At 39.4% G+C, this 72,089-nt stretch overlaps 2 pseudogenes and 1 gene segment (V, D, J or C); all 3 read left to right on the top strand.

The window, feature by feature from the left end:
• Positions 1–27,038: 27,038 nt before the first annotated feature.
• On the top strand, positions 27,039–27,745 carry LOC114685228 (annotated as a pseudogene).
• A 19,760-nt stretch (positions 27,746–47,505) lies between these two features.
• LOC114685227 lies at positions 47,506–47,998 on the top strand. The segment is given in 2 exon segments: positions 47,506–47,602; positions 47,682–47,998. Coding segments are annotated over 2 exon segments (363 nt in total).
• An 11,395-nt stretch (positions 47,999–59,393) lies between these two features.
• Positions 59,394–59,911, top strand: LOC114685226 (annotated as a pseudogene).
• The last annotated feature ends 12,178 nt before the right edge of the window (positions 59,912–72,089 follow it).

Below are 72,089 nucleotides of genomic sequence, written 5' to 3'. Positions count from 1 at the left end.
GCACATTAAGGTGCTGCTGTGTGGTGGATTTAGTCTTTGCTAGTATAAGTAAATACATACATACATACATACATACATACATACATACATACATAAATACATAAACACATAAATACATAAATAATACATAAATACATAAATAACTTAAACATGTTTTCTTGGCTACACACTGCTTATGAGAGCTGTGGAATCCCAGAGCTGGTGGTAAACGTACCACCACCATGTTGGAAAGCTGAGGTGGGTGGAGTTAGCAGCCACTTGGGCCGTTTTCTTCTTAGAATGCTGCAGTTTAAAGCAATAGGTTCACAATAAGACAGTTTCAGATGGAATATTATACAATGTGTGTGAAATATACACAGGCTTCAAAGAGACAGAAAAAGGAATATATACAGTTACACAAAGAAATACATAGTTTTTAAAAAAAGTATTTAAAGAGACACTAAAGTTATTATATAAAAAACACATAAAAATGGATATTACACAGAGAATCTGGATTGTGTTGTCTTTGGGATTTTTAACTGCAGAAAAACATTTGATTATAAAAGCTGTTGAGTTAAACCAATATGTATATTTTAAAGGTAACTTGACTTCAAAATTTAGGTCTAGGGATATGTTGCTTTGGAAAGGAGGCTCTGCTTTTGTTTCCTCAGAAAGCCAGAGGCTATGGATTTGTTCCAGATTAAGATACATCAGGTTTGACCAGCCCAGACCTCCTGAAAGGTTTCCAGTGACACCATGGCCCATATGATCCAACATCCAGAATGGTTTCAAGGCAAATGGTTCAGACAATACAGCCTCATGGGCTATTCCATAATCCTAATATTTTCTTTGTGTCCCCATAAGAAGCAGCACCCGCTTCCAGCAGGAAGTAGTAAGAGAAGCTACACCCAAATTCCCAAATATACCAAGTTGGCTTTGGAGATGGAATTGGTTCACTCCTTCTCTAAACCCAAACATATTCCTAAAACAAAAGGTTAAGAGATTTGTGGCGGTATTGTGTTCCCCCAAATTTTGTACACCCTAATAAACTTATCTGGAGTCAGAGACAGAACAGCCACTAGATACAAAGACTAGAAAATGGTGGCACTCACACCTTTAATCCTAGCACTCCAGAGGTAGAAATCCAACTGAATCTCTGTGAGTTCAAGGCCACATTGGAAATGGCCAGACATGGTCACACAAGCCTTTAATCCCAGGGAGTGGTGGTAGAAAACAGAAAGGTATATAAGGCATGAGAACAAGAAACTAGAGGCATTTGGCTGGTTAAGTTTTTCAGTTCTTAGCAGCATTTCAGCTGAGATTCATTCTGGATGAGGACTCAGAGGCCGCCAGGCTGAGGAAACAAGACCAGCTGAGAAGTTGACCAGATGAGGTTAGCTGTGACTTCTTCTGGTTCTCTGATCTTCCAGTTCACCCCAATACCTGGCTCAAGTTTGTTCTTTAATAATAAGAACTTTAAAGATTCCTGCTACAGAGATTCTTGTGTCCCATATCGGAAGAGCCCTCTGGTGTGGGACAGAGAAAAACCAATATTTTTATTTAAACCAGGTTGATTATAAATATAATCTCTTTCTAAAGAAGAAAGGGGGATAGTATGGGTAATGATAGGATAAAAGGGTAGATTAATTAACTTACTTTTAGAGAACAACAACTTGTTTAGAAATGCTTTACATTGCTACAGATTTTAATTTATTGATATAAATTTAGAGTTGGTTTTGTTATACCATACATATATTTCTACTCTTGTTTGAGGTATTATGTTTATGTAACTCATTTAGATTTAATGGATAATTAAAAAATATAGATTAATAATTAGTCTTCTATGATAGTCAAACTTATAGTCTTGTTGTTTTCTAGGTGTACATAGATATAATCCAAATTAGGTAGGTAATCTTCAAACACTTCAAAGACCTACAGAATATGGCATTTAAAATGTTTTAAAAAATTAGATTTTCTGGACAATGAGACATGTCTGCTCCTGGCAGCACTGGATTTACTTCAGAGGGGAGGATGGGCATCGAAGATACTCCATATGAAGTATATCTTCACCTTGGCAAAAGTAGCCATTTGGGCAAGAAACTGTTCTTGCCTAGACTGTTTGATCAACTGGACATGCATAACTCATGGGAAGATGACCATTGAGCTTTGCTTGGCAAAAATTGTCCTTCAGGTTCCTGTTTCACAGAGAAAACTGCCAGACATTCTACAGGACACAGAGAAAAGTGACTGAGAGACTTTAGGCCTGTGGGCTGAAGACAGATGCCCCAACTTTACAGAGGAACATTAGGTGACTCTTCAGGCTGCCCGCTGTCTCTGTCTACTCTTGCAAGACTCCTGAAATTTGCTTGTGTCCTTCTTCCATTTCTCAAGTAATATTATATCCTTTTGAAGTCTTTGATGAAGTTGAAGACTAGATAGTTATAATTTTCCTTAGTTATGATAAAAGATAAGTTAGATATGAAACCCTAGACTTACAAATAGAGGATAGATAGGATATCTCCTTTAATTTTGCCAAATACAAATAGACTAGATATTATAAATAGACTAGATATTGGAACTGTAATTCTTGCTTGATAATTATTTTATTATATGTAATTTTACTATGTGAGAGTTAAAACCTTCCTTTTTGAAAAAAAGAAAAGGGGAAGTACTGTGGGATATTCTATATGTTAAATGTGTTGCTTTGATTGGGTAATAAATAAAACACTGATTGGCCAATAGCCAGGCAGGAAGTATAGGCGGTACAAGGAGAGAGGAGAAATCTGGGAAGTGAAAGGCTGAGTCCGAGAGATGCTGCCAGCCACTGCCATGGAAAGCGGGATGTAAGGTACCAGTAAGCTAGGAGCTATGTGGCAACTTATAGATTAATAGAAATGGATTAATTTAAGATATAAGAACTAGATAGCAAGAAGCCTGCCATGGCCATACAGTTTATAAGTAATATAAGTCTCTGTGTGTTTACTTGGTTCAGCCTAAGTAGCTGCGGGACTGGCAGGTGAGAGAGCTTTGTCCTGACCATGGCCAGGCAGGACTGGAGAAAACTCCAGCTACAATCCACATCTCTAAATTCTTTCTAAGGGTAGTGGCTGAATCATTATTCTGCTCCAGCAGTAATGCTTGGAAAAAGTCAATCAAAATTGTTGTAAGTACCAGTGACAGTGCCTCAGGAGGAGTTAGGAACCCCCTTAGAGTCTTTATTCCACTCACAGATTGTGAGAGCCTTAGTGTCCACTAGGGCAATAAGCAGAACTATGATTAATAAGTGCAAGAGGTCCTCAGAGATCCCAGGTTTTGGAACTCTATCTCTCCAAGAAAAACTGAATCTGATTATGCTAACTGCTGAGCCATTTTCCATGAGTTCCAAAGCTCCTTCCTATTCCTCTCACATGGCTCCTGACAGATTTTTTTCCCAAGCATTAAGCTGTGTGGTGGATTTAGCCTTTGCTAGTACATAACAAAAAAAAGAGGTTTCTGGGCTACACACTGCTTGGATAAAAGCATAGACCCTGGATAGATCCCAGAGCTGGTGGTAAACGTACCAGTGCCATGTTGGGAAGCTGAGGTGGGCAGAGTCAGCAGCCATAGCGCCGTTTCAGTATTACAGATGCTGCAATTTAAAGCAATTGATTCACAATAAAACAGATTCAGATGTAATAGTTTGCAATGTGTGTAAAATATATGTAGGCTTGAAAGAGACAAAAAAGTGATATATACAGTTATATAAGCAAATACATAGTTTTAAAAAATAAAATCTTTAAAGAGACAGTAAAATTAATATAAAAAATAAGCCATGTAAAGAATCTGGATTGTGTAATTGTAGCCTCATAGAAGGAGTTTGGTAATGTTCCTTCTGTTTCTATTATGAACAGCCTGGTAATGAGTGGGAACAATGAAGGGCGACGGTCGAGGGAAAGAGAGTGGGAGATCCTAGCTGGATCAAGAAAAGAGAGGGAGAACAAGGAATAGGAGACCATGTTAAATGAAGACCACATGAGAAGGGGAGGAAGCAGAGAGCTAGGGAGGCCCACGGAGATCCACAAAGATACCCCCACAAAAGACTGCTGGCAATGGTCGAGAGATGGCAGGAACTGACCTACTCTGGTGATGGGATGCCCAGACACCCTGTTAGTTGTGCCATAAACCCCATCCAAGGAAGGTCTGAGGAATCTGGATGCAGACATCCACAGCTGGGCCCCTGGTGGAGCACTGGGATTCTAATTAGTGAGAAAGAAGAAGGTTTATATGAGCGAGAATTGTTGAAGCCAAGGTTGGATAAAGCACAGGGACAAATAACCAAATGAATGGAAGCACAGGATCTATGAACCAAAGGCTGAGGGGCCCCCAACTGGATCAGGCCCCCTGAATGGGTGAGACAGTCATTTGGCTTGATCTGTTTGGGAGGCAGCTGTGTGTTGGTGCCGGGTCCTGGGCTCGTTGCATGAGTTGGCTGTTTGAATCCTGGGACCTATGCAGGGACGCTTGGCTCAGTCTGGGAGGGGGGGACTGGACCTGGCTGGACTGAGTCTACCAGGTCGATCCCGGTCCTTGGGGGAGACCTTGATCTGGAGGAGGTGGGAATGAGGGGTGGGGTGGGGGGAGGGGGAGGGGGGCGAGAGGGCGAGAACAGGGGAATCTGTGGCTATTATGTTGGACTAAATGATGTTGTAAAATAAATTTACTAAAAAAAAAGAAAAAAAAGAAGACATAAAAAAAAAGAATCTGGATTGTGTTGTCTTTGGGATTTTTAACTGCAGAAAAACATTTGACCATAAAAGATGTTGAGTTAAACCAATATGTATATTTTAAAGATTCCTTGACTTTAAAATTTGGATATAAGTATGTATTGCTTTGGAAAGGGGGCTCTGCTTTTGTTCCCACAGAAAGCCAGAGGCTATGGATTTGTTCCAGATTAAGATACATCAGGTTTGACCAGCCAAGACCCCCTAAAAGGTCTCCAATGACACCATGGCCCATGTGATCCAACATCCAGAATGGTTTGAAGGCAACTGGCTTAGACAATAAGCTTCATGGACTATTCCATAATTCTAAAATTTTCTTTGTGTCCCCATAAGATACAGCGGCCCCCTCCAGCAGGAAGTAGTAAGAGAAGCTATGCCCAAATTCCCAAATTATATGTAATTTTACTTTCTTAAGTTTAAAACCATCCTTTTTGAAAAAAAAATGGGGGAAGTACTGTGGGATGTTCTCTATGGCAAATATGTTGCTCTGATTGGTCAATAAATAAAATACTGGTTGGCCAGTGGCTAGGCAGGAAGTATAGGTGGGATTAACAGAGAGGATAAAAGGAAGAACAGGAAGGCAGAAGGAGTCACTGCCAGCCACCACCAGGACAAGCAGCATGTGAAGATGCCGATAAACCACGAGCCACATGGCAACGTATAGATTTATGGAAATGGATTAATTTAAGCTATAAGAACAGTTAGCAAGAAGCCTGCCATGGCCATACAGTTTGTAAGCAATGTAAGTCTCTGTGTTTATTTGGTTGGGTCTGAGCGGCTGTGGGACTGGTGGGTGACAAAGATTTGTCCTAACTGTGGGCCAGGCAGGAAAATTCTACCTATAGGTCTGTATTAAGCGGTCATACGTGAGATCATATAATATTCAGGTGCCATGCAGAGAAGCCTGGCCCTTGGGATGTCAGGCCCATGTATCAGATTATTCCTGTATAGGACCATGAAAAAATTAATCTTACTTAGACCAGTCAAATCAGGGCCGTTAGCCCAGTAAGTGCCCACAGTTTGAGCAGATCCCTGCCAGCAGGCAAGTCATGGGGCAATTTGTCTAGTGGTTTGCATTACCAGAATCCAGGTGGAGTTATTGTTTCCCATCTGAATTCCTTGGGGACTTAAAGAGTTCCTGTTAGTGAGGCAGTTCTGTGTATTATGGGAAATGTTTTTTTAAACATTTTAAATGCCATACTCAGATGATCTCTGAAGAGTTTGAAGGCCATCTATCTCTTAACTGTTTAGTTGTTTCAGGCTTACCTTTGAAAATGGTTACAGCAAACTGAAAAAAGGCTGACTACTAAATGAATAATTTATAACTTAGTAGTTTATGGAAGGTTATGGATTTATATCTTATTCCCTGGTAAGATTGAGCCTCAAGAGTTTATGTTTAAAGATTTCATTGAAGATCCTTTAGCATCAAAATAAACCGTAATTGCAGTAAACTCTTAACATTTTTATATGACTTAGGTTATCCAAATAACTAAAGTTCAACAAAGTTACCAATTACAATGAAGCTAGACAGATATTACTGATAAACCAGTAGATGTTAGTAATTTATAAATTTTATTATTATGTATACCTTGTTTATTATCTTAATATTTGCTACTTATCTAACTTTTGTGATGCCTGGTGTTGCACAGTTAAAAAAGACATAAGTAGTTGGGCATAAATCTGTAACTTAGCTGCTGTTAGAGTATGTCTTTGTTACCTTAAAATTTTACTGTCAGAATCCAGCTACAGCAGGGTTCCGGTCTCACAGAGCAGGTGTGGAGTTGGTGAATATAGGAGACAGGAGTCTGAGGAAACAACAACAGAGGCATTTTGAGGGGCTGGACCAATGTTTTCACTTGTTTTCATTGCTGTCTGATCACCTTGCTCTGAAAAAAACCTAAACTTTTTAAGGTAGCATGTATGTCTGCGTTAATACAAGTATAGACTCTGTGATGTCCTCAAGTTAGCAAAGACGATTTTTATTTTATGTTTGAGAAGGTAAACTACATGTTACACATTTTGTAATTTTTCTACATTTATTTCTTTATGTCTGTAGCCAAGATTTTCTAGGAATCTTCCTCTATCAAATCTAATGCATATCAATCTGGAATAAATCCATAGTTTCTCATTTCCTGTACAAATAATAGCATAATCACTTCCCCAACATTGTAGCTCAAATCCTAATTGGTCTTAGTAATAAAAATCCAGAGCCAGATATCAGGGTAAATGCAGAAAAATCAGAGAGACAAAGGATCCAGTCACTAGAGTGACTTCTTACCTCTACAGATTCCTCAGACTTAAGGGGAGAGCTCCTGTCTCCTCCTGCCTTATATTCCTCTCTCTGCCTAGCCATATCACTTCCTGTCTCCACCTTCCTAGTGCTGGGATCAAAGACATGAGATCCCAAGTGCTGGATTAAAAGTATGAGTCTCCACCACCTGGCTCTCTTTCTCTTTTAGACTGGATCAATCCAATGTAGCCCAGGGTGGCCTTCAACTCTTGATCTTCCTGCTTTCTCCTTCCAAATGCTGGGATTAAAGTGTGTGTCACAACAACTTTGTCCTTTACACACAATTAGTGACTGACTCTGCCCTCTGATCTTCAGGCAAACTTTATTTGTTAGAGCATAAAGAAAGAACACCATACAACGCAATTAATTTTTGACTTACATTTTGAAGTTAAGAAATTTTAAACATCTATAGGTTGATTTAATTCAGCAGCCTCCACAATCCAGTGTCTTAGCAGCTGTTGCTTGCGTATCAGCAGTCAAAAATCCAAAAACAATGAAATAACATACAGGATTCAGACTCCATGTGTATTTTTCCACCTCTCCATGGCTTATGATTTTTATTTTACTTTATTTCATTTTAAAGAATTTACTTTATTATTTTTATCTATTTTTAATCTATGACTGCTATACACTTTCTATATTCTCTCCCAAGCTCATGTATATTTTAAACACACCATAGCCTGTTTAGAGTGCTTTTCCTTCTTGATCTGTCTTTACTGTGTATCTGCAATCTTCCTCTGTCAGTATGAGCACAACTTAAACTGTTGTGCAGCTTAGTTCATGGCATGATGGTAGCTGGCTCCTCCCTCATTGGTTCTCTAAGAGCCTAGTCTCATGGGGGAGATACCAGGGAGCCGGGTTTACTACCTCAACTCTGGGAAGTTGTTGTTTCCATCCTGCCATTGAGTAACATGCTGCCTAATGTTCAAAAACCTCATTCAGTAGCAGGGCCTCTTAAAAGAGCTATGCCTCTATTTGCTGCTAGCACTGAGCCTACACAAGAAAAGTTGGTATGCAGTAATCCACTTTTGACTCTGTTTTTGTGTTTTTAGAACCTTTATTTAAGCTTTAATCAGGTTTTATGTGGATCTACATTGTTTGACATTAAGTACCATGTGTAGGCAGTGTCTTTTATTGGGACCACAGGTCAGCTCTTTCCCATCAGATACTCTCAAATAACCACACAGCAACTGATTATTAATTATAAATGCTCAGCCAATAGCTTAGGCTGGTTATTAACTAGTTTTTACAACTTAAATTAAATCATACTTTTATCTATGTTCTACCATGTGGCTTTGTACCTTATCTTAATATGGTATGATCATTTCCTGCTTCCTCTGTTTCTTGCTTGTTTTTCCTAAAACTCTGCCCTTCTTCCCAGTGTTCTCTCTGCCCCCCAAATCCTTCCTAGCCATTAACCAGTCAGTTCTTTTTTTCCCCTGTGCTGCAGGGGAAAAGATATCTTCAGAGGAACAGCAATGAGGTGTGCATCATGGCTAAGATTGATCTGTGAAGGGCCAACAGCAATGGGCAAAAATCAGGACCCAAAAAAGGATAGACTCTAACCAACACATTATCAATGTCCATGACCACACAGGCACCATCCCCAAGCTGGGTGCTATATGTTGCAAGTCACTCTATCTGGAAACCCTTTGGGGGAGAGGGTAAGAAGGTATGGTATCAACAACATAGACACTGGGAGTCAGGTGAGAAGCAAGAAGTAGACTTGTTTATTGCAGTTATGGGGTGAACTTATTTAGTGCCTTCTGAATTCCCATTGGAAGGCAGAGATTCTCTCAGCTGTGTTGTATCTTTCTCATTGGCCCCCAGCATTCTGATGGTCATATGTCACCAATAACCAGGTGTAGAGACAGACTCCAAGTTGGCTCAGTGGGAAGTAGCTATTACACATGCCTATGCACACTACCTGGAACCGGGCAGCTGCAGTTTTATCTGGCCAGCTGGCTGTGTTCCTCCTGTAGTTTTTTATTAATGAGAGTAATACATATTTACAGTGTACAAAAAGCTTGTTCCACAGCACATTACGCTGAGCCTCTTCATGCAATTCGTGGCTGGAAAGGAGAGGAGTGAAGGGAACCAGGTGCAGCTACCAAGATTCTCAAAGGAAAGACAAAAAGGACCAGATAACTAAAATAGTGGAATATAATGGGAAAGGCAGCTGGATGGAGGGAAGCCAAGTCCCTGAGCTGGAAAAGTTTAGGGTAAGGAACAGGGTTTGCCAGCCAGGAGGGCCCTGTAACACATAGAGACTGTGGTATTCAGGGAAAACCTGGCGGCCAGTGTATTTTTTGATACATTAAAGAGGCACCTCAGTCATTTTCCCAAGGTTTGAAACCTAACATTTGCAAAATGGTCATTCCCAGTTTTCCTGACTGCTTAATATGACTTTGTCATAGACACCTGGAAAACAAATATGCATAGCATTAATATGGGTATCAGATTCATAAATTAAATTGTTCTGTGGATGAAGGACTCACTGAGTTCTGTTACACCACCTCATAACACTCTGACAAGATTGCAGATGTGTGTTCTGATGAGTAGTAAGCTCTATGCCTCAGTGCCCAGGTCTCGGTGAACCATGATTTCTTTCCTGATGATCACCTTCCTGCAAGTGAATCTTGCTTCAGGAAACTCCTGTCCTCAGTGGATCTCCATCAAGAGCCCTCCTTATATATCCTATCCTCATAGCAAAAGAGAAAATAGTTTCCTGTTTTTCCTTTCATCATATCATTATCAGTCAAAAATAGGAATTTTTATTGAACAAGGGTGTATGTGAGAATTGCTTTATCTCACAAAACATTTGATCAAATGTACATAGTTTCAAGGATGACTCTTGTGCACAGTAAGGAAGACCATTCATTAATTGTGCACATCTACTATGGAGTAACTCCTTGTTCAACATGAAAAGACATAAGTCAACCCATTTATAGTAGTAAAATGCTGGATATTACCAAAAAGACATATTACAAAGATACATGTAATTTCTGAGGTGTAATAACATGTGATATCTTCTCACAATTTGACATATAGAGAGGCCATGTCCAGGAGTTCAGATGTGTGCATCAGAGGAATGTTTACCAGAATATAGACAGAACACAGAGGGGAAATCTCTTAATTTATTTTTGACACTTTTATGTGTGAATAGAAATAACTGACCACATTCAATGCCCATTGCCCTCTGTTCTCCATCTACAACTCCTGACCCGGTTTCTCATTCCCAGCCTTTATGCCTTCTATACTCCTGCCTTTCTCATGTTCAGGGAGATGAAGACTTTGAGCGTTCATGGTTGTGATGGCCTTGTCATCACAAGAACAGCACAAAAGAACAATATTTCATGGGATAACTCTTCATAGTTTTGTTCTGTAATTCACCTACCTCTTCTTCCATAGTGTCCCTCAATCCTTAGAGCAGGTAATTCATTTGCTACTTAGCACTTCATGGTCACCCATTCTCAACACCATGGCCTTTTGTGAGTCTCTGGAGTCATTATCATCCTCTGGAATGAAAACAAACTAACAAAAAAAAAAACAAATAACAAAACCCAAGAAGCTCTTCAGACCTAGTTTTATAGCAAGACTGTGAATATAAACATAAATGTTTTTGAGAGAGTTTAGACATACCTCCATTAGCAGAATCTCTACAGTACATTCTTACCTAGGGCCTGTTACCTGCAGCCACAGGCTTTTGACCAGGTTAACAGTGCCAGGCCTGCAAGACTATTGATTAATTAATGAAGGAAAGAAATGAAATGGGAAAGGACATGACTGCTCTCAGGTATGGTGGAAGAGAAAATTTGTTTTAGATATGTTGAAGAGCATTGTCAGGGGCAAGGACATCTGAGAGTCCAGAGTGGGCATGACCAGACTGATTTGGACCGTGTGTAAAGGAGCAGGAAAGGGACATCTGAGAGAGGGGAACCAGGTGCAGCAACCAGGAGGCCAAAGGTACCAAAGGGACAAAGGGGCAGGGAACCAAAATGCCTGCATTGTATAGGGAAGAACCTCTGGGGGAAGGGAAACCCACCTGGTAGGCTGAAGATTGAAAGCTAAAGGACAGGCTATGCTATGAGCTATACCCTGTAACAGATAGGGACTGAGGGATGCTGGGAAAACCTTGAGGACAGGTCCAGCTTTGGTATGTTAAATGAGCACTTCAATCATTTGTCCTGGGTTTGAAACTTAAAATCCATGCCTTTTTTTTGATAATAACTAGATTATAAGGGGCAAAATGTTTATCTATGTCTTTTTGCTGCTGACATTTGGTCATCATTGGGGAACCAAAAAGTTGAATGTTGTCCATGTCCAGGAACAGTGGGCTATTTCACTCAATGTCCAGGTTCCGCAGAACCATCTGGGATTAGGGATGTTCAGGTAACAGTTATAGATGCTTTTGGCATTTGGTTGATTGAGCATCTGTGGGAACAGATATATAGGAAGAAAATAAAGTTCAAGAGCTTGGGGGAAAGTTTTTTCTTAGGTGTACACTTGATACTTTTAGGCCCATGGTCCTGATAGCTGGGGGAGGGGAGTTCTAAGACCAGATAAAAGGGAAGAGATCCTATCTTCAAGATTAGGCAGGTGGAGAAATAGGCTGGTGATTGACAATACTTCTCTGGAGTACATTTAACTTGTGAGACATGGAACCAAGTCTAATCCCTGAAGCTTACAAGAATTTTTTTAATTTTTAAAAAGAGGTAAAAGTTTTAGATATATTAGTATTACCACTGTTTGCAAACTGTACTGAAATATACATTTGTAGAAAAAGCACTAGACTTATGTCTTAAATGATAAGCTTTGTTTTGTTTTGAGACCGTGTTTCTCTGTGTAACAACCCTAAATGTCCTGAAACTCTATCTGTAGACAGGGCTGGTGTCAAACTCACAGAAATCTGCCTGCCTCTGCCTCCTGAGTGCTGGGATTAAAGACATGTACCACTACCTCCCAGAAAGTCATAGTTTTTAAAACTTTGGGAGGGGGCAAAAATGTTTCTGCATTAAAAGCATGATTCTCTTTTCTATATCTAGAAGACTGAATGTAAGTATCAGATATTTCTTAGCACAATAAGAATCACTTTTAAGTGAATACTTAGAAGAAAACTAAAAGGAATTTAAAATCTCGAGGTTGTGAGTATGATAATAGTAGTAGTCAGTACTTTATCAGAATTAGATTAATAGCTTATCAGAACTCCATTGATTAATGTTAAGACTCTGAATTTTTGAAGTCTTAGTTCAACAGTAGCATAGAGAAAAAAGAAATGAAACCTTTTTTTTAAATTTTACTCTACCTTAAATCACTTCCTTATCATAACTTTAGCTTTCATGTCTTCAGGCCTTACATAAACTTGGGATTACACTTTACCACACCTTCTTAGACCCTAAAACATTTTCTTAGATTCTTCCAGCTTAAGCTTCATACTTTATACCTTTTTTCTATCTAATCGTTCACCAGGAAACACAACTGGATGACTACTGAGAACAGTCATTGTGAGGCAGTATTCCTTTAAATAAAGGAATAGTAAACCTTACCTGGAAATTTGTTTTGTGAGTTTACCTCTTTGTTTAGTCTTGCAACAAGTTAAGTTGTTTCTATAACTAGTAGAAGTTATAGGAGGGTAAGGCCTATGGCCTGATTTTTACATAAGAAGAGAACTGAGAAGAAAATTGAAACCTTGGGAAAAGAGTTGGGTACTTGCTGCTGTTAAAGCTACAGTCAGTCAATATCTTCAGAAATCTGATAAGGATAAATTATTATGGGAAATATAATCTAAATGGTCTATGTATCAATTAAAATGACAAAGACCCATTACATAGATGGGTTACCTTAGATCCATGTGATAGCATAGTTTCACTGGGGTCTTGAGCCATCATAATGAGCAACATAGGCCTTTGGATGCCAGATTCAGGTCTGAAAATTTTCTATAGAGGAGTAATGTTGGGGGCTGACCTTACTTTGACTGGGCAATGTTGGACAATTAAGCCCAAAGTTGCCAAAGTTTGAGTAGGTTCCTGACATCACATAAGGCATGGGTTAGTTTTGCCCAGTGATTAGTGTTACCACAAGCCAGGATGAGTTGCTGTATCTCATCTGTCTATATAAGTTGGTAAATGTTCCTGTCTGAGAGCCTAGATCCCTTTTTGTGCATTAGCCAGAACTAGGTATGTACTATTATTAAAATGAGTTTCCCTTCATTACTCTCTAAGTTTGAGGAGTGATTTTTGTTGTTGAAAATCAGGAGCAAAACACTGAGATATTGCAAAACTAAAGCTTATTAATGGCCAGGCCATATTTTCAGTCTTGCATAATGTGAGAACAAAAACAACCCTAGCCAGGTAGTGGTGGCTCACACCTTTAATCCCAGCACTTAGGAGGCAGAAACAGGAGGATCTCTCTGAGTACGAGGCCAGCCTGGTCTACAGAATGAGATCCAGGACAGGCACCAAAACTACACAGAGAACCCCTGTCTCGAAAAAACAAAAAAACAAAAACAAAAACAAAACAAAACAAAACAAAAAAACAAAGTCAAGACAGAGTAGTCTCTTTGTACTATGCAAACAAGTGATCAAAAGTGGAAATTTCTGGTTATTTTTATGATTATGGGAAAGGCACATTGTTGTGTGAGTTCAAACCATTCAGCCAATGACTTTGGTGTGTCTGGCCTGATGGGTGTGGTTTTCTCTGAGTACATAACTGGTTAAAACTGAGGAGGGGTATGCACTCTCTCACTCTGGTGGTGAGGACCAGGTCAGGTGGCATGGAGCAGCTTGTGGCTGGTTCCCATCTCCCCTGGGCAGAATGGCTGGATTCAGAAAGGGATCATGAAGGCATCTACCTTGTCCTGTATTTGTGAGTCTGTATCCCCATTGAATCTGCTTAATAAATTAATATTAGACCTCAGTGATTGTCACATTAGGACCTGTTATGAGTTTATGGCCAGACAACATACTTCAAAAGATTTTATGGTCAGTCTACTCTCAGAACAAGGAAAACAATTTACAATGTGTAATTCACAAGATTATTGAGGAAGAATAAGGCAAAAAGTTGACTTCTAGCTAAGAACTTGATTAAAAGCTAACATTGTTTAACTGAAAAAAAATGGAGTCAGTTGTCCTTTAACATTTCCCACTCCTGTTAGGGGGATCTCTAGATCATTAGAGATAACCATTTCCAATAGGAATTGGTCCCATGTGCTTTTAGTGGCTCCTCAGGACCATTAGTTTAACATTATTGAATCACTGATTTATCCATTTTAAATTTGCATTCAGAAGACATGGTCCACAAATGAAGGTCAGTAAAATAAGTAATATGAGGCCCATCAATGTGTTAAGTAGGGCAGTTAACCAATAAGGACACATACCAATTATTTTGACTGTTTGAACATAACTGTTTTCTGTCCTTGATTCTTTAACTAGACTTAAACTTTTTCTGACTATTTCCAAATGATTAGCATAAAGACAATATTGTTTCCCAAGACCTATGTAGAATCTCCTGTTGCAATACAAGGAAGTCATGTTCCCTTCTGTTCTGCAGTTAAAGCTCTGCCAGGGAGTCCATGGAGGAAGTCAGATGACCAACAGGTGTTTATAGCTCTGATCGATTCTGATCAACCTATTGACTCAGTTTGATTACTAGTAACAAGTGTAGCAGTTTAAAGCTCTACCAAGCCTGCTATCTCAGGCCTTTTTACTCAGGGCACCAACACGTGGCCAGCTTTGGCTGAGTAAGTTTAGAGATGTCAAAGTAGACATACAACTTGCTCTTATTTATTCATGAGCATCACACATGCAAATTCATAGCAATGCTACCAGAAGCCAAGCACCTCCTTAAATTCAGAGCCTTCACTACCATGGAGAATATTTTCTGTGAGGCATGGAATTCATCCTCCAAAGTCTGGAACATGTGTGGGTGTCTACTTTCCTGCTGATGGTTCTCAGCTGTGAGTTCTACAGGGCTGCAGTGAAAACCTTTGTCTGTTGGTTCTGAGCTCCTGACTCACTGTTTTTTGTTGTTGTTGTTCACAGGTGTCCTGTCCCAGGTGCAGTTGTGGGAGTCAGGGCATGGTCCCTCTCAATCACTGTCCCTCACCTGTACTGTCACTGGTTACTCCATCAACAGTGGCAATTGGTGGAGTTGGATTCAGCAGCACCAGGGAAAGGATTGGAATAGATCGGTGAAATTTATAATAATTGAGACATCATCTACAATCTGTCTATCAAGAGGCAAATAACTATGAGAGGAGTAAAATAGAAGTATCAGTTTTCCCTGAAGCTGAGCTCTGTGACCACAGAGGACACAGCTTTGCATTACTGTGTGAAAAACAGAGTGATGAGACTTTGGTGTGAGTTTAAACATAAAATTTTCTACAAGTACAGGAGTGTCTCTGTTGCAGCAGGCACTGAGTACTCTTTGAGTACTGGGCCAAAGCCCAGAAACCTGCAGTGAATAAGGACCACACACTTCCTGTGGGCTGAGGAGGGTTTTGTCTACCAACATCTCAGCTGTCCCCTAAGAACATTACTTCTTTGGCTTTGTGATTCTGTTTTCACATATTTTTTTCTTTCTTTCTTTTTCTTTTTCTTTTTGGTGTGTGTTGTTGTTTGTTTGCTTGCTTTTGTTTTGGTTTTTGGTTTTTGGTTTTTGGTTTTTCAAGACAGGCTGTAAAGAGTTAGTTAGAAATCTGAATAGACTAAAACATATGACAAATTTTTCCCAAATGCCAGCTCAGTTCAGGAACACACTGTCCCAATCTGGGCCTCTTCTACCAGACAGGTGAATATCTATCTTAGGAGACATGACCACTGCCTCTGCTCCTCAGTATCTTTATGATTCTTAAGGTGTTGAACCTCTTGCTCCCCATCACAGTGTCCTCCTTGCTGGGCAAAGTTCCTATTTCATTGCTTTTCCTTGGTTTCCTGAAGGAGATGCACTTCAGAGGAGATCAGAGCACAGGTCTGAGATTCGTTATGAGTATTGCAGGAAGAAAAGCTCAGGAGGGAACCACATGTCTCTCTGAGCTTTTAACACTGGTTGGGTGGTGTTATGAAAAACACTCTGGAAAATGAGAACTGAGGTGGTTTTCTTAGCTTCCATTTGAGGGCTTCCTGTGAATGTCCTATACATTCTGTCTACTCTTCCAGTACCCAGTATCTTGAAAAACTTCACCTCCTCATCACCTGCTCCTTCTTCCTTCTGGAATCTTTCTATCTGCCCTGAGCACATTGGATAACATCTGCTCACTTTTTCTTGTTGTTCCCTTCACTTCAGGCTCATTATGAAGATCAATGAAAAGTTTGCCATCAGTGAGCCAAGCCCAATTCATTCTCAAGGATTCATCTCCTATGTGCACACTTATTAAACACTTCAGTGCAGGTGACCCCAAGTCCAATTGACCCTCCATACAATGAACACACAGGACTGTAGGCAAATATGCCTATACTGTCTGCCTCAGCTTCATGTGGGAAACAGTTGCCTGCTAAATCCAGGGTGGCCTTTTGCAGCTCCTATGCGTCAGATCAAAGTAGACCTAGACGATTCAGATTCAGATTTCCAAGTGGTCAAACCCACTTGATGTTGCTGTTCCAGTGGTCATTGAGAGGCTTGTCACTGGTCATTTACAATGTCGCCAATGTTCAAAGAACTAGAGCCCATGCTGCAGTCAAAGGACTATGACTTCTGTAGCTGGAGAACGAATCTAAAACCACGATGAGAGAAGAATCTATATTTATGAAGTAAGGTTAGAAAATATTAAGGAAGAGTGAAGTGTGGATCATGACAGGAAACGTGAGAGTGTAATTAATTTGAGTTGATTGTATATGGACAGATGCAAAAATCACCAAGGGCTTCTACTTGTTTTAATTCTGAAATAACCATTCTGGGTGGTTATAAACTTACAGAACTTCAACAACAGAAAGATAAGAAAAATATCACTAATGGTTTCCAAACACTTGTGATTAATAGAGAAAATAAAATTCTGTAACTTTAAATCATTTAACTGATTTTTATAGACATATCTAACAACAAAATAAAGTGAGTTGTGACAATATCTCAGCTTAACTGAGACTAGAACTGTGGAAATGTAAAAGTGGTTGGCAAGCCCTTTAGAGTCATTGATTGTGATCCCTGCATCAACCTGACCAAACACCTTCTGAGACTGTGTGCATGACTCTGCTCACCCTGGGTATCTGCTGTCTTTCTGAACCTTCCTCATGGACATTGATTTTCTTCATTCACATTGACTTCTCTTTGACTGTGTGTTTCAACTGGCTTGTTTAAAGTGTCCCTATCAGGTTCAGCCTCACTTTTGGTTGTGATTGACCTGCTTCTGCCTTCAGCATGCCCACACACTCTGGGTCAACAGCATGCCTGACTCATTCATATAAATCATTTTGCTCCACACTTCCTCCGTGATCAAGGTCCTCAAGGAATTTTACTTTTATTGCCACAGCCTTGTGCTGTAAAACAGCATTTTGAAAAATGACATCCAATGACTGCACAGATCCCACAGTGATGATCCTGCCATTAATGAATGATGATTGTCCTTTTGAATTAGATTGAGTGTATTAATCCTCTTATTTCCAATTTATCAGATTTTTTTGTGATTATTTTGAATATTTATTAAAAAGATTAATATGATATGAGAATGAAAAAAGGGAAATAGTATTGCTGAACATTCCAATTTTAAACAACAAATGTATTTATTTAAAGGGAGAAATTGTTTCTTGTTTTTTTTTTTTCTTTTTTTCGAGACAGGGTTTCTCTGTGTAGCTTTGCGCCTTTCCTGGAACTCACTTGGTAGCCCAGGCTGGCCTCGAACTCACAGAGATCCGCCTGCCTCTGCCTCCCGAGTGCTGGGATTAAAGGCGTGCGCCACCACGCCCGGCGAAATTGTTTCTTAATGAAAGATTTTTTTGTTATGTCATTATCTTGTATTTCAGTAAAAAATTGAATGAGTTGAACATTCTAGGCACTACTGAATGCAGTGCCCTAGGAAACAGGCTCCAAAAATACACTGACCTTGTCACAACCTCAAACGTTCACGTCTAAACAGTTCAGCTTAACAGAAATGCACTTTCTACATCAAGAGTTACCAATAGTAATTTTAGGTAACTGTCGCTTTAAAGGTAGCCATCAATGCTGCCTAAATACACATTATATTTATATAAAAACCTGGTATCATCTTTCAACATATATTTCAAAGGGAGCTGATACAGTGAATAAGCCTTAAAAGCTACTACATTTTCTTGTTATGCTACCGGGAAAGAAAATTGTAGTCATTAGTTAAAAATGTGAATAAAATTGGTTATATGCTACATAGTGACCTTGATATTGATTTTTAAAGAAATATTCTTATAACCTGCGTGATACCAAAACAACTACTGTTTCACAACCTCACCTCCATAAAGAAACTACTTTCCATTTGAGAACATTATATATTTGACAGTTAAAGAAAGAGCATATTGGCCACAAACATTTTAGTAGATGGGAGTATAATGGAGGTAGAGAAATGATATTATGGTAATGTAACTATTACAACTTGAGGTACATGGATTCTTTTACACTTATCTTAAGCTTTATGGAATATTGAATGAGCAGCGCTGCATATGAAATAGCACAGGATAGTCTTTTTAACCTTGTTTTTCATCCTGACTGAAAATAGTAAGAAGAAAGGTTTCCTATATGTATTCTGTGTCCTAGAAACCTGTGTTGCCCCCTTTTGTCCCATACTCCCTCGATAAGGAAAGGTAAGCCTGGAAACCTTTCCAAGTCTGTGTGTGAGGCAGAATGGAAATTGGTTAGTGTTTTAGAGGGGTGTACAAGTGAGGCAGCATGCATAGGTAACGGAAGTGTGTGGATCATGGATTAGCATGTATAGATAAAGGAGATGTATGGATCATCATTAGCATGTATAGGTAAAGGAGGTATGTGGACCAGTAGATCAGCATGCATAGTTAAAGGAAGTGTTTGTACCAGAGGCTCAGTGATTATACATAAAAGAGGCGTGTGGACAAATAGATCTGTAGCCAGAAGTGTTCTCTGGTCTCAACCAGCCCCCGTGGTCCCATAGAGGCTTATAAAATAACCACTCAGAAGCTCATATTAATTATAACTTCTTGGCCATTAGCTCAGGCTTATTACTGACTAGATCTTACACTTACATTAACTCATAATTCTTAATCTATGTTTTGCCAAATGTTCCATGGTGTACCAGTCTGCTGGCATATTGTTGTTCCTTTGGCAGCAGCTGGTGTCTCATCCACCTCTGCCTTTCTTTTTCCTCTCTCTCCATTTAGAATTGACTGCCTAACCTTATTCTGCCTCACCATTGGCCAAACAGCTTTATTTATCAACTAATCAGAGCAACACATATTCACAGCCTACAGAATGACATCCCACAGCATGGATCAGCATGGATAAGTAAGTTTAGGAAAGGAGGATGGGAAGAGCTTATCTGTGAAACTGTAAGATTCTGTGTTGTTTTGTTGAAAATGAGAGGCACACTATCAGAAGCTAATTTCTGTTCAGTTATTTTGGAAGCATGAGTTATTCAAAAACTTCTTTTTAGTGAGGATCCAGCCTAGCTCTTTCCCTTGCACCCTCTCAATCTTCCCTTCTAGCCCATCTTCATTCCTTTGAATTAATAACCAATACCAATACCCAGAAACTGTTTCTACCACAGACCCATAGTGGCCAGCTGTGCCTGGGACTCAGGTAGATGATTTTTACTATCCCTCCCATCCTCCCTTATGATCTCCCCAGTCTCACCCTGAGTCTCATACCGTCCTGTTTGCAGGAGTATCTTCTCTCATCCTACATCCATTCCCTGGAGACTCTACTTCTTGCTTCTGTCTCAGCTCATCTCCATATTCGCTGGGTTCTTTAAAGGAGAGGCTTCTCATATTGAGGTTAGTATCAGCTATGATAACCATAGATATTTAGGAGGCTGTTTGACAATATTTTAAACCCATCCAAGGATTAAATATGTGAATGAATGTGGTTTAAAGTTTGATTGTCCAGGTTTTGTGTGACCATTCTTTACTGTCAGTATGATCCATACCTAAAATAGGGATCACTAAAGCTTGTCATTAAACTATGTGCAAGTTTGCATCAATTTTTTGCAACAATCTTGGAGAAAGGAAAGACACTTTTGTTGGCCACATCTCCATGTGTGGAGGAGCCTAGAGAACAAGTAAAGACACACAGGAAAAACACAAACTCCACGCCTCAAACCTAGAGGAGCCCCAGACAACAGCCAGACTCCAGAGTGGCACAAGAGTCCCAGGCATATTAACCCTGTTGCAATGGAAGTTGTGGCCATCAGGTGGTGCTCACACCTCACCTTGCAGAAGGACCATGAGGAGCAGGTGCACAGGGGACAGAGAGGCCTAACTCTATCCAGCAAACATTTATCCAAAAGAAAACCTCCAACTAGAAGGCACAATCCTTTAGTGAATTGCATTTTTTTCCCTGAAGAACTCAAAACAAAACTTAGAGTTCACCATTCTTAGTTCCTAAAATCTAAGTTGCTTTTCTGGTGTCATAAGCCACATGGCCTTGCTCACAATGAAGAATCTTCCCCATTAGGTAAATTATAGTGACTCTCAGAGACTAAAGAGACAATCAGGGAATTTTTATGGGTCTGATTTAATCCTTCTGCATATATGCTATGGTTGAGTAGCTAGGGATTTTTGAGAGACACCTAATAGTTGGAGTTGGGGGTTTCTCTTATTCTTTTACCTGTTGTTGGGACTCTTTCCCCCCTACTAGGTTGCCTCATTCAGCCTTGACATGAGGGTTTGTGCCCAGCCCTACTGCATCATTTTATACTGTGTCCACTTGGTATGCCGGGGTGGCTTCTGAAGGGAAAACAAAGAAGAGTGGATCTGGGCACAGGATAAGTGTGGGAGGTTCTGGGAAGCCTGGAAGGAGGAGAAACTGCTGTTGGGATGTAATGTTTGAGAGAAGAAAAAATAATTAGGACCAGACACTCTGTTTCTCATGAAGGAGGGTAAAGTGTGCATGCCCAGGAAATCAGCTTCTCCCAATTAATGGTGAAGTCCCACATCCTTGTGGGACTGGAGTGATGGAATGACCATGGACATCATGCACCTGAAGTTCTGACACCAGCTCACTCTCTATCCTTAGCTCTTATACATGGAGGATCAGTGTTTAGTTTGACGTCATTAATATAATAATCTGATACCTACAGATGCAACTCACGTACACTACACATACACACAAAGACATCCAACATATATGACAACTCAGTTTTCATTTCTTTAATTTATTCTTTAAAATAGTCATAAAGGAATAAGTTATTTATTTATTTTATTTTAAGTTTATTATGGTTTATGCATGTAGATCTTCTTCCACTCCATTTAGAATTTCAAATTTAATTGAATAGAGATTTGTAAAGTATGACCTTATGATTTTTAAAAATTCCATTGATGTTTGTTTTAATGTCTCCTATTTTATTTTAGTAATTTATAACTTCTGTTTCTTTTTGGTTACTTTCCTTAACCTTAGTCAATGTTGCTTGTCTTTGCAAAGAATCAGTTATAGTTTTCACTGATTCTTTGAATTGTCATTTCATTTTTTCCCATTTCCTTAATGTCAGGATAGTTTTCATTATCTTTTCCCATCTAAAGATTTAGGGTTTTGTTTCTCCTTGGTCTTTCAAGGCTTTAAGGAAGTACATAACTGGTTATTAAATTAAGATCTCCCACATTTTTATCTAGGAACTTAGCAATATTGTATGTTGGGTTTTCATTTTATTCCATTTTATCATTTATAAACATCTTTCTTGATTTATTTCTTGACATAGCTGTCATTAACAGTGCATTGTTTAGTCCCCATGAAATTATGAACTTTCTGTAGCTTTTTTTAATTATTGATACATCACTTTATTTCATTGTAGTCAGATAGATTGTTGTATGCTGTTTCAATTTTTCTATATCGGCTGAAACTTGCAACATGTCCTACAATGTGATTGTCTTATGCAAGCTACTTCCATGTGATAAGACATCATGACCGAAGCAACCTGGGTTAAAAGGGGCTTGAAATATGTTACATTTCCAGGTAACAGTCCTTCAATGAGGAAGTCAGGGCAGGAACCTGTAGGTGGAAACTGAGAAGAGCCGTGGAGGGATTGTGTTTCATGACCTATGTGACTGATTTTTATGCCTTCTATGACCCTCAACTCAGGAGTGGCACCACCTGATGGAATTGGCATGCTCACACAAATCATTCATAAAGAAAATGCCACCACAGCTAGTCTGGTTGGACTATTTTTTTTACTTGATGTTTACTCTTCCAAGATGACTCTAGCTCACTTCAAGTTGACATTAAAACTAGCCAGCACATTGGCCAACTTTGAAGAAAATACCATGTACTGCTGAGAAGAATATATTCTTTAGAGTTTTGGTGGAATGCTTGGTAGACATCTGTAATTATCATGTCATTCCCCACAGTCAGAGCATTGGTAATCTGTGCTTTTAGAATGAGCAGGATGTCTTTTTATGAAATTTGGTGCACAGTTTGCCCCATATACATTTAAAATTGTAGTATTATTTTATTGGATCCTTCCTTTAGTGTGTATGAAGAACTCTTTATGTCTTCTAACTAGTTTTGGATTGACATCAATTCTCTCACATATTGGAATAGCTATTTTGTTTGTTTCTTAGTTCCTTTTGCTTGGAGTGCCTTTTTTCTCCAATCTTTAGCCTAAGCTGTGTGTGGCAGGATGATGAAGTCTGTTTCTCAGAGTCAGCAACAAAAATGCTCCAGTCTTTTAATCAAATCTGATATCTGAATCATTTTATTTTGATAGCAATAACATCAGTGCTAAGAGTTATTGGGAGGAATAAACAATTCCTGTCATTTGTTGTTTGTGGTGTTTTCTTAGAGTTCTGGATTATCTATTCTGGATTTTTTTTACTCATTCTCTGTGACCAGGAGTGTGTTTATTCTTTTCAGTCTAAATATTCATTATCCTCTGAGGAGCTGGGTTAGTGATCATACATTTCTCTAGCCATTTTCTTATTGTGAAAAGTTTTTTTTAATTTTTTCTTTAATTTTGACATGCAGTTTTCTTATATATAATTATTTGGCTTGATATTTGTGCTCTTTAAACCTGGGAGAACATTTTTCCAGGCCTGCCTGACTTAAGTATCTGTCCAATATTCAGATATTATTATGATGGATAGGCCTTTCAAGTGAGTTGAACTCTCCTGTAGCTTTCAATAACTTTCCCTTAATTTGTGTCTTTAATATTGTAGCTATAACACATCATGGAGCATTTCTTTGCTGTTCTTATTTGGTGTTCTATTTGTAGTGCCCTTGTACCAAGAGGGGCATCTCTTTCTGTAGATTTGGGAAATTTCCATCTATGTTAGTATTGAAAATACTCTCTATGCTTTTGCTATAATATTCTTTCTCTTGTCAAATTTCCATTATCCAAAAACTGACAACATTTCTTCATGGTGTCACAAAGAATTTCCATATTCTTCTTGTATACATTTTAAAATATTCTAATTCGTCTTTACTGAGTGACTCAATAGCTTGATTTTACATTCCAATCTTCATTCTCAGTGTTTTTTTTACATGATTCATTTTATTTTGCTCTTTCATTGTTTTTTATTATTATTAATTTTTTCATTTCCATAATTATTTCAGTTTCCTTTTATTTAGCAATTCTTTACCTTATTAAACTCTTTTTATAACAGATTTATTCCTTGTTTCATTGAAATTCTTTTGATATTGTTATTGATAATAATGATGTTTTTGTCTTGGAGTATATCCATAACCTCTTTGAATCTCTTGAACATTGTTACAATCGTTGATTGGAATTGCAATGTAAGTGGTTGCTCCCCCAAAACTGGTGGTAAGGCTCTATTTTTTTTTCGAGACAGAGTTTCTCTTTGTAGCTTTGGCACCTTTCCTGGAATTCACTCTCTAGCCCAGACTGGCCTTGAACTCACAGACATCTGCCTGCCTCTGCCTCCTGAGTGCTGGGATTAAAGGCATGCACCAATACTGCCTGGCTAGGCTCTATTTTTGAAGTCAAATCTTAAATATCTAATTGAACATGGAGAAGTGCAGCTGGTGCCTAGCTACAGCTTTTACCTCTCTTGACTAGTAGCCATGGTACTGGAAGGTACTCTGCATAGTATCAGAAGAGAAAGCTAAACACAAAACCAAATACAAATCCTTTGATCTACAAGGGTGACCAGACTGCATGATACTGTGCTGCAGTACTGATACATATGTTCTTTGAGTAGCCAACCACTATCTGATTTAAAGAGTAGTCTGTAAAAACAAATAGAAAATCTGGTGCAGATACAACAAAAAGGAACCCTTACATATTGCTTACAGGAAGGTGAACTGGTAAAGTAATTGTAGAAATCAATATTGAAGTTTTGAAAAAAAATAAAAGGAAAACTTTAATATATTCAGTTGAACCCTTGGCAACCCTTCTAAGGGGATGTGCAAGTCACCCTGTGGTTCTCACACTTCATTCAGTGCAGGAATCCAAGGAACAGGTGAAGAGAATAGCCAACAAGGGCAGTTCTTCCTTCATGACTTTCTTCCTCTCACTTAACATGTTATCCCTTAAATATAGGAAACCCTCAAGAGACCCTAAAGAGTTATAGAGTTTTCCCCGAAGGTTCCAAAATAAAATCAATACAGACTTGTAGTTATTTCTTTGAGCCTTGTTTTCTTTCCTGGGAAAACTACAGAAGCTCTAATATCCCAATCCACAGGATCCATAAGACACAATGAAGGTGGTGTCTTTCACACAGAATGAATTCCTCAAATGAAAAATTATAATTCAATATTTCCTTCTCATGGAGCATATCATTATTTCAAGATTCCTCATTGTGACTTATTGCCCAAACAGTATGTGCCATGTCTTCAATGCTTACAGATAGATGGAAAGACAGTCAAGTGTTGCTAGAGTCCATGTAGGAGATACCTTGGTAGTCACAGACATGGGACCTCTGTTTCATTTAAGGTTTTCACAATTAAATGTGAGTTGATGCCTAAGGATGGTAAATATAGAACAACAAAATATTAAGATACTCAAGAAAGTATAAAACATAGGTTTTCTTTTATCTTTCTTGGGTTTTTTTTTTTTTTTTTTTTTTTTTTGGTTTTCCGAGACAGGGTTTCTCTGTGTAGTTTTGTGACTTTCCTGGAACTCACTTGGTAGTTCAGGCTGGCCTCGAACTCACAGACATCCGCCTGGCTCTGCCTCCCGAGTGCTGGGATTAAAGTTGTGCGCCACCACCGCCTGGCGGGTTTTCTTTTTTATTATTTATTTTTATTAATTAATTTCCTGCAATCAAAATTTTCCCTCCCTCTCTCCTTTCTTCCCAATCCCTCTCCCCAACCACCCTATCTCCCTAGAATCCATTTATTCACCTTTCTGTTCAGAAAAGGACAGGTCTCCCATGTATATCAAGTTTCAATAAGGCTAGCCATCTACTCTCCTATCAAGGCTGGACAAGGCAACCCAGTAGGAGGAAAGGGTCCCAAAAGCAGGTAACAGAGTCAGAGACAGGCCCTTCTTCCACTGCTCCATGGGAGGACTATGCTACACCACTGTGACACATGTGCAGAGGGCCCAGGTCATCCCATACAAGCTCTCTGGTTGGTGGTAGTTCAGTCTGTGTGAGCTTCAGTGAGCCATGTGAGTTCATTCTGTGGGTTTTCTTCTGTCCTTTTTTTTGGTTTTTCAAGACAGGGTTTCTCTGTGTAGCTTTGTGCCTTTCCTGGAACTCACTTGGTAGCCCAGGCTGGCCTCAAACTCACAGAGATCCACCTGGGTCTGCCTCCCAAGTGCTGGGATTAAAGGCATGCGCCACCATCGCCCAGCTGTGTCCTTTCCTACTCTGGCTCCTATTACCTTTCCTCTTCCTCTTTGAAAGGATTCTCCAAGGTCTGACTAATGTTTGTCTCCGCATCTATTTCCATCAGCTGCTGGGTGAAGCCTCTCTCATGAAAATTGGGCTAGGCAACAATGTATGAGTACAGGAGAGTTTCACTAGAAATCATTTCATTGACTGTTTTTTGACACTCAAGTTTATTTATATCCTAGGTCTCTGGGCTGCCCAGCCTCAGGATCCTGGCCCTCCAGACAGAGTCAGGGGTGGTTTCCCACCCTGGTATGGGTCTTAAGATGGACCAGCCATTGTTTGGCCATCCCCCAGATTCCTGGGCCACTTTTATCCCAGCATATCTTGTAGACAGGGAAAATTTTAGGTCAAAGATTATGTGGCAGATGGGCATGGTGGCACACACCTTTAATCCCAGCATTCAGGAGGCAGAGGCAGGCAGTTTTCTGTGAGTTTGAGGCCAGCCTGGTCTCCAAAGTGAGTTCCAGGACACCTAGGGTTGTTACACAGAGAAACCTCTTTACCAAAAAGCCAAAAAAATGTTATGTGGTTGTGTTGGGGTCTCAATCAGTCCACTGGAAGTCTTGCTTATTTACAAGAGATGGCCTATTTGGGCATAAACATGGGTTTTCAATGTGCTTTGTCATTTATCAAAGGCTAATTCTGGAGAGTAGTCATTTCTTTCATGTATCTTCATCAGAAAGGGGGATCAATTCTAGGTCCTTGTGCATCATACACTACTGAAGTACGTCCTCCAAAGACTTCCTTTATTTTAACATTTCTATTCAACATTAATTCATCTTTATATTAATTCTCCTTAAATTTTCAAAATAATATTTTATTATATTTATGAATTAGACACAGTTGTGGACAAGAGTAAATCACAATAGAAACAATGAACTGTTATGACATACACATAATAAACAATATTTTAACACAGTTACTTCTACCTAACTTATCCATTTCAACTCTGTATTTTTACTAATAACTGCACCCTCTATTGCTTCAACCCTAAAGCTGATGATATACAGGAAGAAATGCAAATTGGGCTTTCCTCTGTTCATGAAAAGCAGCTCAGTCCAGACCTTGCAGCTCTAGCAGAGTCCTGAGTTCCCTTCTCTCCCCATTCAGTGACCAGCACTGAACACAGACCTCTCACCATGAAGCTGTGGCTGAACTGCGTTTTCCTTGTAACTCTTTTAAGAGGTCATTTATGGGAACAAGAGATGCTGAATGTGTGGGGGCATGAGTAAGAGAGATGGTGGATGTGTATGACAGTTTCTTGACCAGAATTCTCTACTATTGCAGGTGTCCAGTGTGAGGTGCAGCTCATAGAGTCTGGAGGAGGTTTGATACAGCCTGGGGGTTCCCTGAAACTCTCTTGTGCAGCCTCTGGATTCACCGTTAGTGATTTCTACATGAACTGGGTCCGCTAGTCTCCAGGGAAGGGACTGGAGTGGGTTGGTTTTATTAGAAACAAAGGTAATGGTAACACAGCAGAGTACAGTGCGTCTGTGAAGGGCCGGTTCACCATCTCCAGAGATGATTCCAAAAACACCCTCTACCTGCAAATGAACAGTCTGAAAGCTGAGGACACTGCCACTTACTACTGTGCAAGAGACACAGTGAGGGGACTTCAGTGTGAGCCCAGACACAAACCTCCTTGCAGGAGCGCTCAGCACCAACAGGGGGCGCTCAGGGACAGAGAGAGAAACAGGGTGCTTGTTACTCCCTGTACAAATTTTCAGCAGGAATGTAGTTTGGAACTAACAATGCTGGATCTACCACAGAAGTCTCTGAATTAGAAAGTGGAAACTGTACAGAATGGCTGAACATGAGAGACTGTAATGTGGATGCAAATTTCTATTTGGCTAGAGGGAAAATCTGGAGACAAGAATGTGAATGAGTAAAAACACAGATGTTTTCTTTCCAATTATATATTGCATTTAGATGTATTTCTCTGCAACTTGTTGAACAATATTTTTAATATGTTTAACTCCTATGGTAGATGGCACTTATGGCTTTACTTTGAACAATACATTACAGTTTTATTCTAGACCAATAATTTGGGATTTGGAAAAATATTATCACAATAACTCACTTCTTATATATAAAAAGTATTTGTATGATATAAAGCTATTACTTTAAACAAAATGTAAGATGGATGATTTACTTATACAGTGTAGATAATTTTAAAAAGTTTCTTAACTTTTGATAAAAATCCATTTTGTGTTATACTCATTATATTAAAATACTTTTATAGTTCTAATTTATGATGGCCTTTCTTAGAGAAAACATTGAAAAATATAGAACTTTTTCACATTTTGACATAACACAATAACATTAATTTAAAATTGTTAGTAACATATAGATTTAAATTGTTGCATTTGCTAACTGTACTTACTTTACTAATTTAATACAATTAATGCTTCCTATCTAATTTCCTCCCTAAAGTGTTTATTATTTTTTTTTTTATACTTTCATCTTTATTTCTAAAAGGAAAATCTGAAAATAATGTATCTACCTGTTAGACTATGAATCACTGCCTCATAAACACAGAAAGTGGCAGCAAATTTTGAGCAGTGGTCTTTGTCAAAAAAAAAATCATAGCTCATCTTAAGTTGAACATGCTTTAAGAAGTTCATCGGTAGACAACAGCAAGTCTCATGCTGTGCCTCATATCCCAGTCCTGTAGAAATGTTGTTTTTCTGAAGTTAGTACTTTTCTCTCTGTTTTCTCATTTCTTTTCCTTTTTTTTTTTTTTTTTGCCTTTCTTATTTTTTTTTTATTTTAAGTAAATTTATTTTACAACATCATTTAGTTCAACATAATAGCCACAGATTCCCCTGTTCTCCTACTCTCGCCCCCCTCCCCCTCCCCCCATCCCACCCCCCATTCCCACCTCCTCCAGATCAAGGTCTCCCCTGAGGACCGGGATCGACCTGGTAGACTCAGTCCAGCCAGAACCAGTCCCCCCCTCCCAGACCGAGCCAAGTGTCCCTGCATATGTCCCAGGATTCAAACAGCCAACTCATGCAACAAGCCCAGGACCCGGCACCAACACACGGCTGCCTCCCAAACAGATCAAGCCAAATGACTGTCTCACCCGTTCAGGGGGCCTGATGCAGTTGGGGGCCCCTCAGCCTTTGGTTCATAGATCCTGTGCTTCCATTCGTTTGGCTATTTGTCCCTGTGCTTTATCCAACCCTGGCTTCAACAATTCTCGCTCATATAAACCCTCTTCTTTCTCACTAATTAGACTCCCAGTGCTCCACCAGGGGCCCAGCCATGGATGTCTGCATCCAGATTCCTCAGACCTTCCTCGGATGGGGTTTATGGCACAACTAACAGGGTGTCTGGCCATCCCATCACCGGGGTAGGTCAGTTCTTGCCGTCTCTCGTCCATTGCCAGCAGTCTTTTCTGGCGGTATCTTTGTGGATCTCCGTGGGCCTCCCTAGCTCTCTGCTTCCTCCCCTTCTCATGTGGTCTTCATTTACCATGGTCTCCTATTCGTTGTTCTCCCTCTCTTTTCTTGATCCAGCTAGAATCTCCCACTCTCTTTCCCTCGACCGTCGCTCTTCATTGTTCCCACCCATGACCAGGCTGTTCATGTAGATCTCATCCATTTCTCCATGTCTTTTTTGGGGTCCCGTTTTCCAGGTAGCCTCACTGGTGATGTGAGTAGCAGTTCAGTCATCCTTGTTCCACATCTAGTATCTTCCTATGAGTGGGTACATACCATATTTGTCTTTCTGAGTCTGGGTCACCTCACTCAGGATGATTTTTTCTAGATCCATCCATTTGTCTGCAAACCGTATGATGTCATTGTTTTTCTCTGCTGAGTAGTATTCCATTGTGTATATGTGCCACAATTTCTTTATCCATTCTTCAGTTGAAGGGCATCTAGGTTGTTTCCAGGTTTTGGATATTACAAACAATGCTGATATGAACATAGCTGAGCAAGTGCTCTTGTGGTATGATTGAGCATTTCTTGGGTATATGCCCAAAAGTGGTATAGCTGGATCTTGGGGAGATTGATTCCCAATTTTCTAAGAAAGCGCCATATTGATTTCCAAAGTGGTTGTACAAGCTTGCATTCCCACCAGCAGTGGAGGAGAGTTCCTCTAGCTCCACAACCTCTCCAGCATAAAGTGTCTTCAGTGTTTTTGATCTTAGCCATTCTGACAGGCGTAAGGTGGTATCTCAGAGTTGTTTTGATTTGCATTTCCCTGATGATTAGGGATGTTGAGCAGTTCCTTAAATGTCTTTCAGCCATTTGGGTTTCCTCTGTTGAGAATTCTCTGTTTAATTCTAAAGCCCATTTCTCAATTGGACTGTTGGTCGTTTTGATGTCTAATTTCTTGAGTTCCTTATATATTCTGGATATCAGTCCTCTGTCACCTGTGGGGTTGGTGAAGATCTTTTCCCATTCAGTAGGCTGTCGCTTTGCCTTGTTGACCGTATCCTTTGCTCTACAAAAGCTTCTCAGTTTCAGGAGGTCCCATTGATTGATTGTTTGTCTCAGTGTCTGCGCTACTGGTGTTATATTTAGGAAGTGATCTCCTATGCCAATGCGTTCAAGATTACTTCCTACTTTCTCTTCTAGCAGGTTTATTATAAAGTTTAATGGCCAGTGAGAGATATCTACAGGATCAGACACTGAAGTCCAAGGATAGTTGTAGATTTCCAAACAGCTTCTTTTTGCTTTAACAGATTAAGGCAAATGTCCAGTTTGAACTTTACAGAATTGATTAGTCCTTTTTACCTTTGTCTAGAAAGGCTCTAAATAGATTATAGCAAACCAATGTAGCCCTATTATTTTAAATGAACCCACTCAAAAGATTAGTCCCTTGAATTGCTAACAAGTAATTAAATCCTCATGACCTTGTTGTTAGTGTATAGAAAAATGAAATATTAAGATCATTTTCTGTAATTTTTGGCATGTAAACCATATATTTGCATAACCTGCGGCTGTGAGGCACTGAAAAGCCTAACTAAATTATTTGGAATATCATACACTTACTTCTTTATTATTGCTGTCTTACAGATTCTGTGTTTGAGTGGCCATTTGGAATTGATACTGTAAAAGTTCACATCGGATATTGTAATTTCTCTATCAAATATATTTGCACGCAGTTTCAAATCCAAAAATGAAAAGTCCATGGCACAGTTAGAACTAGATAATTACCTATACTTTCTTTCATAACTCATGTTCATTGCTTGCATTTAGTCCTTCCTCACACCAGGTATTTAGCCTTTTGTGTTCTATTTCTACAGGGTATAGCACATTTTTAAATACACACACACACACACACACACACACACACACACACACACACAAACATAATTGGCTAGATTCTCTATAGGACATGGAAACATGTTTTTAGTCCATTAAGAGATTGTGTGACCCTTCTTACACATGTACTCCATATCCATCATCTCTATCTATTTTCAGAAACTTTGTAATACATTTATTTTTTCTTTAGAAATGAATATATGGGTATATATATATATATATATATGTGTGTATGTATGTATTATTGATTGATCTTTTGATGAACAACTAGGCTGCTTCAAATTCTTTGCTGTAGTAAACAAAACAGTAATATACATGGGGGTGCAAATATCTGTAGGTGAGGTATGGAGTACTCCGAGTATACACCCATGAGAGAGATAGCCAGGTCATATGTTAGATCTAGTTTTAATATTCTGAGAAACTTCCAAAATGATTTCCACAATGATTCCACCCCCACCAACTGTGGATAAAGGCTGCTTTCTCTCAATGACATCTCCAATATTTGTTGTCAGATTTGTTGATGGCAGCCAACCGAACTGGCGTAAGGTGGTATCTGAAGGCAGTTTTAATTTGAATTACCAGGGTATTTGGGGATACTGAACACTTTTAAAATATTTATTGGCCATTTGTATTTATTTCTTTTTTCAGTGGTGTCTGTTCAGGACATCTTTCAATGTGTTGACTGGCGATGATATTTCCTTGACATTAAATTTTTGTCAATTTGTGCAAATTTTGTAAAATCTTAGCTTGCTCCCATTCTGTGTTCTGTATGTTTGCTCAGTTTATAGTTTCCTTTCCTTTATTCATAAAGCCTTGTTTCCCTGCTGTCCTCCATGCCTGCTTTCTCTTATACTTACTGCCTCCTCTTCTCCAGAGTTCTCTGAGCCCTGATGGGATGAATTTGATGTAGGCATCCTATTTATGATTGAGGGTTCCAAGGTCTCTCTCTCTCTCTCTCTCTCTCTCTCTCTCTCTCTCTCTCTCTCTCTCTCTCTCTCCCTCTCTCTTCCCCCCTCTCTCTCCACATTGTCTTGTCCTGGATCTCTGTATTTATGATCAGCTAATGAAGGAGGGAACTTCTCTGATGTTAATTGAACAAACTATTGATGTATAAGATTCACAAAGTACCATTAGGAGTCATTTTGTTGCTAAGTTCCTTTAGAAGAACAATAATATTTGGTTTGTCCTAGTCCCTGGCCTATTGTGTTGTTTATGGTTTTATTGCTGTGAAGAGATGGAATGACCATGGCTACTCTTTCATAAGAGAACATTTAGTCAGGACTGACTTACAGGTTCAGTTCTTTAGTTCATTATGATCATGGCAGGAAGCATAGAATGAAGCATTATGGTCTACAGGCAGACATGGCACTGGAGAAGAAACCAAGAGTTATATATCTGGGTTGGCAGACAGCAGGAAGAGAGAGTGGCACTGAGCCTGGCATGAGCTCCTGAAACCTGAAAACTTGCCCCCAGTGAAATACTTCCTCTAACGAGGCCATACCTCCAATAATGCCACTCTCTATGGTTCTGTGTGGAACATTTTCATTCTAACCACCACATTCCACTACCTGACACTCATAGGCTTTTAGCCATATGATAATACAAAATGCATTTAATCTATTTTCAAAAGTCTTTCTAGTTCAAAACAGTCTCGAATCCATTTAAAAGTCCAAATTTCTTGAGAGATTCATGGCAACCTCTTAAGTCTATCCCCCTGTCTTAGGCAGGCTTCTATTGCTATGAAGAGACACCATTACAATGACATTTCTTACAAAAAAAATAATTGTGGTGACTTGCTTAAAGTTCAGAGGTTCAGTCCATTATCACCATGGTAAGGAGTATGAGGGTATGCAGGTAGACATTTTGCTGCCTACATCTTCATCAAAAAGCAACAGAAACTGGACTGAGACACTTGGAGGTATCTTGAGCACACATGAGAGCTCAAGCCCACTTCCACAGTGACACACTTCCTCCATTAAGACCATGCCCATTCCTACAAGACACCACTTCCTAATAGTGCCACTCCCTAAGATACTATGGGGGACAAATACATTCAAACAGCCATACCCCTTATCAAAATCAAATTAAAAAGTAGATCACACACTTCCCATATACATTGGTATAGAATGCACATCACCATTCCAAAAGAGAGGAGAGGGAACATAGTGAGGAAATACTGGGCTGAAACAAGACTGAAAACCAACTAGGCAAACTCTAAACTCTGCATCTCCCAAACTCTGCATCTCCATGTCTGGTGTCAAACCTCTCTTCAGATCTCCAACTCCTTTCAGCTTTATTAAATGTAAAACATTTCTTTCTTTTGAGTTGGCTGCACTCCCTTTTAGCAGCTTTCCTCAGCAGGTATCCCCACAACTTTGGCATCTCCAGCATCTTGGGTCTGAAAGGTAATCCAAGCTTTGGCTTCACAGCTCCACACAATGATTTCCCTGGACCTCCATGCAGCAGCACATGATATATGCCTAGACTCAATGGCTTTTCTTAGTCACAGAGGGAGAAATAATAACCCCTTTCTTGTACACTGAACTCTAAATCTAGAACTACATGGCCAAAGCTGCCACATTCAGCTGCTTGCTGGGGCTGGAACATGACCCCCTCATTCAAATATTCAAATACATTTTCACCAGCTTTCTGTTTTGATGGTTTCCTTCACTGTGTAAGTTTGGCTGTCCTGGAATTCTCTCTGTAGAGTAGGCTGGACTTGAATTCAGAGATCTCTTTGCCTCTGCCTTATGAATGCTGGGATCAAGGGTGTGCACTACCACACCTGTGCCTAAGCTTTTCTTTAATTCTTTTTCACTTTTCTTGGGTTTCTATTGCTATGATAAAACACCGTGACTAAAAACAACTTTGAAAATTGAAATATGTACACCACACCATTGATACTTATTCAGGATTTCAATGGGCAACTGCTCTGAGTTCTGAAAAAGCTGATTCTGTAATCACTCATTTGCTAGAAGTTATGGCCATCATGGGTATACCTGCACAAATCAAAACTGACAATGCTCCATCATATGTCTCTGTTGAAATGAAACAGTTTTTTGCTTATTACAATATAAAGCATATTACAGGTATACCACATAATCCTACAGGTCAAGCAGTTATAGAAAGATCAAACAGAACTCTAAAGGATATGCTAAATAAACAGAAAGGAGTAACAAAAACCCCCAGAAATAGACTGCATAATGCTCTATTAACTTTGAATTTTCTGAATGCCAATGAGAAAGGAACAACAGCTGCAGAGAGACATTGGATAATAGAAAAAACTACAGAATTAAATCAGCCTATATACTTTAAGGATGTGCTGACCTCAGAATGGAAACCAGGGTATGTATTACGTTGGGGACGAGGTTTTGCTTTTGTTTCTACAGGAGAAGATAAGCTGTGGGTACCATCAAAATTGATAAAGGTTCGATTTGAACAAGAGAAATCTCTTAATTAGAGGAGGTGATAGTTCATCAACCAGCATGAACATCCCATTTAAACTAACTTGTACCAGTAACACATGCCTTTTCATTTAATCAGATAATAACTTGCCAAAAGGGAACATCCCCAAAATTAGTCTTGGGGAAAGGTTTTTGTTTTTGTCTTTTAGGAGAATGATGGTTAAGGAATCTGAAGAACACAAGACAAATGAGACAACTGAAGAAAAGGGACCAATCATCAATCCCAGGAAACAGAGTGAAACGGTGTATGGGTATATATTATCTAAAAAATTTTATGTCTTCTTAAATGTTTGTTTCTGCTTTTCTCTAAAGATTTAACACTATTGGTCTTCTAATAGTCCCAGTTCAATTAAAATTTAAAGCTGACTTTGGAGTTGGAGAATGGCTCTCTCCTTCTTTAAACTCAAGCATGTTATTAAAATGAAAATACAAACTCCCTGTATCATGCCAGAATAAAAGAGCCATTTTCTGCTATGGGACAGGACAAAAGCCAAATTAATTAAGGGACTATTCTATTACTAATCTCAACTCTTTGATTCTATTCTGATTCTTTAAACTTTTCTTAAAGTATAAATATTATATCAAAATTTACAAGATTTATATATATATATACATTTTAAACTTTGTTAAGATATGAATGGTCATATAGAGTACTAACTAATTCTAGAAAAAAAGGCTTCAATTAGCTGCATATATATGTCTTTGTGTTCGAGTCTCTTATCAGTTTTCTGCAGGAAATCACGGCCAGGCCTAACATCAACTGAAGTCTCCAGGAAGAAGATGGGGCCCCACCACAACAACAACAACAACAATTCCACGTGGACAATAATAATATCACTGAACTGACAAACATCATCTACAGATCAGCTTTGAACTACAAGGTGCTCAGAGCAATTTTGAGATGACTAGCTGAGATGATCCAGTCTCAAAGACTACTTGAATAAGGACTTGAGATAAACCCTGAACTTTGGCATTATACACAGACTGGATAATAATGAAGGATATAGTTACCTTTCCTAGAATTTGACAATTAACCTAAAATTTTTCTTTCAGAAGATAATTTCGCCCATACCCAGCATGAAGCAATTTTAAGAATACTACACCCACATTCCCAAAGAGGTGGTGTGGGGCGGGTAGTTTTTTTGGTTCTTTTTAACGGGTTTTGGGTCTGGGATAATTTTCATTATTTAGGGGGGTAGGTTACAAGTTGTTGTCAAGGGTTAGGAAAAAGGCTAAGCAAAGGAGATTAGATTTAAGGTTCTTGTTTAAAAAAAAAAGAAAGAAAGAAAAGAAAAGAAAAAGATAATTACTAGTTTTAAATACTTTACATTATTACCAACTATAAGGATATAAAGAAATGAAAGTTAGTAGTTAGACATTACAATAGAAATTGTAGTTATATTAGATATGTTTTAAAAATTGAGCAGATATGTTTTAGACAGGTCATCTTCAAACCCTTCAGAGATCTACAGAATATGGCATTTAAAATGTTTTAATAACTTAGAAATTTTTCTTTTTTGAGACATGTCGGCTCCTGGCAGTACCAATCTACTTCAGAGAAAATATGGGCATTGAAGAAACTGCATATGGAGTTAACTTTCATTGTGGCAAAAGTTAGCCACTGAACAACAAAGTATCCTCGAATCAACAGGAAAAAATGGACAGACAGAACACGAAACAAAGGACTACTGATTCCTGCCAAAACAAGTGTGGTTATGGCTTTATCAGAAGGCATCTTCTGAGGCCAGGACAATATGGCACCATCCCTGAAGTGGCCTTCACAATCTGGAAAAGGTACAGTACCCTTTTCTTAGAAGGCAGCTGAACAGGCAGTGGGCCGATGGCTTCTGTTGTGCAATGGAACAGCAACTGAAAGCTCACGCCTCTCAATAGTAGACTGGCATTTAATAGAGGGATGTGGAGAAGAAGGGGATGCTGAGATGAAGTCATATATACACAGCCAAGAAGAATGGACAGCTGAATTCAAAAACCATCAACAATTTCCAGAATTTAAAATCCTGAATCATGACATGCCACTAGTGGAATTCAGGTGTTTCTGGTACATGGACTGCTCTCACCCAATGTGAGGTTGAATTGTTGACCTTGTGTACAACCTACTTCACAAATGAGTCTGTCAGATACGCTAAGCCTATAGGCTGAAGATGATGCCCCAACACTGCAGAGAAACCCCAGGTGACTGTCTAGGCAGCTGGCTGTTTCTGTCAACTCACAAAATTTTTGGAAGTTGCTTTTGTGCACTTCCTGTTTTTATTTTTGTTAGCTAATATTATTCCCTTCTTGGGTCTCTGAGGGAGTTGAAGATTAGTTAGTTATAGTTGAAGATTAATTAGGATAGAAAGTGAATTAGATACATTTTGGACTTACTAAAATAGGATAGATAAGGGAATTATTTTCTCTGATTTGTCAAATACAAATGGACTAGACATCGTTTAGGTATTTGTTACTTGTATATATTGTATATAGTTATTGCACTTTTGTATATAGTTTTTCTTTTGTTAGTTATAACCTTTTGCCTTTTTTCTTTTTATTAAAATAGAAAAGGGGAAATATGGTGATATTTTATTTGTACTGAAATGTGATTTTAATTTTATGTTAATAAATAAAGTTGCCATGGGGTCAGAGCTACTAGAGCCATAGCAAGAGCGTGATGGTTAGAAGAGCTAGGTAGATTTCTGTGTGTTCAGGGATACAGCCCGTATTGAAGACATATGCCTTTAAGACCTGGAGGGCGGTACTTACAGGCAGTGATGAGGCAGTCATGTGGTTGGGTTTAGAACCAATGAGAAGGCAGAACAGAAAGACTATTTAAACACAGACAAACAGGAAGTAGCTCTCTCTCTAGGGGAAGTTAGGAGCACTGCAGGAGGTAAGATTTTATCTCTGAGCTCTGACCTCTCGGCTTTCTCTTTTACATTGGCTCTGTGTTTCTTATTTGATTGGTTACATCTACAAATTTGGACAAGAATATTTATGTCCCTTAATAACTCTGAGGTCATACTCCATCACTGAAAATGTCAGGTCAGAAACTCAACCAAGAATCAACACAAAAGCAATGTAGAAATACTGCTTATTTTCTTGCTCCCAAAGGCTTGTTGAGCCTTTTTCTTGTAAACCCCAGGACAGTCTACCCAGGGATAGTTCCAGCTACAATTGTCTGGACTTCCCCAGATCTATCATTAATCAATAAAATTCACCATGATCTGCCTAAAGACAGATTGTGTGAGGAATTTTCTTAACTGAGGGTTTTCCCCTCTCAGGTGACTCAATGGTAACAAACATTAGTCAACACAGGGGTTTCTTCCCAGTGTGTGAATTTTCTTCTCTCCTTGCTTCCCCCTTCCTTCCTTCCTTCCTTCCTTCCTTCCTTCCTTCCTTCCTTCCTTCCTTCCTTTCCTCATTCCTTCCTTTCTTCCCTTCTTGCTTCCTTCCTTTTTCCCTCCTTTTGGTGTTATTGTGTTCCCCAAAATATTGTGCACCCTAATAAACTTATCTGGGGTCAGAGAAAAGAACAACCACTAGATACAGAGGCTAGAAAATGGTGGCACTCACACCTTTAATCCTAGCATTCCAGAGGCAGAAATCCATCTGGCTCTGAGTTTAAAGCCACACTGGAAACAGCCAGGCATGGTGACTCATGCCTTTAATCTCAAGAAGTGAGGCTTTAATCCCAGGGAGTGATGGCAGAAAGCAGAAAGGTACATAAGGCTTGAAGACCAGAAACTAGAAGCTTTTGGCTGGTTAAGTTTTTAGGCTTTTGAGCAGCACAGTTCAGCTGAGATCCATTTGGATGAAAACTCAGCAGTTTCCAGTCTGAGGAATCAGGATCAGCTGAGGAACTGGCAAGGTGAGGTGGACGTGGCTTGTTCTGTCTCTCTGATCTTCTAGCATTCACCCTAATACCTGGCTCCCAGGTTTGATTTTATTAATAAGAACTTTTAAGATTCGTGATACACCTCCTTTCTTCCTTCCTTTCTTCCCTTCTTCCTTCCTTTCTTCCCTCTTTCCTTCCTTCCTATAGTCTACTAGGAAGCATTCAGAGCTTCTGGTATTTCATACGCATTTTATTTGATTATTTCTCCAGTATAGGTGACCCAAACATCTGAGAAGAAAGAGGATTATTTCATGTCATAATCCATCATCAAGGGAAATGAAGGCAGAAACAAAGGACAAGAATGTGAAGGCAAGGGATGAAATAGAAACCATAAAGAAACACTGCTTACTGGCTTACTCAGATAGCTTTCTTATAAAGCCCAGGCCTACTATCTAGGGATGAAACCATCCACAATGGACTGGATCCCCTTACACTTAATCATCACTTAAGAAAATGCCTCATGGTATAGCTACAGGCCAATCCAATGGAAGCTGTTCTTTAGCTGAGTTTATCTATTTGCAGGTGTCTCAAGTTGATGTCCAGTATTAGCCATTATTATAAATGTTTACCTCATTCAATCATATATGGAGAGACAAGTTAGAGTATTTCTCATGCATTTGGGTATCTTAAACAAAAGTGGTGGAAAGACAGGAATCTTTTAATCACTCACAAGTGTCAGAATGCTTATAGAGAACTTGTTCCTAATCCTGGGATATTCATTCCTGGTCTTGATAATACTTGCTGTGATGAGAGAGAGTCAGGGTGATGTAGACTCAGAGTTTGGGAAGTATATGGATTAGTATATCAGTATCCATTTTTTAATTTTTTTTTTAATTTTTGCTTTTCAAGACTGGGTTTCTTTGTGTAGCTTTGGAGCCTGTCCTGGAACTCATTCTGTAGCCGAGCCTGGCCTTGCACTCACAGAGATCCTCCTGCCTCTGACTCCTTGGTGCTGGCATTTAAGGAATGATACACCACTGCCCAGATAGGCTATCAGTATACATTGTTACGGATGGTAAATTGTGGATAAGAAGTATAAGTCTATGACACTGAAGAATTCTTCTTTACAGAGAATTAGATACAAATGTCCTAGAAACAAAATTCTATCTAAAGTCTGAGTTTATCAAGAGCTCTTTAGCTTCTGTTGTCTCTGAGTAAGAAACACAGCATGGATCCCTTAACAGGAATCTCAAAGATTACTATAGTCCTTCTGGTAAATAGGCTGAAATTCACAACTATGAGGCTCATATTGGAGGAATGTCTCAGGAGCATGCAGCTAAGCTCATAAGTGTTACATTGGTCCTGCTGGTCAATGATATTAGTTGTACAGCAGTCTCCAAAGTTCTTTTTTTTTTTTTTTTTGAGACAGGGTTTCTCTGTGTAGCTTTGCACCTTTCCTGGAACTCACTTTGTAGACCAGGCTAGCCTCGAACTCACAGAGATCTGCCTGCCTCTGACTCCCAAGTGCCGGGATTAAAGGCGTGTGCCACCACTGCCCGGCTTTCCAAAGTTCTTTGTTGATGCCTGATGGGTGCAGGATGGACTTAATGCACTTTCTCAAAATGACAGACACTTTTTATCCTAATAGGTGTCATATGGCTCATGTATCATTCAATGTGGCTCATGCTGGCCCCAACTTGGTATCCCAGCCTGTGTTGACTACTCAAGGGAGGCCTTATCCCTTATGAGGAGGTGATGGGGGTGGGATGGGGAGAGGTGAGGGGTGTGGGAGAGGGGGAGGGAGGAGGAACAGGGGTTTGTATGTAAAATGGAAAAATAAATAAAAAATAAAGCCTATACAAATATCTCCATGTTGATGTTGATGTGAACATGTTTCTACCATAATTGAATCAATGTTTTTGAATAGCCATTTAGTTAAATATAAATGCAAAGTGTCAATCCCATGATATGGTAGAGATTGTTGTTGAATTGTAATGTAAATGAGAAATAAGGTCTAAATTTCTGCTCTTACAAATAGAGGAATAGTTTCACATGTTATCATTATTTCCTGAGCATCTATTTAAAGTCTGCTTGATGCTAATACTCTGCCCCAGAGATTAAAAGCCTGATAGAGAATGTGATAGCTCTAATTATCAACTTGAGTCATAATGAGGAATACTCCACACTAGGTTAGCCTGAGGCAGAACTGTCTTTTTTAGTTAATTGCTAATTGTTCTTAGAAGACCCAATCCAATCTAAGCAGCACCATTTACTGAGTTTGGGAACCTGGACTGTATAATAATGTAGAGAGGTTCTAAGCACAGTTAAATATCTGAGTATCCTCCCCCCTCTCTGCCCTTGAATGAGGATGTGACTAGGTATTTCATGTTACTAGCCTGGGTTTTCCACATTCATGGTACAACCTGGAATCATAGGACAGATATATTCTTCACCCCTCAGTTTCTTTTTGTCACTAAAGTTTATCACAGTAACATGAATGAAACTAGAACACAGGAGTGTGTAGCTGCAATGAAATAAAATCAGGTCCTATAACACATGAGATACTTGCTTACATACAACTTTGGAATTGAGAAGGACACCTTTTGCTTCAACTTTTTAAGTAGCATCCAGGACCTAGATGTTATATTGCAGTCAGGTAGATCCAAATGACCAGAATCCAAGTCTGCAAATGAGTTATGGTGTTCACTGAAATTTGAACTCCAGCCATAGTGTCTAATTTTATCCATAAAGGCTCATGCAATACCTGGATAGATCTTGAGGGTTTTAGACTCTGGTATACTGTTCATTTCCTAGAACACAGGGTTAAATCACTCACAGAGTGGAATACATTTCTCCATTGAAAAACTAGGACAGAAAAATCTTTATTTTATTTATTTATTTGGTTTTTGAGACAGGGTTTCTCTGTGTAGGTTTGTGCCTTTCCTGGGACTCACTGTGTAGCCCAGGCTGGTCTCAAACTCACAGAGATTCACCTGTCTCTGCCTTCCGAGTGCTGGGATTAAAGTTGTGTGCCACCACCCACCCAGCTGAAAAATCTATCCTTAAAGAGGGGCGGGAAGTTACTTCAACTGTCTTATCCTTGAAAATTAATTTGCAAACACATTAGAATACCCATATTCTCAGGTAGGCTGGAGAATTTGGGGGACATTGTAACATGGCCCTAGATTCCAGGCTGAACATTCCTTTTAAGACCAAGGAGATCATAGACATAGTATCTTTGCTTAATTTGAGGACATTACATGGTAACTTGATACCTAAATTTAATTCAAGTGCATCACACACACACACACACACACACACACACACAAACACACACACATATGTGTGTGTGAGTGTATGTGTGTGAGTGTGCATGTATGGGTGTGTAATATATATAACATATATACAAAGATTTATAATTAATAAAATTTATTTATAGAATTAAGTTTTCATTACTCAAGATTAATTCCAAGGTTCTCATATGTTACACTGTTGTGCTATATCCTTTAACAAAATCAAAATCATTTTATTATTTTCTTTGAAACATGTAAGGCAAGCAGAGTGGTACTATAGACCCAAAACCAGAAAGAAGCCTTATGATAATTTATCACCATGACATGATATTTTAATGCTTTAGTTGCCACAAACACCTTCATTTTCTGTCTGCCATATGCACTAGCAACTTCTCCCTTTAAAGTTTACACTCTAGAACTTATTATTTAATAGAAAGTCACTCAAATAAAGTTTTCATCTGCTCCTAAAAGCCAAGCCAGCACTGATCCTGCAACTTTGGCAGTGGAACCCAGACCTGGATTCCTAGGTCTTCCCATTCCGTGATCAGCAATGAACATAGACCACTCATCATGGAATTGAGGCTCAGCTGAGTTTTCATTGTTGCTCTTTTAAAATGTGATTTATGAAGATTGTGAGCATGTGAGAGGACATGAGTGAAGAGGAGGAGGAGGCTATGTGTGACAATTTCCTAACTGGAATTCTTTGTGCTTACAGGTGTCCAGTGTGAAGTGTATCTTGTGAAATCTGAAGGTGGGCTTAGTGATGTCTGCAGGATCCCTAAGACTTTCTTGAACATCTTCTGGATCCATATCAAGCAGCTTTGACAGGCACTGGATCAATCCATCTCAAGTGAGGGTCCTGGGGTGAGCCTTGGGGAATACTAAAGACAATAGTGAGTACTAAAGAGTCTGTGATGGGTTGAGTCACTGTCTGCAGAGATGATGCCAAGAACACTGTGCTTCTGAAACTAAAAAATCTGGGAACTGAGGGCACTGCCACCTACTACTGTGTAAGACATACAGTGAAGAGACTTCAGTGTAATCTCAGAACAAACTTTCTACTGTGTGTTCAGAATCAACAGGGTGTGATCCATACTCAGAGAGCACAAGGTTTACCCAAAAGATGGTATAGTCACCATTGAGTGCCCTCTTTCTTGTGGAGGCCAGTTTTCCTTTTAGAAGATGCCCAGAGATACTCTTCAGATTTTCAGTCTGTAAGACTAGTGTTGTCATTGTACATTTAAAGAGTTCTGGGTTTTGTCATGATTTTAAATAAACTGTATTTACCACAGGACCAAAAAGCAGAAAATTTCCTATTCTGTTTAGAACAGAAATATGCCTTTCATGTCCCTGAGATCAGATATGAAAAAACATAGGGATCCTGGACAAACATTTTAGGCTCTGGTTGGCTCCTCACTGCCATTCTTGATTAGTACAGTGATTGTTATTGTGGATGGGGGAGAGCAGACAAGAGGAAAATGACTCATCTTCTGCCAGGCCTTAGACAATCCCTGGTTATACACAAACTTCCCATTGCCCAGAATTCAGTTGCTGTTCTTTGTGAACAGACTATTTGGGTAAATGAAAGTGAACATGGTTAATTTGAGAATAAGAATGACAGTCACATAGACTGGGCATTGAGGAACCATCTTGTCTGCCAGGTCTATCCTGGAGTCACCAATGAATGTCCTGTGGCTCTTTGTGGAGACTTGTCGATAAGATACACTTCTTTGTGAGCTCTAAGGAACAGTGGCCAACTCAGCTTGAGACTTGTCCTCCTTATTTCATGAACATTGTCCTCTGGGCACAAAGACCCTGTCACAGGTGGCTTTCTCTCCTGGAAGTGCCCATGTACAGGTCTCCACTCCTAGATACTGTTCTCACAGAGCCTCAACCACTTCTTGTGCAGGAAAAATAATTCATTTTTCCTCTGATACCCTCAGTATCAGTTGAGAATAAATATTTTCAATGATTAATGACTTGAAGAGAACCACATTACATCTCAAAACACTTATAAAAATGTGTGTTACATCTTGGGTGAATCTGGTGGAAAAACACCAATCTGATCAGCACATATGCATTCTTGAGTGCCTGCCTGGTTGATGTTGACAACATGTTTATTATATAAAACTTAGTATTTGAACTATTCTTCATCAATTCCTAATGGTATTTCCACACGGTCATAGGAAAGGTACTGCAGAAATGATCTCATGATCAACATGAGTGGCAAGTGAGGGCAGCTGATATAGCTCAGTAACACAGTGCTTACCTACTACATTTTAGGCCCTGGGTTCAAATCAAAATGCCCTAAAAGAACAAAAAGTGAGGGGTGAGAAGACAGTTCAGTTAGTAAAGTAGTTGTACAAGCAAGAGACTTTAATATTGGATCCCTAGTATCCATGTAGAAAACTGAGAATGGCAGTGAGTGTCTATAAATCCAACACTGGGAGACAGACAGATGGATCATTGCAACTTATTGGCAGGCCAATTAGGCTTCATTGGTGAACTTCATTTTTACTTAGAAACCCTATCTTAGATGGGAATGGGGGGTGGGCAGGGGGGCAGGAGGAGGGAGGACAGGGGAATCCGTGGATGATATGTAATAATAAATCAAATTATAAAAATAATAATAAAAATTAAAAAAGAGATGGTTATATAGTGGTAGATGAAAGACATCCAAAATCTACTTCTGGCCTCCATATGTATCTATATACACAAGCACACTCACCTGTGTACACACGTGTACGCATCCACAAAACTTAAAAACACCATACCTAGCTCCCCCCCTCAGAATGAAAGGGAACACTAAGTGTGCTTGTAGAAAGAGGTTCAATACTCAAAACAAATAGTTAGCATTTGCCTCATTGTGGTGTACCATAAAATGCCAAATTTTGGAATTTGAATAAGAATTTTCACACAGATAGTCATTGCTTTATAGCTTATTATACTCTACTCCAGAAACCATCAACTGTTGAATGACTGAACATGTGTGCTATTTCCATAAAATGTATTGTTGTGCTCTCAACATTTAGCACGCATGCAGTGATTTCTATGCCACAGTGTAGATGAATCAGAAGGAGCTTAAAATTGAAAAGAAATGTTATTTATTATTTCATAAATCTATTATTTCATTATTATTTCATAAATCACATTTTCATCTCCATGAGACTCAAGGCCAGATGAATCCATAAAGATGGGCTGGCAAATGAAGGGCACCTGGAAATATGAGATGTGAATAAGGGATGCAGTATTATTTATTATTTTGAGTCTGAAGTAATATTAGGAAGTAGAGAGAGCTGGAGTATCCCTAGCATTGTGAGTGCTGTAATTGTCAAGGTTTCTGTTCACTTAAATTGTTACTCATGTGTATGCCATACAAAAGTTGAGCATGATGAACAGATAGAATTAAATGACAAACAATGATTTGAATTGAAATTAATAAACTTTAAATGGTACAGTGAATATATCTGTACACTCCCAGGAAGAAAACATACATGTGGTTCAGAATGAGGCTCTGAGATGATGCCACAGTGAGATCATTAGAGAACAGAAGACACCAGAGACAAGAACATTCTGTCTCTTGTCCTGTGTGAAACACGTATAGACACATCTAAGACCAACACTGTAAGTTATGTCACTGATTGTGACACATCTGTGTCCTCACAGACCAAGATCAACTAACATCACAAAGAAAATTTAATCCTCTATCACAGAAGAGGTCTTGTCTCACACAAAGCCATGCCTGCCCTACAACATCAAAATGGAAAGGGCTCATCTAAATGTCCCTGGTAGACCAACTAATACACATGCCACAAGAAGTCATCTATACCTATGTGATCCATATGCCAACAGCAGAAGTAAACAAAGACATGATTTTACATCATAATTTGAAATTATCAGAAAATTATGTAATTCTGCAATCTCATCTTCCCCAAGTCTAAATCATGGAGTGGCCTTGAGACAGGACTTTATCTCTGACAGAGTGCATAGGAATCCATTATGATGCTCTATCAGGGTAGGGTCAGGAAACTGCAGGGAGCCAGTGATACTTCAGGGGGCGCCAAATCTCTATAGTTTCAATTGTATCCTTGAGCCAGGTGCACAGAAGGCCAGAAGCCACTTTCTGTCAGCCCTGGCTTCCTCTCCCTGCCCAGTGTGCAGAACAAACAGCAGATCTTTGAAGCTGGCAATTGTTGACTTCCTTTGACAAATAGCATTTGTGTTACCAGAACATACATGATGCAGCACAAAAGTCTGGTCTGTGTGCTCATTTCTTTCATTTCCTGTCTCACTCCACTGTTTTTGTTTTGCAGCCTGTTGTAATTGCCTGTCCTTAATCCCCAGCCTCAGCACAGACTATCATCCACATTCACACAACACTGCTTCACTTTAAGTCAGATGCAAGACATCCCTAGTATCTCCCCTTCTCCCCCTATCCATAACTCTGCTTCTGATGATTCTAGGAACTCGTTCATATCACTCAATGTATTGTTGCTTTTTGTATCTCGTCAAAAGCATCAAATGTGGAAAATAGGTAGAATGAGATTCCTATAATGCTGTACAGTTTTGTTAAGTTTGGATTATAAAAGAGCAGAAATAAAATTAAAATGAGCAAAAGGTTTTCATGAGATTTGAAATTATCCAAAACAGGTTGTCTATGCTGCAATTTCTTCATATGAACACAGATTTATCAACAGTTAAAATATTACAAGAAATAAATGCAAATTTGTTTTAGTGTGACCTTTTTCATGTAAGTTGGTTGATTAATAAACTGTTCTTTGTTTTCACATTCTTATTAGTCTAATTATGTGTCCATGTCTTTGTGTAGGTATGTGAACATGTTTGTAGGTGCCCAAGGAAGCTGAAGGACTTGGCTGCCCCTGGAGCCAGAATTACAGTTCATTGTAAGCTACCTGATGTGGATGCTAGAAAACAAACTCAGGTCTTTTGGAAATCAATTCATGTGTATAACCACTGACCCATCTCATCAGATATCTAAACTACTCTTTATTATAAAATCTGCTTCTCAATTTTATTATAATAATTTTTAATTTTTGTTAATATAGGTAATCATTTCCTTCAAACTTCTCCATATATCCCATTACACTGTTTCAAATCTGTAACTTTTATTGCAGGACATGTAAATGGAGAACAGAGATTTCATAATTTTAAATAGAAATGTACTTTATTTCTACATGCTTCATCAAGAATAGTTAGACACTGATATGAGAGTGCAGAGGAACTTAAGAGTTCAAAAACAGCACCCATTTAGAAGCAATAGGCAATGATGAACTGATGCAGAGGTCTCAGTGTGCAAAGAGCAGTCTCCACTGGAAAGGATAAAGTCACTGAGTCTGACCACACTCTAGGACAGGTACAGGATGAATGGGATGCATAGGCCACTCTAACCCTGTTAAACAAGATCAAAGAGCGAGAATGTACATTGATGAGGACATTAGTGTGCAAACCCAGCTCAAGCTGAGGCCTTGGGTGAAAACACAGTCAGCTTGAAGACATGAACACCAGACAATGAAAGGGACTGGCCTACCCACTAGGAGCCACAGACTCTTGTGTATTAGATTGTATATTCAGTTTTGTTCAATGCCTGGTCATATGCAAATCTGCCCTATGCAAAGACTTTAGAGTAGAAATCTGAGTCTCACTTGCCTCAACCATCAAGGGAGTGTCAGAATAGTCTCAAGAAACTACTCTGTTCCAATCTCATACTACATGGAGAGGGTCTGGAGGCTCTTTTTCCTGCTGGCAGCTGCCCAAAGTAAGACATCAGAGCCCGGAGCTGCAGAGGAAACTGAGGCTGTTCCATGGCCCCTCACTTTCCCATGTTCTCTCCACAGGTGTCCAATCACAGGTCCAGCTGGTACAGTCTGGACCTGAGCTGAAGCAGCCTGGACAGTCAGTGAAGATCTCCTGCAAGGGTTCAGGGTACACCTTCACATACTATGGAATGCACTGGGTGAAGCAGGCACCAGGACAGGGCCTGAAGTGGATGGGCTGGATCAACACCTACAGTGGGAATCCAACATATGCTGAGGACTTCAAAAGTCAGTTTGTCTTCTCTTTGGACACCTCTATCAGCACTGCATACCTGCAGATCAGTAACCTCAAGAATGAAGACATGGCCATGTATTACTGTGCAAAAGACACAGTGTGAAAACCACATCCTGAGGGTGTCAGAAACCCTGAGGGATGTGGTTCTGCTGTGCCCAGACAGCAACTGAGAAAATATCCTCCCCTTTGTATTTGACCAGGATTATGAGTTTAGTGGTTGGACACATAGAAAATTGATCTCTGTTCTTCCATGGAATATTCTCAGTGCTGTGTTGACAGGGAAGCCACATGAAAAGGAGAGAGGCATTGTATACCACCACTAACTTGGTATAAAACCTACAGGTATTATAACACATCTCAATATAAATGTAGCAAACATTCCACATGTTGAAATCATGTATTAGAAACAGTGTCATCAGCCTCTTTCATGCTGTCAGAGAAGATGAACAATGTGGTGGTCTACAGGTTTAGAACAGATAATGAAGAGATGGAGAATACAACACTGCTGGGAAGTTCTGGCCTGCAGAGCAGCCACTGTAGACAACAATCACCCACAGACACCTGTACCTGCCTTAGGTCTGCTTGGATGTCACAAATGAATGTGAGTATTTGAAGGTAAAACATACATGTACCCCAATAAGTGAATATTTATAGGTGCTCAAAAGAATAGACAGTGAAATGTAAATACACACACACACACACACACACACACACACATGCACACACGTGTGCCTGTGTGTGCACACACACACAGTGGATATTTTCAGAAATAATCCATGGAAAAATGATGAGAAGAAAACTTCAAGTATAAGTGTAGAATGTTAGAAGAAATCGTTGTGGTAGTAAATGTTACATTTGAGTCTTGAATCTGAATTTTCAAATGTGGGTTAGACATAGTTTTTATGATCCATGTTCTCAGTACTTAGGTTCAGGGATTGTTTCAACTTCACTGAACATTTCCACTTACAATTTTAATAAGTTTTTCTTTCTTCCTAGCTTCGTGGTCAGATGAGTTTGTTACATTGCAAAATCCCATCTTGATTAGTTTCTTAAATCTAAGTCACTTTCCTGTGATTGCCATAAGCCATATGACCATAGTTACCCAGAAGACATCTTCCCTATTAGGTGACTGAATCAATCAATAGAAAAATTAGGAATAGATATTCCATTTCTCATGAGTGATGGTAAAGTGTGCTTGTCCAAAGATTCAGCTTTCAAGCAACATGGGAGGCTCACCTCCTCAGGATGGATTGTAGTGATAGGAGGACAAGACCTCATGACCCTAAAATCCACTCTCTATTCTCTTGCTCATATATAAGAAGAATGTGCTTAATTTTATATTTTTAATAGAACGACCTGACAACTACGGACATAACTCAAACAGACACAACTCAAAATTTATGTTTTTTAGACTTTTCAGTTTAGTTGAATAGAGGTTTGTAAGGTATGTCTCAATGAGTTTTAAAATTCCATTGATGTTTATTTTAATAAACATTTTGATCTCCAATTTTACTAATTTGTGCTTTTTATTTCTTTTTATTTTTTTACATTTGTCAATCTTGTTTATCTTTTCAAAGAACCTCTCCCTGTTTTCATTGATTCTTGTATTGTCTGTTCATTTGCTTCCATTTCAATAATTGCAGATGTGATTTTTATTTTCTCTACCTACCTAGTGTTTTAGGTTTTAATTTCCTTTTGTTCTTCAAAAGTGTTAAGAAGGTAAATCATTATTATTAAATTTAAACCACTTATTTTTGTGTAGGCATTTAGCACCTGGATTGTTGTATTTTATTTTTATTTGATTCTAGGAAATGTTCTTCTTGATTTATATTTGGACACAATTGTCATTCTTTGTTAATCTCCATAAGTTTATGAATTTTCTATCATTTTTTTTAATTATTGATATATAGCTTCATTTCATTGTGTCAGATTTAATGCTGGATTTTTAAACATTTTCTATATCTTTGAGACTTGTGGTATGTCCTAACATAAATATGTCCTAATTATATCTATTTATGTTCCAACTGCTGTGAACAACTTCAGCTACAAAGGTCTTTTTCAGGTATGGGCGAGCTCCAATGGAAGGAGGCAATGAGTAGTTTAGGGAAGGATTTAGACAGGACATGGTGGTGCTGAGACTCTTGCAGCCTGACTAACTAGCAGTCAGAATGCTTCTTTATTTATACAGAATTCAGTAAGCAGGAACAGAGTCATGTTGTTCCAAAACATAGATCATATCAACTCTGTTGTTACACATGTGTTTAACTTTTTCTCATGTATATTTGGGGTCATATGTTTGGTCATCAAAGATAAGCCATAACAGAACAGAGTTATCTTTTATAGTCATTTTCCCTCAAGTTTAGTCATCCATGATAAAGTTATCTTTTACAATTATTTTTCTTCATCAACCAAATAACCCAACTTTTAAGAATCTAGAAGTAGCAGTCCAGTCATCCTTGTTCCACATCTAGCATCCTCCTATGAGTGAGTACATACCATATTTGTCTTTCTGTGTCTGGGTTACCTCACTCAGGATGATTTTTTCTAGATCCAACCATTTGCCTGCAAACCTCATGATGTCATTGTTTTTCTCTGCTGAGTAGTATTCCATTGTGTATATGTACCACATTTTATTTATCCCTTCTTCAGTTGAAGGGCATCTAGGTTGTTTCCAGGTTTTGGCTATTACAAACAATGCTGATATGAACATAGCTGAGCAAGTGCTCTTGTGGTATGATTGAGCATTTCTTGGGTATATGCCCAGGAGTGGTATAGCTGGATCTTGGGGGGGATTGATTCCCAATTTTCTAAGAAAGTGCCATATTGATTTCCAAAGTGGTTGTACAAGCTTGCATTCCCACCAGCAGTGGAGGAGAGTTCCCCTAGTTCCACATCCTCTCCAGCATAAAGTGTCTTCAGTGTTTTTGATCTTAGCCATTCTGACAGGCGCAAGGTGGTATCTCAGAGTTGTTTTGATTTGCATTTCCCTGATGATTAGGGATGTTGAGCAGTTCCTTAAATGTCTTTCAGCCATTTGGGTTTCCTCTGTTGAGAATTCTCTGTTTAATTCTAAAGCCCATTTCTCAATTGGACTGTTGGTCGTTTTGATGTCTAATTTCTTGAGTTCCTTATATATTCTGGATATCAGTCCTCTGTCGCCTGTGGGGTTGGTGAAGATCTTTTCCCATTCAGTAGGCTGTCGCTTTGCCTTGTTGACCGTATCCTTTGCTCTACAAAAGCTTCTCAGTTTCAGGAGGTCCCATTGATTGATTGTTTGTCTCAGTGTCTGCGCTACTGGTGTTATATTTAGGAAGTGATCTCCTATGCCAATGCGTTCAAGATTACTTCCTACTTTCTCTTCTAGCAGGTTTAGAGTAGCTGGATTTATGTTGAGGTCTTTGATCCACTTGGACTTAAGTTTTGTGCACGGTGACAGATATGGATCTATTTGCAGCCTTCTACACGTTGATATCCAGTTATGCCAGCACCATTTGTTGAAGATGCTTTCTTTTTTCCATTGTACACTTTTGGCTTCTTTGTCAAAAATTATATGCTCATAGGTGTGTGGGTTAATGTCAGGGTCTTCAATTTGATTCCATTGGTCCACATGTCAGTTTTTATGCCAATACCAAGCTGTTTTTATTACTGTAGCTCTGTAGTAGAGCTTGAAGTCAGGGATTATGATGCCTCCAGAGGTTGTTTTATTGTACAGGATTCTTTTGGCTATACTGAGTTTTTTGTTTTTCCATATGAAGTTGAGTATTATTCTTTCCAGGTCTGTGAAGAATTGTGTTGGTATTTTGATGGGGATTGCATTGAATCTGTAGATTGCTTTTGGTAAGATTGCCATTTTAACTATGTTAACCCTGCCTATCCATGAGTATGAGAGATCTTTCCATTTTCTGACATCTTCTTCAATTTCTTTTTTCTGTGACTTAAAGTTCTTGTCATATCGGTCCTTCATTTGCTTGGTTAGTGTTACCCCAAGGTATTTTATGTCATTTGTGGCTATTGTAAAGGGTGATGTATCTCTAATTGCCTTCTCAGCTTCTTTGTCCATTGTATATAGGAGGGCTACTGATTCTTTTGAGTTGATCTTGTATCCTGCTATGTTGCTGAAGGTGTTTATAAGGTTTATCAGTTCATGGGTGGAATCTTTGGGGTCACTGAAGTATACTATCATGTCATCTGCAAATAGGGAAAGCTTGACTTCTTCCTTTCCAATTTGTATCCCCTTAATCTCCTTATGTTGTCTTATTGCTCTGGCTAGAACTTCAAGTACTATATTGAATAAGTATGGGGAGAGTGGACAGCCTTGCCTCATTCCTGATTTTAGTGGAATTACTTTGAGTTTCTCTCAATTTAATTTGATGTTGTCTGTTGGTTTGCTGTAAATTGCCTTTATTATGTTTAGGTATGTTCCCTGTATTCCTTATCGCTCCAAGACTTTTATCATGAAGGGATGCTGGATTTTGTCAAATGCCTTTTCTGCATCTAGTAAGATGATCATGTGGTTTTTTTCTTTGAGTTTGTTTATATGGTGTATTACATTGATGGACTTTCGTATGTTGAACCACCCTTGCATCCCTGGGATGAAGCCAACTTGATCATGGTGGATAATTGTTCTGATGTATTCTTGGAGTCTGTTTGCCAGTATTTTATTGAGTATTTTTGCATCAATGTTCATGAGGGAGATCAGTCTGTAGTTCTCTTTCTTTGTTGCATCCTTGTTTGGTTTAGGAATCAGGGTTATTGTAGCCTCATAGAAGGATTTTGGTAATGTTCCTTCTGTTTCTATTATGTGGAACAATTTAGAGAGTATTGGTATTAACTCTTCTTTGAAGATCTGGTAGAATTCTGCGCTGAAACCACCTGGTCCTGGGCTTTTTTTGGTTGGGAGACTTTTAATGACTGTTCCTATTTCCTTAGGGGTTATTGGACTATTTAAATAGTTTATCTGGTCTTGATTTAACTTAGGTATGTGGTACCTATCCAGAAAAATGTCCATTTCTTTTAGGTTTTCCAGTTTTGTGGAGTAGAGGTTTTTGAAATATGACCTTATAATTCTCTGGATTTCCTCAATGTCTGTTGTTATGTCCCCCTTTTCATTTCTGATTTTCTTGATTTGGATTCTCTCTCTCTGTCTTTCGGTTGTTTTGCATACGGTCTTGTCTATCTTGTTGATTTTCTCAAAGAACCAACTCTTTGTTTCATTAATTTTTTTGTATTATTCTCTTAGTTTCTAATTTATTAATTTCACCTCTCACTTTGATAATTTCCTGGTGTCTATTCTTCCTGGGAGACTTTGCTTCTTCTTGTTCTAGAGCTTTCAGTTATGTTGTTAAGTCACTAGTGTGGGATTTCTACAACTTCTTTATGTGGGCATTTAGTGCAATGAATTTTCCTCTTAGACATGGAGAAATGGATGAGAACTACATGAACAGCCTGGACATGAGTGGGAGCAATGAAGGGCAAGGGTCAAGGGAAAGAGGGGGAGATACTAGCTGGATCAAGAAAAGAGAGGGAGAACAAGGAATAGGAGACCATGGTAAATGAAGAGCACATGAGAAAAGAAAGAAACAAAGAGCTAAAGAGGCCCACAGAAATCCACAAAGATACCCCCACAAAAGACTGCTGGCAATGGTCGAGAGACAGCCAGGACTGACCTACTCTGGTGATGGGATGGCCAAACACCCTAATAGTTTGGCCATAAACCCCATCCAAGGACTGAGGAATCTGGATGCAGACATCCATGCCTAGGCCCCGGGTGGAGCGCTGGGAGTCTACTTAGTGAGAAAGAGGAGGGTTTATGTGAGTGAGAATTGTTGAAACCAATGTTGGATAAAGCACAGGGACAAATAACCAAACTAATGGAAACACATGAACTATGAACCAAACGCTGAGGGGCCCTCAACTGGATCAGGCCCTCTGAAATGGTGAGACAGTCGATTGTCTTGATCTGTTTGGGAGGCATCTAGGCAGTGGTACCAGGTCCTGGGCTCCATGCATGAGTTAGCTGTTTGAAACCTGGGACTTATGCAGGGATGCTTGGCTCAATCTGGGAGGAGGGGCCTGGACCTGCCTGGACTGAGTCTATCAGGTTGATCCCAGTCTTCGGGGGAGACCTTGATCTGGAGGACTTGGGAAGGGGTGGGCTGGAGGGAAGGGGAGGGGGTCAGGAAGGGAGAGAACAAGGGAATCTGTGGCTATTATGTAGAACTGAATAGTATGGTAAAATAAAATATAAAAAAAAGAATCTAGAAGTATAGGAAAGCCCCTTCTCTGGCTGCCAGGTTTTGTGGCTTCGAGGATGCCAGACAGAAGGAAACTCTCCAAGCCTGTCTGGGCAGATTGCCATGTCTGGAGCAGTCCATTATTAACTCTTAATTATCAGAGTGCCCACAAAAACTCTTCAGACAAAAGCTGCTGCAATTACTATCCAATTACTGGCATAATATAATGTTTACATATTGTATCTTATAGAATTTATTTAAATATCTAATGCTGGCATTCTTTTATTACTTGGTCCAATGACACCACAGTGGCTCTGCATGACCTAATTTTTCTAAGAAAGGGAGATCTTGACACTTCCTTCTTTTATCATCTTTCCATATCATTCCTTGTCCATCATTATTAGTCCCTATACAGGGTGGAGGTAACTTCTGCTAATCTAACTTTGTTGCCATACATGCCATGTAATTGGCTGAGTGTATAGTAGGAAGATGCTTGTAGGCTGATCTGTGGTGACCTCTGGCAATCTTTCCAACTCACCACCCATGATGTTCCTTAATAGAGGCAAAACTCATAGCTGTGGACTCATAGCTGTGAAGCCCCCATGGGACTGGACAAGGCCCTCTGGATAGTCAAGACAGTTGTTTAGCTTGAACTGGTTAGGGGGCCCCAGGCAGTATGATTGGGATCCATCCCTGGTTCTTGAGCATGCTTCTTAGAGCCCAGTGCCTATGGTGAGACATCTTGCACAGCCTTGGTGCAGTAGGGATGGGCTTGGACCTGCTTCAGTTGAATTACCAGGTTCTGCTGACTCCCTATGGGGACCTTACCTAGGAGGAGGAGGGAATAGGGCATGGGTTGTGGGGAAGACTAGGGGCAGGAGAAGGGAGGGGGGAATCTGTGGTTGGTATGTAAAATGAATAGACAATTTCTTAATAATAAAAAAGAAAAGAAAAGAAAGACCACAAAACTCAACAACTACCAACAAACAAACAAACAAACAAAAAGAAAAGAAAAAAGAAGCTGTTTTGACCTAAACTGAGAGCAGGACTGTAAATACAAGCACAAATCCTTTCAGAGGAGTCCATTTACCTTTAAATGTCCATTTAGCAGAATCTTAGCAGTATATTCTAACCTAGGGCCTATTACCTACAGCTAAAGGCTTTCGACAAGGTTTACAGTGCCAGATACTCAAGGCTAGTGGTTGCTCCCACAAATAGATGGTATGGCCCCATTGCTGAAGACAAAACTTACATATCTTACTGAACACAGAAGTGTCACACTGGTTTCTGAGTGAAAAAATAAAAGTTAAAAGGAAAGGAACATGATTGATCCTAGGTGTGGTAGAAGAGAATATTTGTTATAGATAAAAGGGAGAGGGTAGCCAGAGGCAGGGACATTCTGGACAGTCCAGAGTGGTCATGACCGTGAGCCATGTCAGGTGATGGGGGAGAGAAAGGGAAGGGGAGATTGGGGACCAGGTACAGCAGACAAGAGGACAGAGATACAAAAACATGCTTGGGTCATATAGGGAAGAGCAGCCCAGCTCCCTGGCTTGAGAGTTAAGGGTAAGTGTGGAGTATGCAAGCCAAGAGGACATGTAGCAGGTAGGGACTGAGGGATGCCAGGAGAACAGGGTGGGTCTGCTTAATATGTTAAATAGGTGCATCAGCCTTTTGGCTCACATTTGAAACTTAACAGTGTTTAACTAGAGCTTTATTCCCTACTGAATTCTGTTGATGGTGATGGAAGGTACTCCCCATGATACTTCAGGAGAAAGGCAAACAATGATCCAGTTACAAGTCTACAGTGCTGACCTATCTTCGTGATTCTCTAGAGCAATAGCGGCATAAAAGGAGTAGGAGTAACCATCTGCTGTGGGATGGTCTGTATGTCAAATTGCTCTGATTGGTCAATGAATAAATCACTGATTGTCCAGTGGCCAGGCAGGAAGTATAGACGGGACTAACAGAGAGGAGAATGGAGAAAACAGGAAGGCAGAGGGAGACACTGCCAGCTGCCACCATGACAAGTAGCTCATGAAGACGGCAGCAAGCCACAAGCCACGTGGCAAAGTATAGATTTATAGAAATGGATTAATTTAAGATGTAAGAACTAGATAGCTAGAAGCCTGAGCCATTAGGCCAAACAGTTAAATAATATAAGCATCTGTGTGTTTATTTTACAAGTGGGCTGTCTACTACCGGGGCTTGGTGGGACCTGGAGAGAAGCTCTCCAGCTACAACCATCCACTACTGACTGGATATAAGGCTCACTCCATGAGATCAAACTCATGTGTGACACTCTGTTGGTAACCTAAAACCTGAGAGAGCCCATGAATCTATGGGAAAACCAACTACTCTTGTTCTGCTAAAGGAAACAGCAATGAAATCTATAATGATGACTTTCTTCTACACTCAGAGATGAGAGTCTTTCTCAGTCATGGTCAGAGAAGCTTTCTTCTGAAGTAGATGGGGATTAATACAAAGACCCACAACTGGACAATGGGTAGAGAGCAAGAGAACTTGGAACCCTCAGTTTTAAATGGAGTGTCTACATAAAATCGCTCCCCTCATGGCTCAGGGAACTATGCAGAAAAGAAGCCAATAGGATTGTGAAAAAAGAGTAGGGATCGAAAATAACCAAAACAGTGTTTTCCAGAAACAATAGGACTACTAAACTGGATTGATAAGGAATCACAGAGACTATGGCAACATGTACAGGGCCTGTGCATGTCTATCCCAGATGAAGTTCCAGAGCTAGTGAACACATCTGTCTTGGCAGAGAAGAACTGTAGATAGTAGAGCACACAGCTGGGAATCACTATTGCCATGGGAATGTGACAGCCAGCCCTAACCTCATGGCACTGTGTTACTGCTAGCTCTATGTAACTGAAGTTTTCTCTGGTCCTGCCGAGCCCCTCAGACCCCACAGCCGCTATTCCCGTCAGTTAGTGACATTTGCCCCGGGGTGCTCAGACCTGTATAATAATGTACACATAACTGCACTTTGATGACCAAAGAAACTTAATGTGGTGCCAGGCATCCCTAAAAGGACTTGATCTTTGCCCTGAATGCCTGTGAGATCCTAAGTTAGATAACAGGATGTTGATATTCCTGCTGTGACATATTTAACCGCTTGCTTTCTGCTTATGTAAACTTCCTGTTTAACCCCTTGCTTCTGCTTATGACTGTGGGACTGTGATGAAATGGTCTTTTTATTACTGTATAAAAGGAAAGAGAAACAACTGAGGGGAGTAAAACAATTTTTTTTTGCCACCCATGAATTCCATACATTATTGTAAAGTACACATCTGATATCCATCTTCAAAAACACTTCCTTTCTTTCCCTTAGACATGGCATGTTGTTTAGTTCTAAGGCTGCCCTCCTTCTGCTATCAGTTAGAATGAAGTAATTTAATCTAAATAGAATTGAGTCTAAGTCTTTGGTCTTTACCAGTGGATTTGATTGACACAATATTGATGACTTTTCACCCACTCTATCATATTTCAGTTCTTTTGGAAATATGAACATCAATCAGTAAAGAAATTTCTAAGTCAGTTTCAGTTTGATGTCTCTGTGTCTTGTATTTTGAATGTATTACTTCTCAAGCAAAACGGTCTTATAACTAGACATGTTGAAAAATCAAGAGCAATTCCAGTAGCCTATATTGATTTGAGAGCTCTGGAAGTATGATAAAAACAACAACAACAGAAATAATGACTTCTGTTTCCTTATTGATCTAGGGAATATTTCAAGCACTAAACTATAATATCAATGTGCCATCAAGATGGGATCACTGGGTCAGTAGTGGCATGATGGGTATGAGTAATGAATGACTTTCTGTGGTTGTATTTGAGGCTTGTCTAACAGGAGGGATTTCATGCCTGATATTGTGACCCTTGTTGAAAACCCATGTCTGGAGAGGACCTAGACCACAGGATGTAGAAGCTACTGCTGTCATTTTGTCAAATGGTCATACTGTGAAATTTCCATATAACACACACACACACATACACACACACACACTGAGAGAGAGAGAGAGAGAGAGAGAGAGAGAGAGAGAGAGAGAGAGAGAGATAGGTTTGTACTGCTGTACACCTTGGTCAGAGAAGTTTTTCTTCCCATGGATCAGGGATACTGCATTGACTCATAACTGGTCAAAGTTCTGAGACTATGTGACTCTGAGCACTCAGCAGTGACATAGGAGAAAATAACTGAAGTAATAAAATTGATGGTATGAAGGATTTAGCATCAACCTATTTAGAAAAGACTTATGCAAAAGTAGTTTTTAGCAAAGGGAAAGTTGTCACTAATCTGATTTTATGATAAGGAGTAGAGTGACCTGGCATGTCACAGAAGTTTGTAGCATAATTGAATTTTATATTTGCTGGGAACCCACTTTTGTAAATGTTTGTTCACCAGGTCTTACCCCCAATGAGGCTCCATTTACATGACAAAAGAAGACAATCTCAATTTCTAAACAGCCATTGAGCCTATACCCATGCCAAAGAACTTGCCTCTATAGGGCAGCACAAGGGACAGAGCAAGATGACACCATCAAGTTTAGTTGGGAGTTAAGTCTTCTTCAGTAAAAAATAATTGATCTAAGCAGGCAAGGTGACTATTTTAAAAGAAGAACATTGTATACTTGAGAAATGATTCTGGAAATATCTCTGCTGTGTAAATCTGACCAGGTGGCCAGACTTGCAGTCTGCTATCTCTGTTTAAATTGTTCAAAGTGTAACCCAGGACCTGAGAGATACTCAAGGATAGCTACATGTGTGGATTGACAGTCCTCAAGTTTATATAAGGTGGACAATGGCCCTGCCTGATTGGCTGAATCCTCAAGGGAGGTTTTAGATATTACTATTCTATTTAACATTAATTCAGCTTCACATTAGTTCTCCTTAAATTTTCAAAAGAATATTTTATTGTATTTATCAAGCAGACAGAGTTGTGGACATGGCTAAATCAAAATAAAACACTGTAGTGTTATCACATATGCATAATAAACATATTATGTAATAAACACTGTTACTGCTACATAACAAATCCATTTAACCTCTATATTCTGTACTAATAACTGCCTCCTCTATTGCATCAATCCTAGCACAGATGTTATAGCAGGAAGAAATGCAAATTTGTCCTCCCTCTTCTCATGAAAGCCAGCCCTGACCTGACCTTGTAGCTCTAGCAGAGGAGCCCATTCCTGAGTTCCCTGGTCTTCCCATCCAGAGATCAGCACTGAACACAGACCTCTCGCCATGAAGCTGTGGCTGAACTGCATTTTCCTTGTAACTCTTTTAAAAGGTTACTTATGGGAACAAGGGATGCTTTGTGTGATGGGGAGGGGCATTAATATGTGTGAGGGTGGATGTGTGTGACAGTTTCCTGACCAGGATCTCTCTATTATTGCAGGTGTCCAGTGTGAGGTGCAGTTGGTAGAGTCTGGAGGAGGTTTGGTACAGCCTGGGGGTCCCTGAGACTCTCCTGTGCAGCCTCTGGATTCACCTTTAGTGATTTCTACAAGAACTGGGTCAGCCAGCCTCCAGGGAAGGGGCTGGAGTGGATTGCAGTGAGTAGAAACAAAGCTAATGGTTACACAACAGAGTACAATGCGTCTGTCAAGGGCCGTTCCGCCATCTTCAGAGATGATTCCAAAAACACCCTCTTCCTGCAAATGAACAGCCTGAAAGCTGAGGACACTGTCACTTACTACTATGCAAGAGACACAGTGAGAGGACTTCAGTGTGATCCCAGACATAAACCTCCATGCAGATGAGGTCTACAGTAACAGGGGGTGCTCAGGGACAGAGAAAAATAGCAGGATGCATTGCTTCTCTGTATATTAATTATCATCAGGAAAGTTCTCTGGAACTTGTAATGCTGTATCTACCACAGAAGTCTCTGCATTGGAAGGTGGCAACTGTACAGAATGGCTGAACTATGAGAAGTTGTAAATAGGGTAAATTTCTATTTGACAAGAGGGAAGTTCTGGAGACAAGGATAGAAAGTATTAAAAACACAGAACCCGGACCCCATCCCTGGGCACCACCCACTCCGGGAAGACCTGCCCAACTTGACCACAGGCTCTGGCCACCAGGCGGGTCCTCTTCTAGCCCCACCAGGAGGGATCCCCTTCTCCAAGCCCCCAGGCAGCCCCTGCAATCCCTGTGCCCTGCCCCCACGCCCTTCTGCCCGAGACCCAGGCACTTCTTGAGACTTAGAGACCGGCCCCCAGCTCCCATCCTGCCCCCGACTTCCCTTCTGGACCAGAGATGAGTATCCGGGTCCGACCCGGACCCCATCCTGGGCACCAGCCACTCAAGGAAATCCTGCCCAACTTGGACACAGGCTCTGGCCACCGGGTGGGTCCCCTTCTAGCCCCACCGGGAGGGATCCCCTTCTCCAAGACCCCCCCCCCGCAGCCCCTGCAATCTCTGCGCCCCGCCCCCACGCCCATCTGCCCAAGACCCCAGCTACTTCCTGAGACTTAGAGACCAGCCCCCAGCTCCCATCCTGCCCCCGACTTCCCTTCTGGACCAGAGAGAGTTGGGCAAGAGAACTCTCTTTTGGACAAGAGAGAGAGACTTCCTGAATCTGTCAGCTCTTTCTGAAACAAGTACACTGATAAGACCAAGAAGGAACCGCGAGGAGATGGGGCAGACATCAAGGCAGAAGTACATACAACAAAATGAAGAGCAATACAGCATCACCAGAACCTAGCCCCCCTCCAACATCTAGACCTGAACACCAAAAATTGGAAGAAGCAGAAGAAAGTAGCCTTATGAGTAACTTCATGAAGAAGGTAGAGGCTTGTGTAGAGGAAAAGACAAGAAAATTGGAAGAACGCTGTAAACAACTAGAGGAAAGGGCAAACAAATTGTAAGAAAACAATAAAGCCCTCCAAGAAAACAATAAAGCCCTCCAAGAAAACAATAAAGCCCTCCAAGAAAACAATAAACTCCTGGAGGAAAACAATAAAGTCCTGCAAGAAAACAATAAAGCACTGAAAGAAAATCATGAAAAAGTAATGAAACAAACAAAGGAAACAGTCCAAGAACTGAAAAGGAAAATTGAAAAAATAAAGAAGACACAAACAGAGGGAATGCTGGAAATAGAAAACCTGAGTAAAAGATCGGGAACTTCAGATGCAAGTATAACCAACAGAATGCAAGAGATGGAAGAGAGGATTTCTGGCATTGAAGACACAGTAGAAGAAATAGTTTCATCAGTCAAAGGAAACACTAAAGCCAACTAAGTCATGAACCAAAATGTCCAAGAAATTTGGGACACCATGAAAAGACCAAACCTACGAATTATAGGGATAGAAGAAGGTGAAGAATACCAACTCAAAGGCACAGAAAATATATTCAACAAAATTATAAAAGAAAACTTTCCCAACTTAAAGAAGGAAATGCCTATGAAGATACAAGAAGCCTATAGAACACCAAACAGACTAGACACCCCCAAAAAGTCCCCTCGACACATAATAATTAAAGAACTAAATGTACAGAATAAAGAAAGAATATTAAGAGCAGCCAAGGAAAGAGGCCAAGTGACCTATAAAGGTAAACCCATCAGAATAACACCCGATTTCTCAATGGAGACTTTGAAAGCCAGAAGGACCTGGACAGATATAATGCAGACACTAAGAGACCATGGATGTCAGCCCAGACTAATATACCCAGAAAAACTTTCAATCATCATAGATGGAAGGAACAAGACATACGAAGACAAAGCCAGATTTAAACAATACCTATCCACAAACCCAGCCCTACAGAAAGCACTAGAAGGAAAATTCCAACAGAAGGAAGTCAGATACACACTCAAAAACACAGGCAATAGATAAAGCCACAACAGTAAACACCAAAGAAGATAAGTACACACACTCTATCACCAAAAATAACACGGATGAAGAATCACTGGTCATTAATATCCCTTAATATCAACGGACTTAATTCACTTATAAAAAGACATAGACTTACAGAATGGATACGAAAGCAGGACCCATCTTTCTGCTGCATACAAGAAACACATCTCAAATTCAAAGACAGACACTACCTAAGAATAAAAGGCTGGGAAAAGACTTTTCAATCAAATGGTCTTAAGAAACAAGCAGGGGTAGCCATCCTGATATCCAACAAAATAGACTTCAACTAAAATAAATCAAAAGAGATCAAGAAGGACATTACATCCTCAACACAGGAAAGATGGACCAAGATGAAGTTTCAATTCTGAACATATATGTCCCAAACACAAGGGCACTCACATATGTAAAAGAAACATTACTAAAGCTTAAACCACATATAAAACACCACACATTAATAGTGGGAGATCTCAACACCCCAATTTCACCACTGGACAGATCTCCCAAATCGAAACTTAACAGAGAAATAAAGGAATTAACTGATGTCATGACCCAATTGGACCTAATAGATATCTACAGAACATTCCATCCTAACAAGAAAGAATATACTTTCTTCTCAGCACCCCATGGAACTTTCTCTAAAATCGACCAAATACTTGGCCACAAAGCAAATCTCAACAGATACAAAACAATCAGAATAACCTTCTGTGTTCTATCAGACCACCATGGTTTAAAGTTAGATTTCAACAACAACAAAAACTACAGAAAACCTACAATCTCATGGAAACTGAATAATGCTCAACTGAATCACCAATGGGTTAAGGAAGAAATAAAGAAAGAAATTAAAGACTTCCTAGAGATCAATGAAAATGAAGACACCACATAACCAAACTTATGGGACACTATGAAAGCAGTGTTAAGAGGGAAATTCATAGCACTAAATGACCACATAAAGAAGTTGGAGAAATCCCACACTAGTGACTTAACAGCACATCTGAAAGCTCTAGAACAAGAAGAAGCAAAGTCTCCCAGGAAGAATAGACGCCAGGAAATTATCAAAGTGAGAGGTGAAATTAATAAATTAGAAACTAAGAGAATAATACAAAAAATTAATGAAACAAAGAGTTGGTTCTATGAGAAAATCAACAAGATAGACAAGCCCTTATCCAAACTAACCAAAAGACAGAGAGAGAGAATCCAAATCAACAAAATCAGAAATAAAAAGGGGGACATAACAACAGACATTGAGGAAATCCAGAGAATTATCAGGTCATATTTCAAAAACCTCTACTCCACAAAACTGGAAAACCTAAAAGAAATGGACATTTTTCTGGATAGGTACCACATACCTAAGTTAAATAAAGACCAGATAAACTATTTAAATAGTCCAATAACCCCTAAGGAAATAGAAACAGTCATTAAAAGTCTCCCAACCAAAAAAAGCCCAGGACCAGATGGTTTCAGCGCAGAATTCTACCAGATCTTCAAAGAAGAGTTAATACCAATACTCTCTAAATTGTTCCACATAATAGAAACAGAGGGAACCTTACCAAACTCCTTCTATGAGGCTACAATTACCCTGATTCCTAAACCAAACAAGGATGCAACAAAGAAAGAGAACTACAGACTGATCTCCCTCATGAACATTGATGCAAAAATACTCAAGAAAATACTGGCAAACAGACTCCAAGAACACATCAGAACAATTATCCACCATGATCAAGTACGCTTCATCCCAGGGATGCAAGGGTGGTTCAACATATGAAAGTCCATCAATGTAATACACCATATAAACAAACTCAAAGAAAAAAACCACATGATCATGTTACTAGATGCAGAAAAGGCATTTGACAAAATCCAGCACCCCTTCATGATAAAAGTCTTGGAGCGATCAGGAATACAGGGAACATATCTAAACATAATAAAGGCTATATATAGCAAACCAACAGCCAACATCAAATTAAATGGAGAGAAACACAAAGCAATTCCACTAAAATCAGGAACAAGACAAGGCTGTCCAATATCCCCATACTTATTCAATATAGTACTTGAAGTTCTAGCCAGAGCAATAAGACAACATAAGGAGATTAAGGGGATACAAATTGGAAAGGAAGAAGTCAAGCTTTCCCTATTTGCAGATGACATGATAGTATACTTCAGTGACCCAAAAGATTCCACCCAGGAACTGATAAAGCTTAGAAACACCTCCAGAAACATAGCAGGATACAAGATCAACTCAAAAAAATCAGTAGCCTTCCTACATACAATGGACAAAGAAGCTGAGAAGGCAATTAGAGATACATCACCCTTTACAATAGCCACAAATGACATAAAATACCTTGGGGTAACACTAACCAAGCAAATGAAGGACCGATATGACAAGAACTTTAAGTCCCTGAAAAAAGAAATTGAAGAAGATGTCAGAAAATGGAAAGATCTCCCATGCTCATGGATAGGCAGGGTTAGCATAGTAAAAATGGCAATCTTACCAAAAGCAATTTACAGATTCAATGCAATCCCCATCAAAATACCAACACAATTCTTCACAGACCTGGAAAGAATAATACTCAACTTCATATGGAAAAACAAAAAACCCAGGATAGCTAAAAGTAACCTGTACTATAAAACAACTTCTGGAGGCATCACAATCCCTGACTTCAAGCTCTACTATAGAGCTACAGTAATAAAAACAGCTTGGTATTGGCATAAAAACAGACATGTGGACCAATGGAATCAAATTGAAGACCCTGACATTAACCCACACACCTATGAACATATAATTTTTGACAAAGAAGCCAAAAGTGTACAATGGAAAAAAGAAAGCATCTTCAACAAATGGTGCTGGCATAACTGGATATCAACGTGTAGAAGGCTGCAAATAGATCCATATCTGTCACCATGCACAAATCTTAAGTCCAAGTGGAACAAAGACCTCAACATAAATCCAGCTACTCTGAACTTGCTAGAAGGGAAATTAGGAAATAGTCTTGAACGCATTGGCATAGGAGATCACTTCCTAAATATAACACCAGTAGCGCAGACACTGAGACAAACAATCAATCAATGTGACCTCTTGAAACTGAGAAGCTTTTGTAGAGCAAAGGATACGGTCAACAAGGCAAAGCGACAGCCTACAGAATGGGAAAAGATCTTCACCAACCCCACATGTGACAGAGGACTGATATCCAGAATATATAAGGAACTCAAGTAATTAGACATCAAAACGACCAAAAGTCCAATTGAGAAATGGGCTTTAGAATTAAACAGAGAATTCTCGACAGAGGAAACCCAAATGGCTGAAAGACATTTAAGGAATTGCTCAACATCCCTAATCATCAGGGAAATGCAAATCAAAACAACTCTGAGATACCACCTTATGCCTGTCAGAGTGGCTAAGATCAAAAACACTGAAGACACTTTATGCTGGAGAGGATGTGGAACTAGGGGAACTCTCCTCCACTGCAGGTGGGAATGCAAGCTTGTACAACCACTTTGGAAATCATTATGGTGCTTTCTTAGAAAATTGGGAATCAATCTCCTCCAAGATCCAGCTATACCACTCCTGGGCATATACCCAAGAAATGCTCTGTCATACCACAAGAGCACTTGCTCAGCTATGTTCATATCAGCATTATTTGTAATAGCCAATACCTGGAAACAACCTAGATGCCCTTCAACTGAAGAATGGATAAATAAATTGTGGCACATATACACAATGGAATACTACTCAGCAGAGAAAAACAATGACATCATAAGGTTTGCAGGCAAATGGTTGGATCTAGAAAAAATCATCCTGAGTGAGGTAACCCAGACACAGAAATACAAATATGGTATGTACTCACTCACAGGAAGATGCTAGATGTGGAACAAGGATGACTGGACTGCTACTCACATCACCAGTGAGGCTACCTGGAAAACGAGACCCCCCAAAAAAAAACGGAGAAATGGATTAGATCTACATGAACAGCCTGGTCATGAGTGGGAACAATGAAGGGCGACGGTCGAGGGAAAGAGAGTGGGAGATCCTAGCTGGATCAAGAAAAGAGAGGGAGAAAAAGGAATAGGAGTCCATGGTAAATGAAGACCACATGAGAAGGTGAGAAGGGGAGGAAGCAGAGAGCTAGGGAGGCCCACTGAGATCCACAAAGATACCCCCGCAAAAGACTGCTGGCAATGGTCGAGAGACGGCAGGAACTGACCTACTCTGGTGATGGGATTGCCAGACACCCTGATAGTTGTGCCATAAACCCCATCAAAGGACTGAGGAATCTGAATGCAGACATCCACAGCTGGGCCCCTGGTGGAGCACTGGGAGTCTAATTAGTGAGAAAGAAGAGGGTTTATATGAGTGAGAATTGGTGAAGCCAAGGTTGGATAAAGCACCGGGACAAATAACCAAATGAATGGAAGCACAGGATCTATGAACCAAAGGCTGAGGGGCCCCCAACTGGATCAGGCCCCCTGAATGCATGAGACAGTCATTTGGTTTGATCTGTTTGGGAGGCAGCTGTGCATTGGTGCCGGGTCCTGGGCTCGTTGCATGAGTTGGCTGTTTGAATCCTGGGACTTATGCAGGGACACTTGGCTCGGTCTGGGAGGGGGGGACTGGACCTGCCTGGACTGAGTCTACCAGGTCGATCCTGGTCCTCAGGGGAGACCTTGATCTGGAGGAGGTGGGAATGGGGGGTGGGCTGGGGGGAGGGGGGCGAGAGGGCGAGAACAGGGGAATCTGTGGCTATTATGTTGAACTGAATGGTGTTGTAAAATAATAAAAAAAATAAAATATAAAAACATAAAAAAAGCACAAATATTTTTTCTTTCAAGCATATGTTGCAATTAGGCAATTTTTTTTCTCCAAATTGTTGACAAATACTTCAATATCTTGAACTTTTACTATAGATTGTACTTATGAGTTTCTTTTGAAATATACATTACAATTTTATTTGAAACCAAAATTTGGAACTTGGAAAAAGATTATTAAAGCAATGTTCTTTTCACAAGTGAAATTTATTTGTATGATATAAAGCTATTACCTAAAACAAAATGCAATATGGAAGTTTATTGATAATGTTTTCATAAAGTTTGGGTCATTCATGTAAAAGAATTCCCTAACTTTTTGACAAAATTCCATTTTTTGTTATACATATTACATTAAAATAATTTTATAGTTTAGTTTTATGTTGGCCTTTCTTATACAAACATTGACAAAATATAGAACTTTGTCACATTTTTTGCATAATCTAAACCTTAATATTCATTTAAAAAAGAATTCTTGATGCTTTATTAGTTTTAAATCATGGTGTTGCTTAACTGTCCTTATGTTACTAACATCATCCAATTAATTCTTCCTATGCAATTATGTAGATGTAATCGTCTTATTAAATGAGAAACACAGAACCAATACAGAGATGAAAGCCAAGAGGTCAGAGCAATAGCTAAAAGCTAAAAACCTTACCCTTCACTGTCTCTGTTGTCCTACCTCTCCAAAAGAGACCTACTTCCTGTGTCTGTCTTTTTTTACAGAGTTTCTGTTCTGCCTTCTCATTGGTTGTAAACCCAACCACATGAACTCCTAGTCACTGCCTTTCTGTACAGACCTCCAGGTCTTCTACGGTTGGTATTGAGATTAAAAGCATGTGTCTCCAATGCTGGCTGTATCCTTGAACACACAGAGATTTACCTAGCTCTGCCTACCAAATGCTAGGATTAAAGGCATGCACCACCACAGCCCAGCTTTTGCTATGGCTTGCTAACAGCTCTAACCCCTGGGCAACTTTATTTATTAACATACATATCACATTTCAGTACAAATGATATATCACTATACAATTACCTTTCTAATTTTTTATTCTAAAGGAGAATAATCTTTAATGGTCAGTGAGCAATTTTCATAGGATGAAACACTAAAAACCAAGGATAATTTTAAGTTTTCAAAAAGGCTTTTCTTTGCCAGTTAAAGCAAATGTTGCATTTTTCCTTTGAAGAACTGAATAGTCCATTTTATCTTTGTCCATAAGGGTTCTTATTAGAGAATAATAAACCGATGTTATATCATTATTTAATATAGCTAAAACAATTAAAAATGAAGCTACCCAAGATAAAGTCACTTGAATTGCTAACAAATAATTAAAAATCTCAAGACGTAGAAGTTACTGTCTAGAAGAGTATATAGAATAGAGAAAATGCAATATCACATTTTGGAATTTCTTGTGTTTAAACCACAAATTTGTTCAAAACTGAAGATATGAATCTTATATAACCTAACTAAATTATTTGGAATATGACACAGTCACTTCTTTATTATAACTATCTTAATAATTCTCTGTTAGAGCTGCCATTTGTAATGGACCCTCTGGAGCTTCTTGTTGAATATAATAATTTCTCTATCAAATATATTTTAAGCACTGTCCTAAAACCAAAAATCAAAAATCTATGATAGAGTAAAAACAAGATAAATATTTATCTGCATCTTCTTTTATAATTCATATTCATTGGCTGCATTAAGTCTTTCCTTATCCCTCAGTATTTAGCTTTGCTTGATGTCTTTTTATATAAGATATACCGAACCACAGGTACATTCTTTTGACACATACATGTGTGTTTGTGTGTCTGCCTATATTGTTTGTATGAGGTGGAATTGGGTTTTTAGCCTTTCAGTGTTTGTGTGAGCTCAGCTAATATTTTATATTCTATATCCTTCCATTTCATGCAAACTCTGAAATTTCATTTTTCTTTTGAGATGAACAATATTCTCCTGTTATATATAACTCATACACATTATTGTTCAATCTGTTGATGAACAGCTGGTTTTGATTTAAGTTGTTTGCTGAGGTAAACAAAGCACCAATACCATGGGGGTGTAAATATTCACATATAACCTATGGGATATCATGGCTATATTTGAGGAGAGAGATAGGAGGGTCATATGTTAGTTCTAGTTTTGGTTTTCTGAGAAATCTCCAATTTCTAAAATGGTTGACCTAATTTTCACCACCAACAACTGTGAATAATCAGCTTTCATTTGCTTTATTGATCTTGGGCATTCTGGGTAGTGTATTGAAAATTCAAGGAAGTTTTGACTTCATTTCCCTCACAGCCATGAATGTTTGAACATTTCTTAGGTACTTCTTTGCTATTTGAGTTTCCTTTTCTGAGAGTTCTCTGTTTGAATCGGTACACCAGTTTTTAATTGGGTTATTTATTTTCTTGATATCTTGTTTTTTGTGGGTTCTTTAGATATTTTAAATATTATCCCTGTATTGGATGAACAGTTGGTAAAAATAATTTTCCATTCTGAAGCTTGCTGCTTTGACTGAATGATGTTGACCTTGCCAAACAGAAGCTTTGCAACCCTGTTGTGGCAGCCCTTCTCAATTGAAGATTTCCCAAAAAATCCTTTTCATATTTTCAGTCTGTAAGACCTGTGTAGTCACAGTACATAAAGGGTTCTGGTTTTAGTTGTGTGTTTAAATAAGTTGTTATTCACCAGAGGACCAAATATCAGAAAATCACCTACTCACATCTGTTAGGACAGAAATGTGCCCTTCCTGGTCACTGGTATCAGATGTGAAGACCAGTGATCCTGTGTTACCTGAAATCCACAAGATTCTGTTTATGGGAAGGATTTATTAAGATATGAAATTGGGAGATACACTCACAAATAGAGAATCAAGTGAACAGCTGCCTTTGCCCTCAGTTCTCCCTAGGAGAGACCCGGAAACAGCCATCGGGTTTCTGATCACCACAAGAGAGAGTGAGTGGGTGCCACTCCTCAGATTTTAATCAATCATGCATGTAACCAGCCAAGAGGCCACACCCTAAGGCTGATACTGCAAAGTTATTGGTATAACAAATATCCAAGCCAGGCGATGGTGGTGCAAGCCTTTAATCCCAACACTCGGGAGGCAGAGGCAGGCGGATCTCTGTGAATTCAAGGTCAGCCTTGGCTACCAAGTAAGTTCCAGAAAAGGCGCAAAGCTACACAGAGAAACCATATCTGGAAAAACCAAAAAAAAGAAAATATCCACTACAATCCTGGAAAGACTTTTCTCTCTTCAGACTCAGGGAAGAGGCTCATTAAAACTTCCTAATTAGCACAGTGCTTGTTACTGAGGGTGGAGGAAGAAGGACAAGAGGAAGGTGACTATGCAACAGCAATCCTCATTCAATCTCTAAGTTAATTCACTCCCTGAGATGGTAGCTATAGGGATCAGATAGGAATAAATAGGTGTGTTTTTCTAATTTGTCTTCACATCTCTTGCTGTTGAATGAGAAAATATAACTTCTGTCCTTTTGTCTGAACCTAGAGCTCAGCCACTTGGGGCTCAGCTGTTCCACACTCAGCTCATACTGCTTCTCTCTCCAGGCCCTGAACAACTTATTGCATCATATTCTGTGGCTCCCACTTGTGAATGGACAATTTTGATGAATGAAAGTGGACGTGATTGATTTGAGAATAAAAATGACAATCATCCCCTGATAGTTGTGCCATAAACCCCATCCTAGGACTGAGGAATCTGGATGCAGACATCCACGGCTGGGCCCCTGGTGGAGCACTGGGAGTCTAATTAGTGAGAAAGAAGAGGGTTTATATGAGTGAGAATTGGTGAAGCCAAGGTTGGATAAAGCACCGGGACAAATAACCAAATGAATGGAAGCACAGGATCTATGAACCAAAGGCTGAGGGGCCCCCAACTGGATCAGGCCCCCTGAATGCGTGAGACACTCATTTGGCTTGATCTGTTTGGGAGGCAGCTGTGTGTTGGTGCCGGGTCCTGGGCTCATTGCATGAGTTGGCTGTTTGAATCCTGGGACTTATGCAGGGACGCTTGGCTCGGTCTGGGAGGGGGGGACTGGATCTGCCTGGACTGAGTCTACCAGGTCGACCCCAGTCCTCGGGGGAGATCTTGATCTGGAGGAGGTGGGAATGGGGGGTGTGCTGGGGGAGGGGGAGAGGGGCAAGAGGGGGAGAACAGGGGGATCTGTGGCTATTATGTTGAACTGAATGGTGCTGTAAAATAAATTTAAAAAATTAAAAAAAAATAAATAAAAATAAAAATAAAAACAGAATAATGTGAAAAAAATAAATTTATAGACAACCATTAAAAAAATGACAGTCATGGTATACTGGGCATTGAGGAATAATCTTGTTCTGATTAGTCTGTCTTGGAGTCACTTCAACAATGTGCCTTTCTGCAGAGACACACAATAGAACAAACTTCTCTGCTTTCAGCTCTAGGGAACTGTGGCCAGCACAGTTGAGTCTTGTGCTTTTTATCCCACATGATCATTGACCTCTTAGGTCTGAATCCTGAGGAACAAAGCTCCTGTCCCAGGAGCTTTTCTCTGCCAGATGTGCTTGTCTATAGATCTCCACTCTCAAATGCTGTTGGCACAAAGCTTCTACCCTTCTTGTGTAAAAAAAATAATTCTGTCTTATCTTGCTCTCACATCAGTATCAGTAGAGAACAAATATTTTCAGTGATTAATGACTTGATTTTTAACCACATTACTTCTCAATGTACATATAAAAATGTGTGTAACATGTTGGGTGATTCTATTGGAACCATATTTATGTGGTCATCCTTTGTCCATTCTTGAGTGACTGCCTAGTTGATATTGACAGCTATGTCAATATTACAACACAAAAATTTCAACCATGTGTGGGACTCGGTTCTGTTCTTCAGATCATGTTGACAGTTAAGTTTCAGAGTCACCTGATCAAGAGATAGATACACATTGTACATCATGGTTTAGTGCTCAGAGAGATAACATCATCACAGGCAATGTCCCAGATCGATTAGGGTTTTGTGCTGATTTTTGATTGCTTTTGGGGTTTTTAATTAAAAATATCCCACAGTAATGAAGCAAATGTGATTTATATGAAACAAAGACCTAGGTGGTAAACACAATTAAAATCTCTTCACATGGTCACTGTAAGTATACACTGCATACAAGGCACTATTTGTTGATCTCTAGAGCGCTTGAATATGTTTCTGCCTAACCAAACTCATATAAATGGGTGTTGTCCTTTCAGTGTTTCACTATTTAAATCGTATCATACAATCCTGGTTCAAGCATCTCTCCAAGA

The sequence above is a fragment of the Peromyscus leucopus genome, chromosome 14 (genome assembly GCF_004664715.2).
Source record: "Peromyscus leucopus breed LL Stock chromosome 14, UCI_PerLeu_2.1, whole genome shotgun sequence".
NCBI lineage: Eukaryota > Metazoa > Chordata > Mammalia > Rodentia > Cricetidae > Peromyscus > Peromyscus leucopus.
Note: the sequence above shows the minus strand (reverse complement) of the source record. Positions and strands in the feature narration are given on the sequence as shown.